Consider the following 58,400-nt stretch of genomic DNA (forward strand, 5'->3'; position numbering starts at 1 on the left):
AGCAGGGGGAAGGCAGCGGGTGCCTGGCTCCGGGGAAGGCGAAGACATTGAGTTAGAGCAGGGGGAAGGCAGCGAGTGCCTGGCTCCGGGGGAGGGTGAAGACATTGAGTTAGAGCAGGGGGAAGGCAGCAGGTGCCTGGCTCCGGGGGAGGGTGAAGACATTGAGTTAGAGCAGGGGGAAGGCAGCGGGTGCCTGGCTCCGGGGGAAGGCGAAGACATTGAGTTAGAGCAGGGGGAAGGCAGCGGGTGCCTGGCTCCGGGGAAGGCGAAGACATTGAGTTAGAGCAGGGGGAAGGCAGCGGGTGCCTGGCTCTGGGGGAGGGTGAAGACATTGAGTTAGAGCAGGGGAAAGGCAGCGGGTGCCTGGCTCCGGGGGAAGGCGAAGACATTGAGTTAGAGCAGGGGGAAGGCAGGGGCTGCCTGGCTCCGGGGGAGGGTGAAGACATTGAGTTAGAGCAGGGGGAAGGCAGCGGGTGCCTGGCTCCGGGGAAGGCGAAGACATTGAGTTAGAGCAGGGGGAAGGCAGGGGCTGCCTGGCTCCGGGGGAGGGTGAAGACATTGAGTTAGAGCAGGGGGAAGGCAGCGGGTGCCTGGCTCCGGGGAAGGCGAAGACATTGAGTTAGAGCAGGGGGAAGGCAGCGGGTGCCTGGCTCTGTGGGAGGGTGAAGACATTGAGTTAGAGCAGGGGGAAGGCAGCGGGTGCCTGGCTCTGTGGGAGGGTGAAGACATTGAGTTAGAGCAGGGGGAAGGCAGAGGGTGCCTGGCTCCGGGGGAGGGTGAAGACATTGAGTTAGAGCAGGGGGAAGGCAGCGGGTGCCTGGCTCTGGGGAAGGTGAAGACATTGAGTTAGAGCAGGGGGAAGGCAGCGGGTGCCTGGCTCTGGGGGAGGGTGAAGACATTGAGTTAGAGCAGGGGGAAGGCAGCGGGTGCCTGGCTCCGGGGAAGGTGAAGACATTGAGTTAGAGCAGGGGGAAGGCAGCGGGTGCCTGGCTCCGGGGAAGGCGAAGACATTGAGTTAGAGCAGGGGGAAGGCAGCGGGTGCCTGGCTCTGGGGGAGGGTGAAGACATTGAGTTAGAGCAGGGGGAAGGCAGCGGGTGCCTGGCTCCGGGGAAGGTGAAGACATTGAGTTAGAGCAGGGGGAAGGCAGCGGGTGCCTGGCTCCGGGGAAGGCGAAGACATTGAGTTAGAGCAGGGGAAAGGCAGCGGGTGCCTGGCTCCGGGGGAGGGTGAAGACATTGAGTTAGAGCAGGGGAAAGGCAGCGGGTGCCTGGCTCCGGGGGAGGGTGAAGACATTGAGTTAGAGCAGGGGGAAGGCAGCGGGTGCCTGGCTCCGGGGAAGGCGAAGACATTGAGTTAGAGCAGGGGGAAGGCAGCGGGTGCCTGGCTCTGGGGGAGGGTGAAGACATTGAGTTAGAGCAGGGGGAAGGCAGCGGGTGCCTGGCTCCGGGGAAGGTGAAGACATTGAGTTAGAGCAGGGGGAAGGCAGCGGGTGCCTGGCTCCGGGGAAGGTGAAGACATTGAGTTAGAGCAGGGGGAAGGCAGCGGGTGCCTGGCTCTGGGGGAGGGTGAAGACATTGAGTTAGAGCAGGGGGAAGGCAGCGGGTGCCTGGCTCCGGGGAAGGTGAAGACATTGAGTTAGAGCAGGGGGAAGGCAGCGGGTGCCTGGCTCCGGGGAAGGTGAAGACATTGAGTTAGAGCAGGGGGAAGGCAGCGGGTGCCTGGCTCTGGGGGAGGGTGAAGACATTGAGTTAGAGCAGGGGGAAGGCAGCGGGTGCCTGGCTCCGGGGGAGGGTGAAGACATTGAGTTAGAGCAGGGGGAAGGCAGCGGGTGCCTGGCTCTGGGGCCAGGGGAGGGCATTGAGCCTCGTATTATATATTTATTTGTATCTATGTTCCCAGGGATATATTATAGCTGGCTAGACAGCTAGATAAAAATAAATATATCATACACAGCTCCTTGCACTCTGTCCATGGCTCTTACTCCCTAACTGGTTGGTCACCTCTCGTCTCATGTTTCGCAGGGTTTCCCATTGCTTGGGCTTTTTCACAGCAGCACCATTAATAATATCCATTCTGCCCTCTCGTGGGGAGAACATCAGCAGTGATTAGCCCACAGGCAGATGTCCGTCATTGTGTAAGGTGCTCAGCCGCCATGGTTATGCAGCCAGCCTAAGTGCTGGGATGGATGACTTTGATGTAGTGGAGGGATGGGGAAAGCTGAGTTTTTTCCTAGACTGACATAAAAGCCTATGTGCTTTTCCAAGAGTTCCTATCAATATTTCATCACATTAAACAGAGGCTCCCTACAGCTGCCACATCCTGAAGCCCTGAGCCCTTTCTCAGGCAAAGCTGGCGGCAGCTCTACTTGAGCAAAGCCTACAGGAGTGGGGCTAGCACAAATCACGGTAGATTGAGGGTGCCAGAAGGGAGATAATTGGTCACCAGCCCTGCCTAACGCAGCCTGCCTCCCTTGAATGCAGTCCCTCTTTGGCCAGGGCTCCAGCTGCCCCCTTGTTGTATTTTACTACAGAGCAGAGATAAGGTGAGTAAGAGAACATCCTTGAGCGGTCCAACTTCTGGTGGGGAGAGACAAGCTTTCGAGCTCATGCAGAGCCCTTCAGGTCTGGCTCCTCTACCCACCTAGTCTAATATTCTGGGACCAACCCAGCTACAATACCACCTAAGTCCCACTCCTTCTCACCCACTCAGGGTCAGTCCCTTCCCCGACCAGCGCCTCTGAGGACAGCAGTACCAGGAGGTGACTCTGACTCATGGCTTCCAATGGCCTCCTGGGAAGCAAAAGACAAGGCAGCACCTGTAGGATGGAAATCCCACCAGAGTTGCTCACCCAGAACCGTTTACAAAGCAGAGCCAACCAGGAAGCCAGAGGTGCTGGGGGCACTACAGGAAGGTGAAGAGGTGCCCGGCCTGCTGCAGGATGAGGCAGAGAGAGCAGGAGGTGGGGCTGGAGACCCTGTTACCTTCCCATGCCCAAGGCCAGGCTGGTGGGAGAGTTGTACTCCAAGCCCCTCAAGCCCTGGGGGAAGTAGGGTGGGTGCTGAGGGGACGGGGCTCCTTGTCCTGCTGCTCCAAACTTTCCAGCTTCCTTAGGGGTGGCCAATGGTGCACAAAGGCTTGGGGAGATGGGGGGGAGCAGCTGCCACCCAGCATTGCAGGTGGCTTTGTGAGGAGGCAGCATGTTCAGCTCTGTGCTAGAGCTAAGCTCTCATAGGCAGGGCTGGTTCCCTGCCCTCTCCCCCAACTACCACAGCACACAGGGCAGGATTTCATGCTCATGGGAGGGCGGGTGAGAGAGAGGAGCAGAGGATTAATGCTCCGTGCAGAGGATATTCCTTTTTCCCCCTAAATATTATTTCCTCCCATGAAACTGGCTTTTCATCCTTGGCTGGCGGCAGCTCCTGCTGCTGGAAATCCAGCGCGAGGCTGTATCTCTGCCACTGCACACTCCACTGCTCCCAGCAAGTCACGAAGACAAAGAGCCTTCCCCCCTGAGGGCACAGCCCCAGCGTGGGGACTGAGGAAGCAGGCGGAGATCCTGGCATGTGTAGGAGGAAGCCGAGGCTCAGCAGAGGGAGATGGCCTCAGGCTTGGGTTTAGGTAAAAAGCTTTTAATGCAGCAGGGGGAAGGAATCATGCAAATGAAAAACATCTCTGTCCACCTCCCTTTGTGTCAAGGGATTTCCCTCTTTCCCAGGGCAGCTGGGAAAGAGCCTATCCATCCCTGCCAGAGAAGTAGAGCACGCCCCCTCCCCCAAAGACAGGCAGGGCTGGTGATACTGGGGGTCAGTTCTCCCCATCTGCTAAAGTAACATCCTTGGCTTGGTAACCCTTCACTGGCCACATCTGCAAGGGCTCCCAAACTGAGGCAAGAACTCAGCTGGACCTCGGGACTCTCATGCTGAGCTGAGACACACGGCGGCTGAGGTAATGTCTTGAACTGAACCACGCGGGGCAGGGCGACAACCTGCTCCACGGCCTGGCCAACTACCCCTTCCACTTCTGATGCTCTCTTTGCCTGCGCCTGTGAGCAAGAGCTGTGTCTCAGGGCAGGGAACCTACAACTTAATCACTGTGCAGACGTTAATGAGTTAATCGCCACAGCAGCCTGTGCTCATTTTACATACAGGACAATGGAGGCATCTACCTGCAAAGTTATTTGCTGCATGACCTTGAGAAGAATAAGACAGCCAGCATCAGGGACACGGGAGGTCTGCCCTGGTGCCCACTTCTATCCATGGTCCGCTGGACCGTGGCTGCTTTTCATCAGCACTAACCAAACTTAATTGGTGCAGTCTGCAGTCATGAGCTGTTTGCAAATGCGCCTGAGCCAAGGATGGAAGAGCCTTTGCTGGCTGCAAAGCCATTACCCAGGGTAAACGGCTGATGCAAAAATCTCATCTAAAAACATCCTAAACTTTTAATGTGCATGAAACAGCTACATGGCAGTGTAATCCCTCCTCTGCCACCCCCCCAGGCACTCAGGGGACAATCACAGGTTTCTTCTCTCTCGCTCATTTAAATGTAGTTTTGTGCTTTGGTGTGAACAGGGACAGGTATGTGGCTGGAATAAATTCATTTCTCCACTTTGTGAGCGAAGAACCTTCCTGAGCCACGGCAAAAGGATTTTTGAGTTTCAAGGGTCAAATCGCCAAGGACAGTTGTATCTCAGCCGGCAGTGCTGCTGGCAGTATATCATTTCAATAGCATCTTCAATGGGGATTATAATCTGAATTGAAGTGGAAATAGCCGAGGCAATGAAGCTGTCAGTGGTCTAAAATTAAGGAATTAAAACCAGCAGAAAAGCATTATCGAATTTATTCTGTGTGTGTTAGAAAGAGAAGGCTAAATATGCTGCAGCCCTTCCTCGAGTCTGAGATTTCACAAAGGTGCAGAGAGAGGCAAGAACAATAAACCCATCAATATAAAAAGGATGGCACTATGAAAACCAATGACAGGAGCTGTTAATCCTCCTCCAACTGGAAAAAGCGGATGAGTCACTGAAGGTTGGCCTGAAGTACATAAAAGGAGTAATGACAAGGGTTTGAGGAATGGGAGGGCTGAAGTGGAAAGCAGGCCTCCCCACCAGCTGCAAGAAGGGAAAGAAAAAGCCCCAAGTAAATACAGAAAAAGTTAGGGACATACTACAGCAGCCAGTAAACATCAGAGTCCATTTATTATAGCCTCGGCAAGAAAGTCCAGTCTGGGATTTCCTACCAACATGCACAACAGACCCAGAGGTTGTGTGTCCTCCCCTCCCCTCAACTTAAAAGAGAAAACCTCAACACCAAACACATACACACTTCACAAGCCCTCTTCTCTTCTGTTGTCAAGTCCTCACTTACCATAGTAAAGATTCCCTACAAAACCACCTGATCGTTTCCAACAAAATGTATTTATTTTGGGCAAATTCCACACATTTCTCTGCTGGTTTCTCTTAAGCTCTACCCTAGATGAATCCCAAAAAGGTACTCCTTATCTAAGCTAAAGACATTCCGACTACACCACTTAACATAAGGAAAACTGTGAAAATAAAATAGAAAGTCCATTGCAGATAAAATACAAAAAGAATTTTTCAGCAAACCCAGTGTCCAAAAGCCTCAAGCTCATCTCAACAAAAGAAATAAAAATTCAGTCTATACAAACCATATTTAATACTCATTACAGTGTAATTCCTTTGCTTACACATTCTAAAAAATTAAAAGAATTATCTGTATTTTAAGCAAATAAAAAGTATACCCATTTCTCAGATGGACAAACCATTCTTGAACCATGCCATCTGTACAGAGCTGTATTAGTTTAACACAAAAAAGACCCAAGAGAATGTTCCCACCCACCCACAAGGCCACAGAACATAGCGTGACAAGCAGCCAGGACTAGTATAAAGAATGAGGTTGCGCAAGGCCAAGGGGGATTCCCAGAAGAAATATTCAGCTTGCAGACTCCTCACAAAAGATCAAATGGATCAAAGCCAGAAATGTGAGAATGCCACTGAATTTGCTGCTGGGCTGGGGGGTGGTGGAGGAGGAGTGTGCGGAGAAGAGGCTAAATGGACAGGTCTCTGTTTGGAGTTCAGAGGTAGGCCAGCTAGGTCAAGGTTATGCCACCTCTGCAGGCAGTGGGGCGCTAAGCACTGGGGCAGAGCCTGTTCCGCAGCACAGGTTCAGTATGGAATTGTTTCCCAACTCCTCCAGCCACTGTCTACTGGGAGAATTACACACAAATTCTCATCAAGCCTCTGAAGACTTTTCCAGAGTCCCGGGAGGGTATCAACAATCTTTATCCGGAAAGGGCAAAGTCCAGAGCTGATCAGTGAGTCTTCTTGGTGGAGCCGAAGCCAGAGAAACCCATAACAGCTGCCATTTCATCATCCTCTTCAAATGTCAAGTCTTCCTCTGCCCTCCTCTTCTTCTCTCTCTGTTTTTCCTTCTTATAGGCTTTGGCCTTTTCCTCCTGCAGTACAAGGAGAGAAATGCAGCATGATTCTAACTTTCTTCTCCCACCAACACTTTAAGATAGAAATTGCACATGTATCAGTCTAGTTTTTATCACAACACAGGGAAACAGGATTCTTTTCTGTCTGATGAACAGAAAATGGTGGGCTTGGGGACAGTGGCCTTCCACAGGGAAAGGCCATAGCCCAGTGATCCACACAAGTATATCACTGCTAAGAGGATGATCCTATAACAAACAGTGTTGTGTGAGTCTCAGCTTCCCCTGTTAAACAACTGCCAAAGACTTAATCAGAAATCAACAAGGCAAAAGGATAGTTGCTTCCAACACAGGAGAGACACTTATCTTGTACTTATGCCCTGTTCCAGTAACTGTGGTACTCAGTGATGGCTACAGACAATGTCACCATCTGACAGCTTTTGATACAGCGGAGTGACAGCTGCTCAGGGGAACATAAGCTGAGTTCTGAGTGGCCTGGGGGGTGTTGGGCTTCAAAGGGTTTTCACTGCTCTAATCAGAATGTTCCCTCCTGGAACATCACAGGTCCTGGAACAGCGCCAGAGTTGTGCTGGAGATGTGCAGAAGTGTGACTTCAGCTCCCAACTTAGCAGCAGTTCCTGTTCAAGCTGGAGCTCCAGGTCTCTCAGCATTTCCATCACCACCTGCAGGTCCACAGCTCTGCAACTCCACCACAGGGATTTAGTCAAAGGCAGCCACACCCAGCAGTACGTGACACCAATTTGCTGCTGCTTATTTTTCAGACTATGCAGGGTTCCATCATTTTTAATCCCTAGGAGCTGCCTGCATCACTAATGTGTTTCTGCATTTGTGTTTCCCTAAATAAATGAATACAAATTCCTTCCGTTCATCAGCAACAAAGCCTGCAATTGATTAGCTTTGTCCCAGCCAAGTACAGCTGGAAGACATGTTTTAGGATTCCATGGGTAGACCTGTGGACACCCCAGCTGTAAGCTAAAGCTTGGAGAATCAGGAGACCAAGGTGGCGGAGGAGCCTTACGCACCAGGAGCTCTTTTTAAAAAAAAATCCATAGTAAATAAAAGCAGCAAAGAGCTCAGTAAAAAATGCTTTTCAACTCCCAGAAGAGCTTTTCTGGTTATTTTAAGATGAAATTAGAGGCAAATCTTCATTATAGGGCTTTGCTTTTGCAACTTAAAAGAATGTTCAGGAAGGAAGAATATGACATGGGCCATTTGATTTTCATAGAGTTCCTGTGCGGCAGCAGAAACTTTCTAAAGCTTGGACTCCCATGCAGTAAATAACACAAGATAAGTTCCTCCCCCACCTCAGCACCAGAAGCCGTGGCAGCAGTACCAGAAAACAGACGAAAAAGCAAATTTACTTACAGCTTCTGAGCCTGGGATCACATGCCAATTATGGGATTTGGATCGACCGAATGTAACATTCTAATCAGTCTCCCCGTGCCTGGGAACGTCAATTCAAGATGACATTTTTGTCTGCAAACAACGGGTCTGGCAAGTCAGGGAGCAAAAGGCCTTTTGGGGGCACAGGAAAGAAAAGAACCTTAATGGCTCCCAGCGTTCTGGAGTCCAGGAAATGCCTGTCACCAACGTTCTTTGCACATTACTGTTTGCTAGTTAGACACACGGCAGTTTCCTTCAATGAAGGTGTCACTTCTTTCAGCTCATGTTGAATGGCTACAACGCTGCCATTGCCTCACCTCCTCTCTCAGCTCCTTCATCCTCTCCTCAAAGTCATAATCCTTTTGCTTTTCCTCCATTTTCTTCTTGTTCACTTCAAAGCGTTTCTTCACTTGATCCAGCGTCGAGCGTTCTACCCTCATGGACATGCCCAGATTCCTCTGATCTGAAGGGGACAGGAATGGAGAGGGCTTTGACAGTAACAACCACGTTACTGCTACGTCAGTGCCCATAAAACATCTGCAGACAGATGTGACAGGCTAACAGAGCTCTGTGCCTCTGGGCAGTAAATCGGAGTTCCAGTCTCCACCTTAGGCCCTTGTTTCCATAGGCTGTGCAGTTTGCCTTGTTGGACAGGTGATGGGTTTTTAGGGCATATCCCCACAATCTAAAATGGGGGTCCCCATAATTTTTGTCCAAAAATTTTGTCCTGCCTCCTCCCCCACCCGAAACCATAGTTGGGTGGGAAGCCAGGGCCAGAGGCTGCAGACAGGAACAGTGCTGGTGCTGCAGCTGGGACTTCAGCTGGTGTCTTGCCCTCCTAATCCCCATGAGGGGTGACCCAGACTCTGTTGCACCCCACCAAATGCTCCTCCACGTCTGCCTCAGGAGTCCCACCCCACAGTTCAGGGAGAACTATTCTACAACCTAGTTAAAATTAAAATGCAGATTTAAAATCCACACCTGCTCCTCAGCCCCCAAACCAGTCTGTGTGGATTTACAGTTGTGTGTGTGCGTGTATTTCGTTTCTCTCTTTTCCATGTCTCCACCATCCTCCTGTGCATTTGACCCAGGATTTAGAGCTTGGAAAACAGACAGAGGTTGAATACCTTGCTCAGCGTCACGAAGGGAAACAGGGTCAGAGCTGACAGTGGAGCTCAGGAATTCATTATGCTCCGAGCACACCCCTCTAAGAACAAGATCCAGGCATGAGGGGCATAGCCCTATTACTTCCTTAGGACTTCCCTTCCAACAGTGACATTCCCACGACACGAATCGCCCGCTCAAAGTTCCCCAAGGAATTTCAAAGCTTGCTGACAATGGGGTTCCCTGACAATAGATATTGAGAGGCATTTTCTCACCCCCAGCCTAATGACGGGCATAACTGGTGCAATTTCTCCTCAGCACATTTCACATCAGTGGCTTCCAGCACCGTGGAGGTGGCGCTAGGAGAAAGCCTGTCAGCATTTTCTTCCTTACCACCAAATATTATTAACCCCTAATATCAAGAATGTTTATTGCCACACGTGCCAGTACTTGGCACTATAGGGCTGGCCACACAGAAGAACGTGTCTTTGGTGAGGGAAAGGCTTGGAATAGTATTGTAGTGACTGGTCAACATGGCACCGAGAAAATAAATTCTCCTTACGTTTTTTGCCGTTGATATGATCCAAGAAGTTGATTGAGTCTTTCACCACACAGTCGCACACGTTACAGTAATACCTGGGGAGAAAGAGAGAAGGGATCAGCTCCAAAGCACAAGACAAAATTCACCCGGCAATCTTCCTCTCAAGCCAATTGAAAGGAGAAATTCGCCCAGATCCCCTGGTTCAAGTGAACAGCCCTAGGCTGAGAAATACTGCACAGAGAGAACGTTAGGATGGCAGACAGTGTCCTGAGAACTCAGAAATCTTGTAAGGATGAGCCCAGTTTAAAACTGTGTTGTCTGGACTCTGACAAGTTACCACTAGAACAGTAAGTCTGATTCTGGAGAACGGAAGCTATCTACAGTATGTGCAGGGATGGGGAACCTCTGGCCTACACACCAGATCCAGCCTGTGACTTCTCTTGATTTGCGAGGCTCAGACCCCACCCCGCCTTCTACCCTGCTCCACAGTGGGGGGAAGAGCAGCAAAGAGCCATCACTAAACTCCCTGGGTGGCTGGCTCTGCCTAGAGGTGTAGGTGGGGAGGGTGGAGGCCACACAGGGAAGCACTCCCTGCACACACCACCGCCCCTCCGCCCCGTCTATTGCCTGGGAATCACAGCCAATGGAAGCGGTAGGGGGTGGTACCTGCAAGTGCAGAGCTTCACCGAGCCACCTGTGCCCCTGGGGGGCTGTACTAGATACACAGCGCAATACCCGCCCCCTCCTATGCCCTAACTCCCACCCAGCCCCTGCATCACCACCCCCAGGCCACTCCTATGCCTCACCTCCTGCCCAGACCCCACACCATCACCTCCAACCAGCTCTTGCACCCTACCTCCTGCCCAGATCATGCTCCCCTGCCCCCATCCATCCTACAGCCCACCTCCCGCCCACAATCCCCCAGCCTGCTCCTGCATCCTGCCTCCCTGACCCTGAACCCTCCCACCCCCAGGCCCCACACACAAGTGAGGACATTTCTCCCTTCGGGGCCAGGTCAGTGAGGGTTCTGGGTTTATGGTTTGTGGGTTTTTTTCTCTCCCTATTTTTTTTAAGCTTCTCACGTGTGTGGCCCCTAACTGATTTTTTGTGGGTCAGTGGCCCCTGCCCCAAAAATGGTTTCCTGCCCTTGACACAGAGGCCGTGTCTACACTAGCCCAAATCTTCGAACTGGCCATGCAAATGGCCGTTTTGAAGATTACTAATGAGGCACTTAAATGCATATTCAGTGCCTCATTAGCATGCTGCCAGCCATGGCTTTTCGAAATTGCTGCTTTTCGCTGCCATGCGGCTCATCCAGACGAGGGTCCTTTTCGAAAGGACCCCGCCAACTTCGAAATCGCCTTATTCCTATCAGCAGATAGGAATAAGGGGATTTCGAAGTTCCTGGGGTCCTTTCGAAAAGGACCCTCGTTTGGACGAACCGCGTGGCAGTGAAAAGCGGCAATTTCGAAGAGCCGCGGCTCGTGTAGATGTAGCCAGAGAGTCCCAAAAACAATGTAAGCTACTTGGATCACCACTCATTTTCTATAATGTCTAAAGTGATTGCTGTCAGCTCGCACTTCCCACAAATTTTAGTGAGATGGGTGAGAAAAAAACTGGAAGAGAAACTGACCCATCTTGGCAGTCATATAGTGGTTTATTTTTGCTTTTAGTCACCCTCCTTCCAAGAAACCCCTCCTCTTCCGTCCCTAAATTTCTCCTGGTACCTTTGGTTATTTTCCTTTGACAACAGATCACCGAGATGCTTATTACCACACCGGGCTAGCTTTAAAGCTTCTCATTTCAGAGGCCCGAGGGCTCAGAATATTGGGAATGGGTTAAGGAGCCTTACACTAGCTCAGTTGTAACCCCTGTCAACAGTAACCAAAAGTGATTGTAACAGCAGAGTCTGGGGAATTCTGGGACACAAACTGGTCGCAGCCCCATTCCGAGCGGACAAGTATCCAGATCACAAACACATCTCCTAGCCAGTCTTAGCTCAGCACCAAGGACTGACCGGGCTGTACAGATTGCCAAGAAGCTGCTTCCTGAGCGTGGCTGAGCAAAGCAGACATGGGCGGTCAGAGAGGAGGGCGCTTGCACTGCTGCACTTCGGACGTAATTCCAGAAAGTTAATTTCCAGATTTATCAGAACACAGAAGCTGGAGAAAGTTGCTGGAACTGTAAAGTGTTCCTACTGTGCTCCTGAGGGGGTATGAAGCCTGGCACGCCACAGGAGTTCCCGGCTTTGTCGTGAACTAGTTGCATGTAACACTGTCCTCAGAGGTTCTCTCAGTTAACTTCTGACCAGATGAGCTCCTGAAAATCAATCAATCAATCAATCACAGGGCACCTTACCCTCCCATCTCTGACTGAGGGGTGGTTTTCGTGATGACAATGGTTTTCCCCAGCTTGGATTCCAGATCCACCTTGTAGTCTCGGTGCCGCAGAAGTTCCCTTTTGACAGGCTGAACTGGTTTGCCTAAAAACACACCGAACCAAACACACAACAGAACGTCTTCAGAAAGGGCTGAGAACTTAAACCAACAGTTCACAGGCTGTCCACACCAGAGAAGACCACTGAGAACCATGGAGCCATCTCACTCATGCTGGGATTCCACTTCTAAAAGAGTACTACTGTCCAGCATTACAGGGATCAGCAGGGTAAAGTTAACAGTTTACACTTAATATGATTACTGAACTATTCCCAACTTTCCAACTGGGCCAGCTTTGAGCTCTTCCCATTTCCACAAGTGGATCATTCCTTCACCTCTAGATGGAATAGAATAGGGGAGGAATAAAGTTCCTGACCTTTTTTTAAAAACCAAACCCTGGATTATATCTGATAGCAAGCAACAAAAAAGGAACAGAGCACAAACTGGCCCCGAGTTCCTATGACTTTGTCAATATTTTGCTTCCAGCAGCAATCCCTATCACTTTGAAGGGGCTGAGCGAACACAAACTCCTCACCATCTTTCTTTTCTCTCTCTTCCGTGAGCCGTTTCTCTGCAAGTTTCTCATACTCATCTTTATCCCACTTCCGACGGAAGTCCAGGTTTTTAGTCTGCAAGGGAAACAAAACATGAAGCTTGACTGCACAAATCCAGTAAAACCAAGAAAAGACTGATCCTGGACAAAGCTGGTTTTACAGTTTGTTGGGCCGTGGTGACAAGCAAGCACAGTGAAGAACATTTCAATGACCTCCTCTGTACCCACAGCCAGCAGCGGGAGGTCTGGTATCGTAAGGTAACATTTCATGTAGCTATGCTCTACGTACACAGTTATATACAACATTTGCTCCAAGAGAGGTATTTCTTTACCTGACTCAACACCAAGATGGAAGTTTGTAAAGGCTGATTTTTGTACAAATACATAATATAAATATGGAGATACATATCTCATAGAGCTGGAAAGGACCTCAGGAGGCCATTGAGTCCAGTACCCTGCCCTCTTAGTAGGACCAAGCCATCTCTTTTTTTTTTTTTTTTTTAAATCTATTTGCTCCAGACCCCTAAATGGCCCCCTGAAGGATTGAACTTACAACCTGGGGTTTAGCAGGCCAATGCACAAACTACTGACCTATCCTACCACCCAAATATATACCCGCGCCATCAGAAGATGATTAGGATCAAATACATATTGTTCTCTAATTTTATTTCACACACATGCCTTTAATTTCATGTTGAAAAAAAAATTCTTTGAATAGTGGTTTCTCTGCTTACAGCTGGAGAACAAAAAGAAACACACTATATACCCCCAATATTATTACATCTTTCCCTTCCTTTGCCAAATGAAGTCTCCTATCAGGATTTTAAAAAGTAAACATTTGACCTAATAGCAACAACACAATCATTCAAAATTCCGCCCTCCAGGCGCTCCTTAAAATGGAATGAACAACAAGTGACAGGAATAAAAATGTCTTGGAGATTAGTAGAAAAAAATTCTTGTTTATTCCCAGAGCTTCTTAAGTATTTAAAACATCTCACAACAACTAAGATCATCATTAGCCTCCTTATATAATGAAAAAAGGAGCTTCGCAAAGTGCAAATTATCACGTTTTGGGATATTTGCCAGACTCTAGATTCTTCCACATAAAAGCATTAGCACAAATCAACACTGGTTGGACCCTGAAGAAAAAGCAATTTCATTGCTGCTTCACTCTTTTTATAATAAAATGGATGTAGCCTTTTGAAGATATTTTACTAGTGTCCCCAGGCCAGACACTGGGAAATGAATTAGATCCAACTTCTGATCTATCTGTAACAAGGGCTTATGTCGAGACTCTAAAGGAACTCTTACAGACTGATCAAACAGAGGATGGAGGTTGCTACTAGTCCCTGCATCTTTATCTTAACAATGATTTAGAGGTTACAGGTAACATTTCCCCTGCAGATGACAGCCGCTAAGGACTGAAAAGTACCTGAGGCCCTGTGTTCATTGTAAGGCACAGAGAAATAGAATGGCTTGCTGCCCCGACATAGCAAGAGTGAGACAAAGCTGAGAATAAAACCCAAGAAACCTGATTCTAGTCCCCTGCTCTAATGAATGGATTCCATGTCCTCCTACAACAAGAAACAGAACTCAGGGCCTGTCTCCTGCACTAACCACTGGACCATTCTGCCCCTTAAATATTCCATTTGTCTTGCTCACTTTTCACAATGTGACTCACAGCAAAAGGAAAGCTTTGCCAATGAAGCAGAAAAACACACACAACTCCATAAATTCTAGGTATGTGAGCGTAGTTAGCAAAGCTACCCTGTTGTGGGAGACTGCCTTGGTTACAACAATCTTGTGGCCTGCAGAGATGAAGGAGGGCCACTCATGCAGCCCACTCACTAGCCTAGGCTGCCTGTCTCTAGAGTAAAAGGAAAAAAAAATGAGGCCAGAAGCACACAGGGCAGGAACAAAAGAAGACAAGAGCAACATAAGAGATTTGGAACTCTTATTTCCAAGCACAGAGATAGAGATACTCATGCCCTCCCAAAAGCCCCTCATCCAGCTCAGAATCTAACGGATCCTTCCGAGTTTCCAAGGAAAGATTCCCCAGCTCTGAGAGGCTCTCGGAAGGCAAACATCTCTATCTTGAGGCTTCGGCATAAGATCATCAAATCTACATATTTCTCTGCTTGAAGTTTTGCTGAAATTGAAGTCTCTTCTGCTGGTGAGAATTGAAGATATTTGTCTAAGTCCACTTTTGTTGGGGAGTGCCAGCCCCTTCTACCTGTGGCTCAGAAAGCAGGGCTTCTCTCGGTTTTAAATGGGGGCAGAGAATGGTCTCTCTCTTCTGCTTGGGTCAGGTTTCCATTTCATTTGTTTTTGAGGGGAGAGTAAAGAACATGGAGTCCTTTTGTAGGAGCAAGTTGGAAAAAGGAAGTTACCCAAAATCTATCCCTCTCCCCCTGAGTACTACTACTGCCAACATAGACAATAACTTCCATATGTCTACTATAGCAATTCTCAAAGTCCAGACTTTAAACAACTGAGAATTCCTACACTCAAGCACATGAATGACCTAAGCATGAAGACATCCACAGACGTGTCAAAGCATTTACACCTACTAGAACTGTATCTCAACATAAAAGGTCAATGTCAACAAAATAATAGTTACGATCTTCCAGGGAAAGTTACAAAGTTTGTATAATAAAACTAATATCTAACAGCATCTTATATTACATATATTGTGCCAGATAACAAGGGGAGTATTTGAAACTAGTTATAAAAGAATTAGAGAAATTACTGCAGAACCCAATATGACACAAAGAAATCACCAGAAAGATACCATCACCTCTCATTCGACTCTCAAGGGAGTAAATCTGTGATCCAACTTTGTCAGAATAGCACACATAATATTTGGCTCCTAAAGCTATGTCTACACTAGCACTGTACTCAGTAAAACTTTTGCTATGCAGGAATGTGAAAACACCCACACTTGATCGACTGACATATGCTTCATCAACAAAAGTGCTGGTGTAGACAGCACTACGCTGGCAGGAGTCACTCTCCCCTGCCACTTGTAGGGGCTGTTTAATTAAGCAGATTGGAGAGCTGTCTCCTGTCAGCATAGAGCAGTTACATGGGAGACCTTACAATGGCACAGCAGCTGCTGAGAATTGTAGAGTTCAATAAGTGTAACTAGAACCTTACACCTACAGTCCTACAAACAAAACGCAACCTGTACAGCAAAATAAGAGTCACAGAGCAAAAGTAAGTTGAATTACATCTTTGTTAGCGTATCAGAAAGCCAGCCACTGCACTTCTAGCTCTACCTCAGCTAAAGCAGTAACAATCCTACTGTAAAATAATGGAGCAAAATATAAATCTCAGCGAGTACAGATGTGATTAACAGCCCCAACCAACAAAGGAAACACCACGCAGAACAACTGAAATTAACAGCGATCAGGATAACAGTCATATAGCACTTTAAAAATGAACAAAATGATTTATTAGGTGATGAGCTTTTGTAGGACAGGCCCAATGACTCTGTTGCACAAAAGCTCATTACCTAATAAATCGTTTTGTTAGCCTTTAAAGTGCCACATGACCGCTGGTTTGTTTTGTTAGAATACAGACTAACACAGCTCCCTCTCTGTTGCTATTCAGTGATCAGGATGTTATATCAGAACCCAGAACATCAAATTAATACGGTGTCTCTCAACCAGAGTTATGTGCACCCCAGGAGGGGGAAGAAGGGTACAAAAAGGTCTTCCCGGGGGTACATCAACTCAAGTAGGTATCTGCTTAGTTTTACAACAGACTACATAAAAAGCACCAGCACAGTCAGTTCAACTTAAAATGTCGCACAGATAGTGGCTTGCTGAGGCTGCGCTGTGTGTTATGCACTGAAATGGAGACACCGTAGTCGCATTTCATCTGATGCCCGTTGCAGGTCTGCGGCAGGAGTGAGGAAGTCGGCACTCTCAGCAACAGCGCGCCGGGAAGCTCGGGTCCGGCACTGGCCTGCCTGGTCCCGCAAGCAGCCCGCTCCTGAGGGGATGGCAGAAGACAAGCCAGACTCCTGACGGCGGAGCGTCCCCCGGACGAGGCTGAAAGCCGCGGGGGTAACGCGCCTGGGAAAAGCGGACCCAACCCACGCGCTCGCCTGCCCGGGCCCCCTGCGCAGAGCCGCCGCGCCGGCTCCCGGCCAGCAGCTGGCGGCGGAGCGAGAGACACAGAGCCCAGCGCGACCGCGGCGGGGAACGGGCGCCCGGCCGCAGCCTGGCCCCGAGTCACTGGCCGGGACACGGCCGCCCCGGGCCCGCTCCGGGCTCGCGGTCTCCACCCGGCCTAGGGCCTAGCCCCAGGCTTCGCCCCGCGTCCCCCTCTCGGCACCTACCCCGCTGCCCGACGCCATGTTGAACGTGACGTGAATAAGGAACCCGAAGGGCCGTCCTCCGGCAGCCAGAGCCGTAAAGTGAGGCAGTCCTCCCGCATGCCATAGAGTAGCCACAGCCGAGCTAGAGCGGAACGTCGGCCTCTGTGGTCGAGGCGGCGCGTGGAGGCCGGAAGTGGGTGGTCAGAGCTGCGCGGGCCGCATGCTGGCGGCTGCAGTCTGAGCGCCTCTCCGGAAAGTCTTCTGAAACTCTGTGGTTACAGACGGGTCTCCCCTGACTTACCCGGAACAGTTCAGTGGGCTGCAGGGTGCTCTAGTGCTAAGGAACGCACAAGGAGGCCTGAAACTCTATGGTTAGGGAGGGAGCACTGTCTATCCGAAGCCGCCCTGTGCTCTATGACTGCACTAAGGCTGAGTCCTCCGGGAAGGGGTGTAAGTGCCAAGGCTGTCCCCGCCCCAGCGCAGCTCCCGTCAGCCCGTGGCGCTGCGGCGGCGGCGCACGCGAGTCTCAGGTGGCCCCGGCTCCCCCCCGCCGGGCCTCGGGGCCCCTGAGCCATGAGCTGGCTGCGCCCCCTCGCTGCAGGGCTCCGCCGGGGGCCCTTCAGGGGCCCGCGCCTGGCACCGCCCTGCGCCCCGCGAGCCTTCGCTGCGCACCCCCAAGACCAGGTGAGTCCCACACCGGCGGCGGGGCCCTGCCCCAGCCCAGCCCCGCCGGAGGGTCCGTCCGCTTCCAGCGGGCTCCGGGTCAGCGCAGGGGGCTGGCGCCTGGATCCTCACCCAGCTGCTGACACTGACACTGGCGCTGGGTGACGCTGCTGTGGGAGCTATTGAGTGGTGCACGCGCTGAACGTCGGTGCCCGGAGGGGCCCTGGGCACACAGTCAGCAGCGGGGGACGATCTCTGCCTTGATCCCGGCTAAGGACTGGGGTAGATGGAGGCAGATCGCAGGCGAGGTGCCGGTGCCGGTGCCGCCCTCTCGTGGCAACGTGTGGAGCCCCCGTGGCAGCTCCCTGCACGTTGTCCACCAGGTTTATAATTTTGGCGGACTAGGAAGCTGCACTTCACTTTTGGGAGTCTTCTAATTACTGTCCTAGCTGTAGTCAGTGGATGTTACTGGCTCCCAGATTCCGGTGCACTCTAATGGGCTGCTTGGGCTCCCTTGGATGTTCTGCTAACCTTGAAAATGTCAAATGCAAGAAGAAGCAAGGACTCGAATTACAGTGATGCTGTTGTAGCTGTGTCAGGCCGGGGATATTAAAGAGACCAGGTGGATGATGAACCAGGTGATAGCTTGTATTGAACCACCTGCAGTTGGTGGCAGGTACAAGCTTCTGAGTTACACAGAGCTCTTGTCTTAGAAAGGAAATTAGATTGGGTACTGATTGGGGGGAAAAAACCTTCATTCTCAAAACCCCAAGGGGAACAACCCATCTTCTTATACTGGGGCTGTTAGTAAGGAGGGGAATTTCCTGCAGGCCTTGAAGCATCCACCAGTCCAGCTGACATTGTGCAGGCCTTTCTCCATGCTCCAGGAGCACCATCTTAGGGGTCAGTGTCATATGCTGTTTACCAAAAGCCTTTTCTCTATTCCCAGTTGGCGGAGGGTGTGCAGACAAAGGAACAGCTGGGAACTGATGAGAGGAAAAAGAACTTTGTGCTCAAAACCCCCAAGGTAACTCTCCACCACTCTGCTGGGTTGCTCATGGATGGCTTCCTCTCCTGGCTACCCCATCCCATCGCCTCTGCTTGCCTATGGCTAAGGTGCTCCCACTAGTGAAACAAACTTCCCCTTTCCTGCTTGTTGTCCTGCACTTTTGGTAGGGTGGGGTGCACGGTTCTCCCTCAGCTCCAGCTCTCAAACCTAAGGACCTTTCTCATTTTGTTCCCTCTTTCCACTGTTCCTCCCTTCACTCTTACACATAAGGGCATGAGTAAATGAGAAATTAGTGCATGGCAAATAGGAGTGTAAATCTACTAAGCACCAACTATTCGTATGGCCCTGTGCACTAAAAGTTCCTTAGTCTCTCAAATAGCAGTAAATTCAATGAATCATCAATCTTTATTCTTATCCTAGCTGACCCTTGTTCTAGCTCCAAAAGTTTGAACACCAGAGCACTGAGCAATGGCGAGAGCTTGGAACAGCTTAGCTATTGGATGGTTTTACTGTTACAGGTTGGTTATAGTGCGTCACTTCTAACACTTCTCTTACCACTTCCCTTTGGTTTGGTCTCAGGGCACCAGGGACTATAGCCCCAAGCAAATGGCCATCCGGGAGAGAGTCTTCAACACTATCGTCAGCTGCTTCAAGCGCCACGGAGCACAGGCCATCGACACGCCAGTGTTTGAGCTGAAGGTGAGGGGCAGGGGCTGCTTTGGGATGTCTGGCAGGGAGCTGCTGGACATGCTGATCCCTGAATCAGATGTGATCTGTAGGTATATGGTTTTATGCCCCTTGAAATGTTTGGGTGTGTGTTAAGGAACAGTAGCCACGTTAATTGTGATCTGAAGAGCAGGTGCTCTGAGAACTCAGCTCCCACGGCAAGTGAGCACTGTGTGTGGTAAAGCTGGAGGTGGTTACTCATCTGACTGGGATTAGGGAAACCGATCACCTCAGAAATCAGACACAAGGTTTCTCCCTTCATCCACTCTGGGACAGATCCATTGCCTGCTTCTGGAGGTGGTCCTCTTGCCTGACCCAGCTGGCTTGCTTTTCTGTAGGAGACCCTGACGGGGAAGTACGGGGAGGACTCAAAGCTCATCTATGACCTGAAAGACCAGGGAGGAGAGCTGCTGTCTCTTCGGTATGACCTGACTGTATCCTACCACTGTCCCTGCTCCTGGGCTGCACCAGCTCATCCAGGGGTTACTGATGTTTGCTAGGTATGAGTGTGTGGGGTCGAGGTGAGGACGTGCTTAGGAGGAATATGTCTGCCAGCTCCCACCTTGGGTACATTCATTCCATTCCTTCCCTGCGATTCTCCTCTGTCTAAACCTACCTGTAAGTGCCTCTATGGCATTGCCAGGACCTCTCTGCTTCACTGACTGCAGCTATGTTCAAATGTCACCTGAAAGCATCTTTGCTCCTCTGTCTCTGGCCCGTACTCTCTCACTGTATTCTGTAGGTAATCCCAATTTGTATCAGAACAGCTAAAGAATGCAACTGCTGTTCAAATGACCCAGCAAAGAGGCTATTTGTTCTGGCTGCTACCGTGGGGAGACTACTAAGAAGGCACTCTCCTGAGGACTGCGACCGCTGCCCCTTAGGATGGCCACGGTTTTCAGGGGGCCGTCAGCGGGCTCTGCTGTAGTGGTGTGCTGGACTGGCTTAGCAGCTTTCTGTAGAACGATAATGGGACTGAATGACAGGCCCCGGATTCTCCAGGCTATGGGAGTCTCCCACTAGGTTCCATCCTTAACCCGTTGTGCACAGGTGCCCTTTGCTCGTTATCTGGCGATGACTAAAATCACCAACATTAAGCGCTACCACATTGCCAAAGTTTACAGACGGGATAACCCAGCCATGACGAGGGGCCGCTACAGGGAGTTCTACCAGTGTGTGAGTACCGGCGGCTGGAGCGCTCTCCAGGCTAGGGGGAGCTGCGGGTGGGGTCCAGGTTCCCCATGGAACTCAGAGAAGGGTCTGTCTGGGGTCCTGGCTCCCTGCAAAGCCTGGGGACAGGAACAAGGCAGAAGAGGGCTCCATATGTGTCTGGGCTCTGGGGTGCAAAGGGAGGTACCTCAGGGATAACATCCAACAGTTAAGAGTGGTGCAAGATTTTGTGTCAGGTCATCGTTGGTGACCCCCACCCTAACAAGCCCCATTAGCAGTCATTTATGAAACATACAGGCAAAAAAGGTAAAGCATTTGAAATTCAAAGTATATCCCTTATTGCCTTGGTGACACCCCTTCCCCATGGCAGATGTGTAGGTGAAATGAGACATGTTACTCCCCGTCCTTTTGGGGAAAAAGAGAAGAAGCTTCGTAAAGATGGGCGGAAGTTGCTGTTGTTGAAGTCTGATCCTGTTTCATTAAGAGAAGAGACAAACGCCCAAGGGGAGAAAACAATTGCAAAGGTAGCGAATGCCGTGTCTGTCTCAGGCGCTGACTCTCATTTGAGACATCACTGTTGGCAGAAGCTAGACCCAGCGTGCTTAGAGTCCCAGCAAACTTGGACCAGCATTGGGGTGCTGGAGGCGTTGCTTTTTGCCTGCTTCTTTGGTCACAGGCTCAGAGCAGTGCTGCAAAATATGGTGCTGTCTACAGAGTCTGGCAAAGCGCCGGGGAAGGAAAATGACACCTGAGGGAGGGTGACAGCTTGAACGCAGATCTCACGTTCCAGGTGGAGGCAGTGATGTCATCAGTTCCTTCTCTCTGGTCCAGTCTGATCGGCATCAGGCTTATGAAAGCTCAGTGGTGTCCTGGCGGTCCCAGGAAGTGATGGAGGTGGCAACCATGATGGCAAACATTGCATCTTCCAGTCCATATGTCGTAGCCCATCTCCACCCTCACCAGGAGCTTTGCTCTCCCTTTAGCACAGTGGTTTAACTTCAACAGCCCAGCTTACACTAGCCCTGTTGCCTCCAGCTTGTGTGAACTTCAAACAATTTTGTGGAACAGGCTGAGTTGGGCCTAACCTCAGCCAGCTTAGAGTACAGGCCACTTGCAACAGGACTGGGCTCCCGGGGGGTACAAGGAACAGAGAGTTTTGTGTCTTGAGACCTTGGTGGCTGCCAGGATATCCCAGAGGAGTGACACTGTCTCTCCCCGTGCCGCAGGATTTTGACATCGCTGGCCAGTTTGACCCTATGATTCCTGACGCTGAGTGTCTGAAGATCGTGCATGAGATCCTGAGCGCACTGCAGCTTAGAGGCTTTCTCATTAAGGTAAAACCAGAGCCCTTTGGTTTTGTGAAGTTACACATCTGCCCAGGCCAAAATGTGGTTGCCTCCCCACCCAGCCTGTCCTAGTGCATCCCATTTGTCAGAGAGCCCCTAATGGAAGGGATGGGGGGCGGATTTGGACCACAGCTGCTTCACGCACCTCTGCAGCTATACAGAAGTCTAGCTGAAGTGATCCCACCCTACAGGGAGTCTCCACTGGGTTCTGATTCAAAGTGCCTCTGTTTCCTGCCCCCAGGTCAACGACCGGCGCATCTTGAACGGAGTGTTTGCAGCATGTGGCGTTCCAGACAGCCTGTTCCACAGCACTTGCTGCACTGTGGACAAACTGAACAAGGTACAGCTCCGTAGATGTCCCAGCCCTGGCCGACAGGCGCTGTCTGCTGTCCAGCACGGCCCTTGCCCTCACCACTGCACGCTGTGGGAGGAGGCCTGTGATCCATCTCCAGATGCCTGGGGTGGACATCCCCGTCTGAAGCAGGGGCTCTCCAAGTTGACCACCTCCGTGTCTCTCCCACGTACGGGGAAGACTGGATTCTGTCTGGGCAAGTCAGGTCCTGCTCCCTGTGCCTGAGCTTTCCCATCCGTAAAACTGGGAGAAGGTTTCTCTGCCGGGGTTTGGAAACGCTACGGCTCAGGTCCTCAAAGGGCTGAATTAATGTCCAATGCAATAAATAAGCCCTTAATTCCCCAATCTGTTTGAGGATCTGGGCCCAGATTGGTAATACAGAGATTTGAGAGCTTAGGCTGAGGGCAAAGCCTGGCTATAGTTACTTCCACGAGGGGGTAAGAAATGAGAGTCCTCTGATGGGATTAGCTACCAGGCAGTGCTCTCCCCTTTCGCGCAGTTTCCTGCCAGGCTTGTTCTAAACCCCAGGGGTGGGCGAGGGAAGCTGGGGGAGGGCTCTGCGCTCCTGGGAGCAGTGGGTTCAGCAAGGGAAGCTGAGAACATTAGTCGCATCTCCCCCGGCCCAGGCAACCTGGGAGGACGTGAGGAGCGAGATGGTTGGAGAGAAGGGGCTCTCGCCAGAGGCTGCAGATCGCATCGGGGAATACGTTCGGCTGCAAGGTGAGTTCTGTGGAGCTGTGAGACCTGGTTCCCTGTCAGCCACGTCCAGGCCAATTGAGAGGCTGTGAGGGTCACTTCACCTTCCCGGACGCCAGTCCAGCGCATCCAGTCTCTGCGTGGCGGAGAGTCAGGGCTCCCTAGACACTTGGCTGCTCCCTCCCAGGCTAACCTGAGGGGCATTCTGTGCGTGCCAGGTCCCTTGGGGGCTGGTGTTCCCTGGGGTGGAGATGGAGATGCAGGAGCTGGAGGAGGCAGCTGTGAGCCAGGCTGAGTGGAGCAAGTCCATGGAAGCTTGGCCATTCCTGCTGGGTATATTTCAGGTGTATCTCATTTCTGCAGGTGGGCTGGGTCTGATTGAGCAGCTGCTCCAGGACCCAAAGCTGGCCCAGAACAAGCTTGCCCGGGAGGGGCTGGGAGACATGAAGCTGCTGTTTGAGTACCTGACCCTCTTTGGCATTGTGGAGAAGGTGAGTGGGGGGAGGGGTCCTTGGCTGCGCAGCCCAGGGCCCCATTGTTGTGCCTGGTAATGGGATTCCTCCCCTCCTGTCCTGCAGGTCTGCTTCGACCTGAGCCTGGCGCGGGGTCTGGATTATTACACTGGGGTAATCTACGAGGCCATCCTGCTCCAGCCTCAGAACGCCCACAAGGAGGAGCCGGTCAGCGTGGGCAGTGTGGCTGGAGGCGGCCGCTACGACGGGTTGGTGGGGATGTTCGACCCCAAAGGGCGGAAGGTGCCATGTGTGGGAGTCAGCATCGGGATCGAGCGGATCTTCTCCATCATGGAGCAGGTGGTGGAGGTGTGCACCACTCAGAAGTACGCAGAATGGCCAGGGCTGTGGGAACCAGCCAAGGCTGCAGCGAAGCAGGCTATTTCCTGGAGAACACGTGCTCAATTTGTGGCAGAGATCAGAAGGTCTGTAGTAGATGAGGCAGGGTGCTGCACTGAAAGGAAGGATGGGCCTGTGCTTGAATAACGTGCAGGAGATCTGTGTCCTCTGCTAGAGGTTTCCTGAGCAAGTCACTTGATTTAGAATTCTCACTAAGGAGAGGCTCAGAAAAACCGTCAAAGAGCTGTCTCCTCCCTAGAGCAGGTCCGGCAGGGGCTCTGAGGGAGAAGTGGTACATGATACACTCCTGTGTCGTGATGCATGTGCCCCGAGGAGATGAACTCAAGTTGCACGAGTTTCACTTTGCAAAATAATCCTGTGCAAACACAGTTTGGCAGTTTTCTTTGTCTCTGTTGTCATCTCCCTGTATAGCATGGTAGGAAAATGGTGGCATTTTCCATTACTAGGCACCGGGGTGGGTGAGGAGCAACCATCGGTGCCCTGGAGCAGGCTGTTTCCTTTTCAACTCTGTTTGTGCTCTCAGGCTTCTGAGGAGAAGATCCGGACGACGGAGACACAGGTGCTGGTGGCAAGCCCCCAGAAGAACTTCCTGAATGTCAGATTGAAGCTCATCTCTGAGCTGTGGGATTCTGGGATCAAGGTAGGACTGGGCAATTGGATTGGCTGAGTTGTGCTTCTCGAAGCAAGCCTCAGAAAGGGGCCGTGGGGTGACTGGGGCAGAGAAGATTTCTGGAAAGAGGTGGCACAGCAAGACCGGACGTATTCCCATTTGGAACAAAACCCAAAAATTTCCAGTCCCCTGAAAACAGAATTCAGAAAATCATTTTGATCTTTTCCAGATGCAGTTCCACCCACTGCTGGGAGCTCCAGCTGAGCCAGGAGCCTCAGAGCCTGTGAGCTGGTGCTCTCAGGGCCTTGGCCCTGTCAGCTTGCTAGATACCCAGCTCTTCTGCAGCCTGTCTGCAAGCACGTGCTCTGACTAGCCCATACAGCAGGCAAGCTGATAGGTTTCAAAACTTGAGTGGGGTCCACTATAGCTTAGTCAAAATCAAACCAACCTCCACAAACTGTTTAGATTTCAACTAATTTGCATTCTCCATCAGAAATCCACTGGAGAACTTCTAGCCAGCCCTAGTAATGATCTGGAGAGCTGAGTGTAGGGGTGTCACTTCATATTCCATGTAAGCTCTTGAGTACATCATCTCCTGCTTCTCTAGGCAGAGATGCTGTACAGGAAGAACCCGAAGCTGTTGAACCAGCTGCAGTACTGCGAAGACACGGGAATCCCTCTCGCTGCCATTGTAGGAGAGCAGGAGCTGAAGGATGGAGTTGTCAAGCTGCGAGTAGTAGCCACCAGGGAAGAGGTGAGGATGTCCTTGGATGTTGGGGATGGGTTAGGGGAGCCAAAGGCTGCCCCCAAACCCACTGAAAAGTTGTAGATAACGTTCTGCCTGGCTATGAGGACTTCTAGGGGAGCTTTTGCTTCGCATCACAGATCACCAGTGTTTACCAGGCTCCCGTATGGATTCAATCATAGATTCACAGAACACTAGGACTGGAAGGGACCTTGAGAGGCCATCGAGTCCAGCTCCCTGCCCCAACGGCAGGACCAAGTACTGTCTAAACCATCCCTGACAGACATCTATCTAACCTGTTCTTAAATATCTCCAGCGATGGAGATTCCACAACCTCCCCAGGCAATTTACTCCAGTGTTTGACCACCCTGACAGTTAGGAACTTTTTCCTAATGTCCAACCTAAACCTCCCTTGCTGCAGTCTAAGTCCATTGCCTCTTGTTCTATCCTCAGAGGCCAAGAAGAACAAGTTTTCTTCCCTCCTCTTCCTGACACCCTTTTAGATACCTGAAAACCGCTATCATGTCTCCCCTCAATCTTCTCTTTTCCAAACTAAACAGGCCCAATTCTTTCAGCCTTTCTTCATAGGTCACATTCTCTAGACCTTTAATCATTCTTGTCGCTCTTTTCTGGACCCTCTCTAATTTCTCCACATCTTTCTTGAACTGCGATGCCCAGAACAGGACACAATACTCCAGCTGAGGCCTAACCAGTGCAGAGTAGAGCAGAAGAATGACGACTTGTGTCTTGTTCACAACACACTTGTTAATGCATCCCAGAATCGAGTTTGCTTTTTTTTGTAACAGCATCACACTGTTGACTCATATTTAGCTTGTGGTCTACTATAACTCCTAGATCCCTTTCTGCTGTAGTCATTCCTAGACAGTCTCTCCCCACTCTGTATATGTGAAACTGATTGATTGTTCCTTCCCAAGTGGAACACTTTGCATTTGTCCTCATGAAACCTCTTTACAAACTGGTCTACGTCTACAACGAACCTTCCTCAGAGTTACAGGTCACTAAATCTCTCTGCTGAGCAGCCTAATCCCATCTCTCGGGTGCATAACAGGAAGTCCCTGGTCATCTTCCTTCTACAAGCCCCTCCTTGATGGTCAGAGGATGCCTGTTTAGAGGCTGGGTGCGTCCAGCAGGAGTTCTGGGACTGGAGGGGTTTGAGGTATGGCAGAAGACAGGCCTTGGGTGGCTGCAAGGAGCATATGGACATCCTGATATTATTGGGAGTTCATGGCACTTCCCATGAGACAGTTGTGTTGCTGTGAAGCATTCTTTTCTGTTTGTTTGCAGGTCAATATCCCTAGGGAGACGCTTGTTAAAGAAATCAGGCGAAGGCTGGAGTCCTCCAGAGCTCTTCTGTGCACTGCAGCTTGATTCACTGGACCTGTTTCCTCCTGTGTGGATTGTTTCCAGTCATGGGATGCACCAGCTGCTAAGCCAGTACCTCGGCACTGCCAGGCCATCATTTTCTGAGGATTTCGGCTAGGCTGATTGGCCATCACCTGCTGCACTGAGATCAACCTTACTCAGTCCATCTTGGGACTTGACTCAGCATCTCAGTGTGTTGGGAGCAGACATGTTTTAAAGGCGTAGAGCAGAAAACCATGTGTTAGCCCCCTCAGGTTAAGTAGCAGGAGGAGTGGGTCTGTTTTGATGTTTTATGATTGCAAGCTCCTGGGTCAAATCAGAGCTACAGTCACAGTAAGGCCAATTCCTTTCCCAATGACTGAAGAGTTAATTTGCTGTCTTGGAGGAATTCACATCTGCCAGGTCCTGCCCAATGCCCAGATGCCTTTACAAGTTGACTGAGCAAGTGGTATGTTGAGACTTTTCTGAGGGTGGCCTTGTGAACATTCCCACAGAGCCAAAACCTCCCTGGAAGCTTGTCCTTGGAAACTGTCTGCCCTTTGCCTGGGCAGGACAGCTCTTAATCACTAGAAGGTCAGTCCCTATCTGCATAGCTCCCCTGTTCCCCCAAGTGTGGGGCTGAACTAGTAAATTTCTTTCTCAGCAGGGTGAGAGGGCTACATCTCTCTGGGACACACAGGCACTAGGCTTTGAGGATGCTCTTCAGCCTCCCTACGTGTCGTTGGGAAACTGGACACGATATTCTCATTTTCTCTCGGGCCTGGACCATTATCCTAGTGCTGCACAGCAGCTACACCCTGGCTCCCAGAGAATGCGCCATCTCTCCAGGTTTTAATGATCTAGTCTCTTCTACAAGAGTTCGGTCTAAAGTGAACAAGGCTGCGGATGAGCTGTGCTATTGGCAAGACTTTGGTTTCCATGCAAACATGGATAAATGATGTAAATAAAATACTGTGGGGTTTTGAGGATGCTTGATGGCTATTTACAACTCTCGCTGAAGTCAGTAATGCAACTTTTTTGTGGCTTCCCAAGTGAGACTTCCCCACTGAGCTAAGAGTAGATTTTCCCCCCACCAAATGTGTACAGCAGTGAGTCCATCTCTCCTCATACTCCATCCTGTGACAAGCAGGCGCTAGATGCTGCTGAGGGAGTCAGCAGAGCAGGTCAGTGTTTTGAGTGAGCCATCTCCTGTTGTGCAAGCCGAGGTTTATATGGTAAAAATGTGAACTCCAACAATTTTGCAGTGAGCGAGAGCTGAGGCACTTTTTCATTGTGATGTCTGACTCTGTAAGCGAGCAGTTGTGAAGGGAAGTGAAACGAGGCAATATGCTAACTAAACAACCCAACTTCTGAACAGGACACAGAAGTAGGGCAAGGCTGGGAAGTCGGATGTGCAAACACCCAGAGGCCACATCTATATGAGCAAGTTCTTTTGGAAGATCAGGCCCCTTTTCAAAAGAATGCATGGAGCATCCATATGCAAAATGTACTCTTTTGATCCAAAATCAAAGGAATGCAGCTCTTCTGGAAGCCCTCTTCTATAGGGCAGGAGCTGTGGGTAGCTGTCTATTGAAAGAGCAGATTGACCTTTCAATCTCCTTTTTCCTGCATGGACATGCTCTTTAGAATGGTAACGGAGGGAGCTGTACTAGTCTGTACACTGTCAAAACAAAAAGCAGTCAAGCAGCACTTTAAAGACGAACAAAATGGTTTATTAGGTGAGCTTTGGTGGGACAGACCCACTTCTTCAGGCCATAGCCATGCTCTTTTGACAGAGCAGCTGAAGGAATCTCTTTTGAAAGGTGGTTGTAGTGCAGATGGGGCTAGAGAGCTTTGCAGCACTCTTGAGCCTGCCCCACACCAGAGCAGCACCATGGGGAAGGAGGATCGGGGAAGGCAGCAGCGCTGAGCTGACACCACGGACAGTCACCGTACAGGCTCACTGCGGAGTTGAACCCGCGTCCCTGCAGACGCCAACTACCGCTCGAGACCATCAAGGAGCATTGGACCGAAGCCGTGACGCGGCCAGGCGCGTAGCCCCGCCCCGCCCCAGTGCTGGCAGTGACGCTGCCCAGGCAAGGGCGAAGTGTGGGCAGTGGCACCGGACGCTGCTACCGCGCATGCTCTCTTCTCCCGCGCACGCTCAGTGCAGGGGGTTCCGGAGCCGGTAGGAGTGCGGCGGCCGGGCGCTGAGGTGACCATGGCTGACGACGTGGTGGAGCTGGACGAGGCGCTGCGGCTCCAGGCGGACACGGTGCGGCGGCTGAAGCAGGAGAAGGCCAGTCCAGCAGAGGTAAGCCCGGGCCCCGGCGCGCCCCTGCGGCTCCCTGGCCGGGCTGTGCCGCCCCTCCCAGCCCCGCCCCTGCGCGCCTCTGCCGGCGGGGACGATGCCTGGGCTGTGGGGGATACGCGGGGAGGGCTGGGGGAGGATGCCTGGGCTGTGGGGGCGGGGCTGTGGGGGATACGCGGGGAGGGCTGGGGGACGATGCCTGGGGGGGCAGGGGGCTGTGAGAGACGGGGGGGAGGGCTGGGGGACGATGCCTGGGCGGGCGGGGGGGCAGGGGGCTGTGAGAGACGGGGGGGAGGGCTGGGGGACGATGCCTGGGCGGGCGGGCGGGGGGGGCAGGGGGCTGTGAGAGACGGGGGGAGGGCTGGGGGACGATGCCTGGGCTGTGGGGGCGGGGCAGGGGAAGGGGCTGGGGTGGGGATGCCAGCACAGGGGAAGGGGGATACGTGATGCTGAGCCACAGGGATGAGGCAGTGGCAGGGAGCGTTTCCGAGGCAGAGGACAGAGGGATGCCTGGCAGATGCCCAGCTGCCTCCCCACATTATGCTGTTCACCTGCTGCCTGGTCTCTGTCCCCAGGTGGCTGAGCAGGTGGCGAAGCTGCTGGAGCTGAAGGCGCAGCTGGGCACAGATGAGGGAAAACACAAGTTTGTTCTCAAGACCCCAAAAGTAAGTCTTCCCATCCCCCACAACCTCCTTGCCCTGGGCTCTGAGGTTGTGACAGTCTGCCCTCTCTTCCAGCCCCTTGTCCTCTGGTTTGGCTCCGACAGTGCATGGTTCACATGTATCTTCCTGGAGGAAAGAGTTACAGCACAGTCTGGCTCAGGGCCAGTATGTTGCCAGGGTCCAGGACTGCAAAGCTCCAATCTCAAAGGCTCTAGCCTCAGTTGTTTCCATGCGTGCTGACAAAGGTAGCCAACTGCCATGGAGGCCTGAGACTCTGGCATGTAGACAGCCAGGACAGGAGCAGGAGGCCCAGGAAAGCATGCTTTTGCTGCATTTCCTACGGCTGCTGCAGGCTCTGCCAGTGCATATTTGCCCTTCTGAGAAACCTGCAGCTAAGTACGTTCATCTGGAACTCCACATCCGCTATTTGGACCCTCTTTGTTGCACTGAAAGTGCAAAGCTAACTTCTTCCTCTAGTGGAATTAAACATGTCCTCAAGTGGTGGCATCATTGGGTGTGTTAGTTTAGGACTCCAGCTGATTGCCAGCTGTGTAAACTGTGTTGTCTGACTGTTTTGTGAGTGTGGCATGCTGGTAAAATCACTTGCAGTCTCTGGGCACCTATTCACTGGTGGAACTGTACTGAGGGTGGCAGCATATCCCTGTATCTCCTGTGCTGTGGGGCTGGCTGGGCTTGGCCCTCTGCTCTGGAGATTGCAACCTCCAGGACTGCACCACCATTCAGGTTTGGCCTCACCCCCTCATTGGACCAAATGTGTGTGAGTGGAGTTGTGCCGTGGCTCATGGGGTTACAGTGCTGCACACTCACATTTGGCCTATCTGGACTTCTGTCAGGATGGCTGGGCCAAACTGAAGTGGCACTAGGACCCCAGAGGCTGCAGTGCCTGGAGCAGGAAGTGAGCTCAGCCAGCCCCATGGGACAGGAGCTGTCATGTGACCTTTTGAAACACTCTAGCAACCCAATTTGGGGTCTCAGCCCTGAGCTGAACCCTGCTCTAGACCATGCCGCTTCTCTGTTTTGATCTGTTCCTTTTCGAACAGAGATCATACTGGTTGCTCAACAAAGAAGCTGACAGATGAAGGCATCTACCTCAAAAGGCACTTGTGGCCATCCAAGCTCTGTCAGTGATAGCCTGGCAACAGTGCCCATTTAGCTGTGAACTGATGGGGTCTTCTGCAAAATTAAGGGAACCCAGAGGCCAGCCCAGAACAGCTGTGATAGGACTGTGACCAAGCTGTGCTCTTCAAGGCATAGAGGTGCTAAGTAACTCTGGTGAAAAGGTGTACCTCAATTACATCTTCAAAATTATTCCCCAGGAGAGAGGCTAGATATTTTTTAATTTAAAATATTGCTCTTTGAGGGCAGTCGCAGCCAATGTTCCCTCTAATCATTTCCATCCACATGTAGATTTTTTTCCATCCATGTGCAGAATGAATTGGACTATGTCCACTGAGGCATATGAAAATGTGCGCCACCAGCAGAAATAAAAACCTAGCTGTGAGTGCTCTGCTAGTCAGCTGGATGTCATCTGAATCTCTCCGGAGTGGTCACACAAGCACACAACTTACAAGAAATACTAATCTCAGCTGTGGGCTTCAGTCCTCACTTCCACTACAAAAGCCAGCTCCATCCTAAAGTAAGGAGAACAGGCAGGGTGAAAGGATGCTTTCAAGGCCGATTCCCACTCTGAGTGCAGAAGGTCAGAGCCCTCCAGAGACCTTAAAAATTTCTTGCTTGTATAGGCTTTTGCTTAAAAGCTTCCCAAGTCACAGGTTCCCTGACCTTGGGAGGTAGCTGCCACCACCCAAATGAGAGAACCCCATTTTGAACTGCAGGAGGACACACTTGGGATGTTTCCCTGTGGAATAACCCCAAGCTCTTAACCCTCCCTTACGAGAGAGCTTGAAAACATTGAGGAAGAATAAAGATGCAATCTGATAGGTGATCTTTCAGTCTTAGGCATATCTATACACAGGCAATTCTCTAGGACACAGGAATCAAATCATTGCCTCTGAACAAACAAAAAAGTGATTTATTAACAAAACAAAAGATAAAGTTTACAAATAAAGTGATAAAGCATATTGGGTTGCTAGGTGTTACAGAGCAGCTGAAGAAAAGTAAGTTAAAGCACAGAGAATCACTTCCCTGCGATTCAGTTTAGAAGTTACAGTGTACAGGGAGGTCGGGGTACATCAGCCAGCCTGAGAAGTCCTGCACCAAACCCAAAATAAACAGCAACCTAATCACGTCTGACTAAACATTTCCTTTCTACTAACATATCTGTATGCCCACGTCATATACTGGCCTGAATATTTACTGGATTCATTAAGCCCTGCTTAGGCTAAAACATCTCTCTCTTCCTGTCAGACAAAAAAACAAAAAACAAAACCCTTTTCCCCCCCTGCCCAACCCCAAAGATCTCTCATTCTTGTCTGAGCTGGAGCTTTTATTTTTGGTTACTTCCCTTTCACAACGTGTATTGATGCTGTTCCCAGTTGTATATCCCTGTCTTACTGGCTTTGTAAATGTTTTAGATGCAAGACACACCTAGTCCACCACTTCCTTCCTTTCTGCTTCCATGCCCAGAGTACCCATTTATCTGGGCAGAATCATTCCACTAGCTCAGATCATGGCGTGCTGGGCTAGAGCACAGAAATCCCCTGGGGGTTGTCTCTGGGGTGCTTATCAAGCCACAGATGCCTGCCTTCCTGCTCTGCCAACCCCCTCCCCCCAGCCACACTGTTCAGCTGAGCTACAAGCTCTGGTCTCCCCAGCCAAGGCACAGAATTGAGGTAACTGCCCCCTTGCAGAGCAATACAGATCCTGAACCAGTTCACCTCTTGGAGGGTTCAGTACTCAAGAAACCAACAAGGGACCAAAACTCCAAGTAAATCTGTCTAAATTTGTGTAAAAGTTTTACCCAGAGAAAGCTTATGAGGTCTTTTTCCCTTTATCAATGAAAGGAAAACATGCATGGTGGTTGCTCCCCTGCCCTCCAGGTAACAATTATTTACACTGGGCTTAATAGTAAATAGAGGTATTTTTATTCAATATACAATGTAGGATTTAAGTTGTGGCAAATGAAAACAGGTCAGAGGAAGTTACAAAGTTAAAATAAAAAACCCAGCTAATTCTAATATACTAAAAACTTGTTTTGTGCAAATTCTTACTCTAAACCGTTATTCTAAACATCTTTTATGGCTTTCATCTGCATTTAGAGATGTTTCTGGAGAATCTGTAATGACCCTCATTAGCACGTTTAAAATTCTAAACAGATTCACACTTCATGATTCTAACTTCACATACAGGAATGATAGTTGCCCAAACCATAATATACAGATTCAGCAGACTGCAACTTTAAAATCAATATGTTACATGGATGTTTTTTCATAAAGCTTGTTTGAATTCATATTCATAAGCCAGTTCTCAGAAAGCAAGGGAAGACCCCCGCCATGACATTCTTCTCTGCTTTCATCCTTACTCACTTCCCTTTGATCTGGGTTCTCAGGGCACCCGGGACTACAATCCGAAGCAGATGGCCATCCGGGAGAAAGTCTTTGACATCATTATCAGCACCTTCAAGCGCCATGGAGCTGAGGTCATCGACACCCCTGTGTTTGAGCTAAAGGTGAGGGGCTGTGCAGTGACATCTGGAAGTGGGTGGCTGTGCTGCTGAAGGTGCTGCTCCCTGAGTGAGACATGATCCCCAGGCCTGAAGCTGCTCTTTGAAACCTTTGGGTGTATTTGAAGGTAGGGTAGCTGCATTAGTCGGAACCTGAAGGACAGGCTCTGTGATTAAGACCTCAGTGTGAGCAGCTTCCATGGAAGTGAGAACCATCTCTAGCAAAGCTGTGATGGGAGCCAGATTAGACTACTCTGGACACGTGACATCTTACTTCCTCATTGAACCTCTTGTTACAGCTTTGTGCTTGTTACAGCTTTATGCTTCTAGGTTTAGTCCCGTCTCACCTGATGTGTTACCTCTCTGTTCCATCTAGGAAACTCTGACAGGGAAGTATGGGGAGGATTCAAAACTCATCTACGACCTGAAAGACCAGGGAGGAGAGCTGCTGTCCCTTCGCTATGACCTGACTGTATCCTGCCACTGTCCCTGCTTCTGGCATGCTGACCTCAGCCACTTCATCCTGCACAGTATGCTCACTGATGAGCACTCTCATGCTGAGGCCTCAGGAGGGAAATGGGAAGGGCAGTCTGTGCCTGGGTCTTTGGTTCCAGGTCCTTAGTGGCGTGGCAGTCATGCAGCAGAGCCCAGTGTGACAAGCACAGGCCTGGAAGGAGAGACTTTAGTTCTATTCCTGCCTGTGCCAGACATGCTGCAACTCACTGTCCTCGGCTGTTTTAACTGCTTTTCATCCCTTCACGCAACACAAGTATCAGGATTTAGCCCTTGAAATGAAAAGGCAGCAAGTCTGAAACAAACACAAGGCAGAAATTCTTTATACAAGCAACCTGTGGAACTTGTTACCAGGGATAGTGTTATCTGGGTTAGAAAAGAATTAGGTTTAGTTCACAGAGGATAGATCCATCAGTACTTATTGCCCAAGACAGACAGGGACTCCAGTCTGTACTTTGAGTACCCCTAAGCTCTGCTTGCCAGAAGCTGGGACTGACAATAGGTGATGGATCATCTGATGAATCACGCTGTTCTGATAATGCCCTTTGACGCATGTGCTGGTGGCTGCTGTTGAAAGCCAGAGGTCCTAGTCTAAACAGACCATTGGTCTTACCCAGCTCTTATGGTGGTTAACGAAACTCTGGTGCCTTTGTGAAGCAGAAGGTCAGATACTAGTAGCTGCTGCAGGGCTGTCTTCTTTTCTTCCCTTTGGCTTCAGTGACTGAAGTGATGAGCAGGAGTGTCCCTTGAGTGCCTCTTATCTCTTGCTTCTGGGGAAGGGTGTGTGCCCCATTATGCCTGGATAAATAGGGGAGAAGTTAACAGACTTCATTGTATGCCCTATCAGTTGCCTGCAGAATGCTAACTGGGCTGGTTAAACACACACAGAAATAAGGCATAATACGCTTTTCTATAATACGCACAAGTTGGGTCACCCTGTCCACACCTCACCCCGTCAGAAGGGTGGGCCTTCCAAGCCAGGAGAGTTATTTTACATTCCACCCTTAACCCTTTATGCTCAGGTGCCCTTTGCACGGTACTTGGCGATGAATAAAGTGACCAACATTAAGCGCTACCACATCGCCAAAGTCTACAGACGGGATAACCCAGCCATGACAAGAGGCCGCTACAGGGAGTTCTACCAGTGTGTGAGTACCGGCAGCCAGAGCCTTCTCCGAGCTGTGGGGGTGAGGGGCCAGGGTTCCCCGTGTACTTACTCAAGGTGAACGTATATGTATCACGGCAGCAGGGGCTCCCCTCAAAGTAAGGATGTTAACTAGTAAGCATGAGATCTTTGAGTACTCTTAAAGCAGTTAAGTGCTGTCGATTAACCAGTTCACTGTTTTAAGACCCCTACCTCAAAGCACAAGGAAGTGGGCAGGGAGGAAGAGAACTCTGTGTGTCTGGGGTGAGGTGCTGTATGTCTGGGGACCCTGGTTGCTGCTGGGCTCCCCACCAGTGGGTTTACACTGTCAGATTCTCACTGCCTTTGCTTGTGCCCCAGGATTTTGATATTGCTGGCCAGTTTGACCCCATGATTCCTGACGCTGAGTGTCTGAAGATCGTGCATGAGATCCTGAGCGGGCTGCAGATTGGAGACTTCCTCATTAAGGTAAAACCAGAGTCCAGTGGTGGTGCCAGTGTCTGTGGTTGGTGATGTAGAGTAGAGAGCATTCTCCTTGCTTCCTTCTTGTTCAGGGTCTCAGCCCAGCAGCCCCTACTCCCTTCGTAATACACAGTGTAGCTTGACCCTGAACCCTTGGTTTCTGTGCCCTCTCCTCTGTGTGCACTGTCTGTAGTAGAGAAACCACCAGGTTTGACACAGGCTGTCACCCAGCAGCCATCATCTCATTCTGCTCTTCACAAGAGAGTTCTGGGGTGGACAGGATCACCCAGCTTCTCTGCCTGTTGTAATGAGGGGCTTTGTACCTTATGTCTGTTATGTGTCTCATGTGCTTTGCTTCAGAAGTGTAGAACTTGTCTGCTTGGCTGGAGTCAGAGCAGCTCTCAAACCCAACTCAGGCAGCAGGGAAATGGAACTGTTTGGCACCCAGTGCTGAACACAAGGGCTCCTGTAGTATTTGTCGTCTTCTCCAGGGCTTCTGATGCTCCTGGTGGTGTCCTGGTTGGTGCCCCTTGAATCTGCAAGCTCCACGCTTCCACCTGTTAGGCCTTCTGCTGATGACCTTTATCCCTGCTCCCTTTTTACAATCTGTCACCTCCTCCAGGGAGTGTCCCAGGGCTGAGCCCCAGGTGCACAACAAGAGACCAGCCCTCAGGCCATGTGTGGCAGTATGCAGCATGCACTGCTGGGCAGGCACCGCCACTCCTGGTCCACCTTGAACAAAGAGGAGACAGTGCTACCTGTAGAAATCAGAGGGAGCTAGGGTGCTAGAAAGGGACTGGATGCCCCAGAGACAGCAGTGAGAGTAGTGATGTGGGGAGAATCTTGGAAGCAGCCCTGGTCCCCTCTGAGGTTGTAGACTTGGCACGACATTGCTGGGCTCTGTGGATCAGCTGAAAGGGTGGGAGCCGGTCCTGGCTAGGGGAATATCTGGTTTTGATGGGAGCTATCTGTGTTGTTAAACTACTCCTGGGGAACTGTTAGGCAGGGGAGATTTGACCTAAGGCCCATCTAATCCAGTATCTTCTCTGGCAGTGGCAATAGCTGGTGCTTCTGGGGCAGGGTCAAGAATCCCCAGGATGGACAATTATGGAATAACCTGCCCACAGGGAAAGCTGCTTGCCGAGACCTTCATCAGTCAGTGATTGATTTTTGCCCCAATGAAGGAAAATGTAGAATCCTCTAAAAACTTGTTCCCTCACTTGTGTAACTGAACATGTGTCCAGTCTCCAGATGAGTACCTGATTGCTTTTTTAACTGTTCACCTCAGTTGCATCCCGTGGTGGCAAGTTCCCCAGGTTAATTATGCATTGTGCTATTTAAAAAGCCCTTGAGTTTTTGGTGTAATTGGATGTCATGCTGTTTTGTATTCTGAGAGAAAGTGACTAGAATTGCCCAGTTTACTAGAGCCCTTCATGGATACAAAATTTGTATCCACACCCACATTGGTAGCTGCAAAAATGAGCCCTGGATATCTACACTGTCATAAGAACGCCCATACTGGCTCAGACCAAAGGTCATTGCAGCCCAGTATCCTGCCTGCTGACAGTGGCCAATACCAGGTGCCCCTATCGATCAAGCAATCTCTCTCCTGCCATCCATCTCCAGCTTCTGACAAACAGAGGGTAGGGACACCATTCCTTACCCATCCTGGCTAATAGCCATTAGTGGACCTAACCTCCATGAATTTATCGAGCTCTTTTTTAAACCTGTTATAGTTCTAATCTTCACAGCCTCCTCTGGCAAGGAGTTCCACAGGTTGACTGTGCACTGTGTGGAGAACTTCCTTTTATTTGTTTTAAACCTGCTGCCCATTAATTTCATTTTGTGTCCTCTAGTTTTCATATTATGAGAACAAGTAAATCATTTTTCCTTGTTCGCTTTCTGCACACCACTCATAATGTTATATACCTGTCGTATCTCCCCTTAATCTCTTCTTTTCTAGCTGAAGAGTCTCTTTAATCTGTCATCATATGGACCCATTCATCAGTTTAGTTGCCCTTTTTTTGGACCTTTTTTCATGCTAATATATCTTTGAGATGAGACCATCACATCTGTATGCAGTATTCAAGATGTGGGCGTATCATGGTTTTATATAAGGGCAGTAACATATTCTCCATCTTATTCTCGATCCCTTTTCTAAGGATTCCTAACATCCTGTTTGCTTTTTTGACTGCCTCTGCATGGATGTTTTCAGGGAACTATCCACAGTGACTCCAAGATCTCTCTCCTGATGAGTTAAAGCTAAATTAGCCCCCATCATGCTCTAGGTATAGTTGGGGTTATTTTTTCCAATGTCCATTACTTTACATTTATCCACGTGTGGATATAATGTGGATATCCACAGATTTGCAGGGTTCTGGAGTTTACTTCCTCTCTACCCTTCACTAAAGATTAGTCCTCTGGCATGTACTCTTAAATACAGAACTGGTGTCTTGCTTAAATGATAACTATGTGCTCTAAAGTCAACATAGTTGCTTGGATGTGCCTTGACATTTGGTGTGTCTCATAAAGACATGTAGTAGAGATATTGATCCAAATTTGGGATCAGTTGAGCAAAAGATTCTGGAGATGCAACTCCTCCCCCCTTATTCCTCTCCTTATAAACACCCAGGTTTTCTCAAAATTGAGAGATTCTTCCAGGATTTTTTGTTGCACTGATCTAGGGATCATTCCAGGGCTCTTATCCCGACACAGAGGTCCCTAATGCTGTATATCTACCCCAGCTAGTGCATAGAATCCACTGTACTTTTAAGGGAGTAAAACGGAGAACAGCATTTCAGTTAGGCACATACCTGACTATTCCAAAGTCTCACAAAGTTCATGGCAGGAGGACACAGGAATGCCAGCCAACAAGTGGTCTAGTGGTTAGAATTATGGACAGAGTAAACCAGGGCTGCTATTTGGTGCTGCCGCAAGCTCAGAGACTTTGGACAAGTCACAGCATTGCTCTGTTCCTCAATTTCCCCATAATAATTAGGCTGTTTTCTTTCTTGGTAAAGTGCTTTGGGATCTGAGGAAAAGTATTACGTGAGAGCTAAGTATTCTTATTACATGGCCACAGTAGCGTCTCTGCTGCAAATGCACATGATAATTACGACTGCCCCATAATGAACTTCTACGTCTGACTTCTACCAACATTTTTTTCTGTTTTAAACAAAAAACCAGGAAATTCACTGACAAGAAATTTGGTTAAAAGAGAGCTATGATTGCCCAGTGACCACTCGTGTTCAGCCAAGTTCAAACTTGTGCAAACCATGCAATAGCGTGGTGTGGTACACACCCACACAACCATTTCTTTGCCTTCTTGGAGCAAGTGTGCCATAGTGCCAATAGTCCCAAGTGCCCATAACTCATACATGCACTCTGCCTTTGCATTGTACTGAAAGTGAGCTGCCAGTACCTGCGCCCCACTCAGCTCCTCAGGAAGAGCACAAAGGCTGTTTGGTTTTATACCCCCCCCTTTGCCCTCAGGCACATGATGCCATCTAACACTAGGACTTTCTACTATACCTTCTCTTACCCTTCATTAGACCCATAGACAACACTCATCTCACTGCTGACAGTGCCTGTGGCAAGGAGATCCCTACTATTCATGCATTGTAATACTGAAATGAGGAATTTCTCCCAAGATACTCATGCACCTCTTTCCTTTGATCACACAAGCAGGTCAGGGAACGGGCACATACACACCGCTAATGGGACCCCCTCCACCCCCACCACAGCCCTGAGATTGAGAAAGGAAGCTATCATGGCTCTCCAGTCTGCTCTAGCTAATCCACCACCATGCAATGTAGCAAACACTTGTCACTGTTAGAGCAGCTGAAATACATGCAGCTAATTCCAAGGGCCTATTGCCAGCTGCAGGGGGGCTGAAAGAAGGATTCCCTGCTTCATTTCTGAAGTCTTGCGTTTTGCTGGAATTGACGTTTTGCAAGACCACTGAGCAATTTTAGCTCTGTGTTAATGCAACTTTTTGTCCATGAGTTAATCTTTCTTTTAGCTTGTCATTCCAAACATTCGGGTCTCTTCCCATCTGGTAGACGTCCCAGGCTTTGAGTCTGTTCCTTCTTCCCTTATCCCCTCTTTGTGCTTTTATTCTTTTGAGAGAGGTTGAGCAGAACTGTCATTGCTATCCCAGGTGAGGGCGTCATTTAGGTATTCAATGAATTGTGCTGTTTGAAGTATTTCCTGTCCCCTTCCTTTTGTCTCTTTTCATTATTGGACACTGTTGTACATAGGTTTTCACTGATACTCAGTTTTTTCCCCTCTGAGTGTTGGCAGTTAGTCAGAAACCCAGTAGTATGTCTGAGTAGTTCAGATGATTTCCTTTGCTGTGCATCACCTGGCATATGTCGTCTGCTGTTGTGCTGCCCACACACCTGCCTTCGCAGGTGTCTCAGAAATTCCTCAGACTTGGTGAACAGTAACAACAGTCATCTTCATATTTTTTGACCTTGCTGCTTGTTGTGTTTCGGTACATGCTTGTCCTCGTACAGAAACTTGGGGCATGTGCTGTTAACCTTTGCCGTGCTGAACATTTCCTCCTCCTCTTTCTTCCCTGCTCAGTTTCTATTCCATGACAGGATTTTATTTCTCATCTGTGACTCTCATTTCCTGAATAGTTTCCTATACGGCCCTTTGTCAGAGGCCTTTTGAAAGTTCAGCTAAATTGTCATCTGGTCTGTCTTGTCCCGTTTTGCAGCCGGAGCAGCAAAGCTCCTGGGATTGTGGGAGCTGAAGTGGTGGTAGCAGAGGCTGTTGAGGTGAGATGTGATGGCAGCCAGCCCCTTGTCTCTACCCGCAAAGTCATAGAATAGTGAAGAGTCTGTTGGAATTGGTGTTATTTCCACTGAGTTCCTATTTAGTGACTCTGCTTCCCTCCAGGTCAATGACCGGCGAATCTTAGATGGGATGTTTGCAGTTTGTGGGGTACCGGACAGCAAGTTCCGAACTATTTGCTCCAGTGTGGACAAACTAGACAAGGTAAGAGCTGATGTTTTCTCTTTCTGTGGTGTTGCTGGTTTCACAGCCCTCCCAGTCAGCTCAGGTAGATGAAGGGCAGTGGAATCTGTTTGGCGAATGCTTGTACATGCCGAGCTATTTCTCTTCCTCTCCTAGTGTGTTGGGCTTTGAGTGTTTAGAACTTAGGTGGTGTAACTAGGTCTCCACTAAACTCTATTTCCATTACCACCACCAGTGGCTCCAGAGCAAATAGCTTTCAAGTGCAAATCATCACGGGAATCTGCAGATCTCTTAATTCCCTGTGACAAGACTTGAAGGAGGAGCTGCTGGTTATTAACCTGGAGTAGTGAAGAGCCATGTGTCTGGGGCAGGGACTTCTCTCTTGGCAGCCATCTGGCATCCATGCTTCATCAGAACACACAAAAGCTTTTTTTCTAATTCAGTGGGACAGCAGCATTCACTGCTGTGCTGGGGCCTCATTACAACCTTGCTGTTCTCCAGCCCAGATGGGTTGGATAGCTGGAACCGTGCCTGTTATCTGACATAATGGCAGGCTGCTGCAGGAAGGTACAGAAGAGCCAGGCTCCTGCTGGCCAGCCACACTTCAGGTGACTGAGCCTGAGTTTTGGCAGGTGAATTAACAAGTGATTAGGATGTAGAAGCATTGTCCTGTCAATGGCTCTGTCAATATCACCTCCTGAGCAAGTGCTGTACAGCTCAACAATGCTCCGGCCAGCATCAAAGCAGGAGACACACAGTCTGTGGAGGCTGGGCATTGCTGGCTGTAATGTCTGTAGGAGTCTGGTCATATGCAGACCGGTCACTTCAAAGCCTCCCCTGCCCTACCATCCTTGTGTCCTGGCAGGGAGAAAGGAGCTGAGCTCTGGGCGCTTAGGGAGGCGAGGTAACAGCAGAAACCATCTGTGTGTTCCAAAGTACAGGGAAAACAGAGACCAGCTGAAGAAGCTGAGAGCACTGGACCAATACCCATCGGGTGTAGGGATTTGCATGTTCTTGTGGTGCACAGTCTTCTGCCAACCAGGCTGACTAATATGGATGAGCTGTAATGGTGCAACTCTCTGTTGCAGCCAAAATTAAAGATAACAGCCAAGCACTGTGACTCCAGGGGAAACAATGAGAGCAATTCTCACCTCCACTTGGGTTTGTGGAGATGAATGAGGTCAAAAGGTGGGCTGGCCCTGAGCTGCTTCTCTAGGCAGTTTTTACAGCTGGCTACCCAGCTGAAGAGAGTCTTGACTAATTCACGGGTAGATTTTACAAAGCTGGAGTTAGGCGGTTAACTGGCTTCGCTGCTCTTTGCTAACTGAAGGGGGAAACCTTGAAGGAACATTATAAACAGTTGGAGTGAGAAACCAGACCTCTGGTAAGGAGCCAGAGTAAAACAATCTAGGCCGCTACCAACACTACAGCACAGGAGCTTCTGTTGCTGTCCCACGCACACTTGAAGCCCTGAGGGTGGGGGACCTCTCCTCTCCCAGAGAGGTGTGCACACGAGCACAGGGTCTCCGTCTTCCCTCTCCTCCCACAGAGCACCAGTGGGAGCCCAGCACTCGCCCTGAGGGACAGGGATGAGAGCTGGGAACTTTCCCTGCTCTTAACCTGGCAGCTGAGATGCAGTTACTTGGGAGGGTGGAGGGCACTCACAGTAGTCTTCTCTTCCCATGCCCACCATCCTGTGCTGGGGTGTGGTTAGCCGCCCCTTACGCCATGCACTGGGTCTGGACTTTAACAGGCAGCTGAGATGCATAGACAGTTACCTCCTCTAGGAGCAACTGCTTCAGACTCTGCAGTCTCAGACAGATATAGCTGCTCATGTTACGCCAGTGTTATGTTGTGTTTTGAGCTTTCCTTTGCAACAACAATAGAACCTAAGGTTTGTGAACACCTTGAGAATGAAGGTGGTTCCTTACTCTGAGCTGTTCAAACAACTAAACAAAACATTATCATTCATTCAAAAGGTGACAACCAAGCACTGACTTAATACAGCTTTGAAATTTTACTGTGAAGAGGGACGAATGCTGATTTCCCCCTTTTTCTTTTCCAGTAGTTTAACAACATTTAGTACTGTATTTCCTTTTTTGCAGAGCGGCTGGTCTCTGCTGCTGGCTGGTTGCCTACTTTTGATTTTAGATGAGGTCTGTGTTTGACTGGTCAGTTTGTAACTAAGGCTGTACTGTATAAGAGCTAGAAACTCTTTTACGAAAGCTGAGATTCTGATGTGCTCACCTGACTGCAGGAGCAGGGACCCTGTGCCAGGGCCTATAATATCCCTGCCTTACTCTGGCCTCCGCTCACAGCACAGAGCCATCCTTGCAGCTGAATTGTCAGCTGTACTTCAGTTATTTTTGGATGTTCCAAAGCATTAAAAGTGAGAGATTTGTATACAGGGGCCCATCCCTAAAAGCACACAGTAGACACAAGACTTAGCATTACTGGGGATGTGCATCCCCACATGGAGTAAGAAAGGATGTCAGTAGGACACTTGGAAACTTGCTGGCCCATTTACCAATTCAGAGGAATTTTGGGAACCAACTTTTCTAGACAGGGACCCATTTTGACAATTTAGGAAGACTTGATGACTCAAGGCAATTCAAAAAGGGCAAGGCGGGGAGCAGGGCCATAACTAGCTAATTTTGTGCCTGAGGTAAGAATATAAAATTGTGCCCCTCATGTTTATATATTCATAGCAGCTATTTCATCGGAAAAGGGGAAATACATAAATAATAAAAACACTTTCATCGTAGTTAATTATAGTTGATCTGAGGTGTGGTGGGGGAAAGACCCTCAGCCCCAAATTGCTCTCCCCTATCTTAAATCCCACACTCAGGGGCTGGGGGATCATATTCACAGGCTGGGGTGTCACACTTGGTTGGGGGGGCTGAGAGGGTCACTCAGAAGCTGGAGGGGCGGGGAAGTCACTCGGGCTGGGGGATCACATTCACGGGCTAGGAGGGTTGGGGGGCTGGGGGATCACATTCACGGGCTAGGAGGGTTGGGGGCATCACACTCGGGATGGAGGGTCCATACTCAGGGGCTGGGGTTCACACTTGGGCTGGGTGGGTCATACTGAGGGCTGGAGGGGTTGGGGGGGGTCACACAAGTTGTGGGGCGGGCTGGGGGAGATAAACAAAGCAGGAAAACTGACAAATCGGCTCCATAGAACAGAATAAGGGTGAATGGCAGGGGTTGGGGCATAAACTACTTACTGCAAAAGTCTATTAAGTGGCTTGCCTAGGTTGGCTACAAATATCAAAGGTCTTTGTAATGCGTAATTGCTTCTCTATTGATAGAGAGAGCAGCTGGATGTGGTAGCATTAAGGTGCTGCAGATGGCTTCTGAAGAGCCACATGCAGCTTCGAACCCACGTTTGGGTCCTGACCCATAGGTTGGGAGTCCCTGGGCTAGAGAGATGTGTTCCTCAGTTTGAAAACCGCTGCTCTGGAATGGACTTAACCCCTGAATTCATCTTCCTGCAGAGTCCTCTTTCAGGGATTCTGACCACGCTGGCAATGGGCTGCTAGCTGGGCACTTGCAGTGTGAGTGCTCAGTGATGCAGGAGTTAGTGCTAGAGTTTTGTGGTCAGCATTAACCCTGCAGTGCCTGCTGAAGTTTCTCTCTCTGTGGTGTGTTTACAGTACAGCAGTGTAGCTCTGGCGCTGTAGCATACGTACTTTCTGCTTCAGTGGAACATGGCTACAGTTAATCGAGCTCTTGGAGACAGTGGCAAGGTTGACGGAAGAATTCTTCTGTCAACTTAGTTGCATTTACATGTAGGGTTAGGTCAACCTAGCTCTGTAACTGAGGTGACCACGCTTTTCACAGCCTCGAGCAGTGTAGCTAGGACAGTATCGTTTTTAAGTGGAGACAAGACCTGAGCTACTTCAGGTTGCTGGCTGCATACCCAGACCTCAGGTGCGCTAGGGGAAAAAGGAGGTGTGGTTTTACAGTGAGACTGACACCTTGTAAATTGTCTTAGTCGGGGCAAGGTGTAACTTTACCTCAAAATAGCTGGTCATTTTGCCTGATCTACAGGAGGATTTTACAGCGTTAGTGATCTCCCTGTAAAAACACCATCTTTTTTTTCTTAGTAAAAAAGCAGTCCAGTAGCACTTTAAAGACTAACACAAAATAATTTTATTAGGTGATGAGCTTTCGTGGGACAGACCCACTTTGTCAGATGTGACTGCTTTTTTGTTTTGATAGACTGCAGACTAACACAGGTCTCTCTCTGTCTCTTTTTTCTTAGTGTAGGCATGACCTGGGAGCCCGTTTGTGCACTGACCATTCCTAACCCTGCAATTCCTGACTAGTCCCACAGCAGGAGCTGTAGTGTGGACAGGTCCTGGGTGGGCTCAGATATTTTTACTGCTGTGACCCGGGCCTGGGAACAAAACCAAACTGATGATGTTTGCTGTCACCCCTGAGTCCTCTGGTAGCTTTGGTCTTTTCTTGCTTGATGAATTTCACTAGAGCTGCTGCCCTGGGGTGGATTTACAAGCTGATTTTAAGGCAGGGTAAGGAGTACCTTGTCAGAGTATCAATGGCCTGAGGGGATGCATAGATAAGTGATTAGTGTATATTGGATACACTCCTTCAATATGCTCTTTAAGGTACCATTCCCAGGAAGTATAGTAGGTAAGAGCAGCGTGTGGAATGGCCTGTTTTGTATTTGACTGTTGTTCATTTGTAAATGTTGACGCCCTGTATCACTATTCCAGAGCTAACTGAGTCTCTAACGTAAGTAGCCAATTGCTGTCTCTCCCTTTGTGGCGGTGCGATCCCGAGGCCAGGAGCTTAGGTATCCTGTCAGTCTCAGCTCCGAAGCTGACTCTAGCTGTGACTTTAGGAAAAGCTACTTAAACGCTATGTGCCTCATTTTCCCTTCTGTTAAATGAGGGGAGATAAATACATGCAGACCTTGGTGCCGTGGGGCGGTTTGGTTCTGCCTGGGGAGCTGGGATTAACATTCTCCTCTCCCCCTCCCCAGGCAACCTGGGAGGACGTGAGGAGCGAGATGGTTGGAGAGAAGGAGCTCTCGCCAGAGGCTGCAGATCGCATCGGGGAATACGTTCAACTGCATGGTGAGTTCTGTGGAGCCGCGAGACCTGGGTCCCTGTCCAGCTGCTCCCATGTCAGCTGAGAGGCCAGGGGTCATTTCATCTTCCCAGCAGCTACTCCAGCTTTCTTGTCTCTACGTAGGGAGGGGCGAAGGCTCCCCAGAGGCTTGGTTGCTCTTTCCCAGGCTGATAAGATTTGTTGCCTGAGTATCCCAGGTAGGATTCAGTTCGTGTTCCCTGGGAGGGAGAGAAAGCTGCAGGAGGCTGGAGGAACAAACAGGCAGCTGCGAGCCAGGCTGTGTGGAGTGAATCCATAGGAGCTGGGCCACACCATGTCTCCCTCCATCATATTTCAGGTGTGTCTCATTTCTACAGGTGGGCTGGGTCTGATTGAGCAGCTGCTCCAGGACCCGAAGCTGGCCCAGAACAAGCTTGCCCGGGAGGGGCTGGGAGACATGAAGCTGCTGTTTGAGTACCTGACCCTCTTTGGCATTGTGGAGAAGGTGAGTGGGGGGAGGGGTACTTGGCTGCGCAACCCAGGGCCCCATTGTTGTGCCTGGTAATGGGATTCCTCCCCTCCTGTCCTGCAGATCTCCTTCGACGTGAGCCTGGCGCGGGGTCTGGATTATTACACTGGGGTAATCTACGAGGCCATCCTGCTCCAGCCTCAGAACGCCCACAAGGAGGAGCCGGTCAGCGTGGGCAGTGTGGCTGGAGGCGGCCGCTACGACGGGTTGGTGGGGATGTTCGACCCCAAAGGGCGGAAGGTGCCATGTGTGGGAGTCAGCATCGGGATCGAGCGGATCTTCTCCATCATGGAGCAGAAAGTGGATGTGAGTGTCCCCTGACACCTCCTTCCCCTTTGATCCCAGTGGGACATGCTGGCACCTGCACTTCTCCCCTGCTGGCAAAGTAGGGCTCTTCCCCAGTCATCCAAAGGACCATCAGCCTGGGAGTTCCTTACCATAGGAGCCAACCTGCTTCCTGTAGCTTCCCTCCTCCTCTGAGTGCCTTCACCCTAATGGGAAGCACCTGACCCTTCCGTCGCCCATGTTCAAATGCCTGTTCTTAAAGGGGCTCCGCCACATAACAGGGCACACCACCCAGTCTAAAGCAACCTGACAGTAAATCCCTTCCCTGCTTTGTTGCTCATGTTTATGTGCCTCGTGGTTTCATGACCCTAGCTGTCCAGTTAGCCATAGTGTGTCTCAGCAAATACAGACCAGACAAGGTCTGATTTTTTTCATGTTAAGAAAACAAAATATTTTAGGCCACCTCTGCCTCCCCACCATGGGGCACAAGGCCAGTGCTTCCCCTGAGCTTTACAAGTGGCCTCTTTCAGACAAATTAGGGCCAGGAAATGCCACTATGTGTAACTGGCAGGAAGAACATAAAGATGGTGAAGCTCCTGGCCTCTGGTGGGGCAGGAGGGGTGGGTGTTCTTTGGAGCTTGGCACTGCTTGCTTAGCGGTACCTGGCTCAGTCTGGGTCCCACCTTTCCTCCTACTGCTGCGGAGCTGGGGACGGGTTTCTGTCAGGCAAAGTCAGTGAGATCACGTCCGTTACGCTGGGGGGAAGCTGCCATGACATTGCTCGTCTCCAGTGGAAATTCCAGCCCCATGGCACTGGAGCAGGGAAAGCTACAAACTGCTTTTGAAACCAGGTCAGATCCCTAAGGAAATAAATGTAGGATGCTGGGAATTTCACTCCTTGGGGTTCCCAGGGACTCACCCACTGTATTTTTGCTGCTGGCTTGTTCTTCCACTGTCTAAGTTACTGGCTCCCCAGGCCTCCATCTTGATAATGTGCAGGATGTGAAGTTGCAGGTGGTTCCTGACCAGAAGGGTCACGGGGAGTGGGTGAGGAGTGTCTCAGCTCATGAACCGCTGGTTGTTTCCATGTGTTGCTGACAACTCTCACAAGGCTCTGTCCCTGCACCCAGGCCTCAGAGGAAAAGATCCGGACCACAGAGACACAGGTGCTTGTAGCATCTGCACAGAAGAAACTCCTGGAAGAGAGACTGAAGCTCATCTCTGAGCTATGGGATTCTGGGATCAAGGTATGGTTTGGCAGTGGGCAAAGTGTGAGTGAGGGAGCAACTGCTTGATTCCAGCCCTTCCATTCCCAGTACTGGGCATGCGCTAAAGCCATCCTCCCGTTCCTGTTCCCCTAACCCCAGAATAGGGGAAGAGAGACAGACACTGGGGAGACATGCCACATGAGCTGCAAGCCCTGCCTTCCTTTCTGCCTGTCCTCCTCTATCCAGCCTTGCCATCTCTGCTCTGCACAAGGAGGGACCAGAGCTGCCAGTCCCTGGCAAGAGGGATTGCCACCCATTTAAGGAAAGCAGTACAGGAGGTCAGTACGTGCTGGCAGCAGGTGGTGGTTCTTCCAGCGATTGCTCATGTCCATTGAGATTGGGTGTGTGTGGGCACACGCCCAGTCGCCGGAAGCTTTTTGCCCTAGCCGGTAGCCATAGGGTCGGTGCAGCACCCCCTGGAGTGGCGCCAATATGGTGACTGATATATGCACCGCCCGACACACCCATCCACCCACCCCTGCTGAGTTCCTTCACTCCGCACTGCCGGCTTTCCTATTGTAGTGTAAATAGTTCTTGAAGTGTAAATAATTTAATTTAGTATTTGATGGTTAGTCTTAGTGTTTTAGCTAATAGCTGAGGTGGGGCTTTCCATCCTCCTCGGTGCTGGGGAATGCTGGGCTCCCCAGGCTTACTCAAAAGTGACCCCCCATTCGTCCTGCTGGATTTGCTTGGGGGAAGGACACTTGTATGATCGCTGTCCTATTTGAAAGGCCTTTAAGCCCAGAACATGGAAAGACAGGGCCCAATGCCATAAAGGCCTCTTAATGGAAGCGGCTCTGAAGCCTCAAGTCTCCAGCAGGAGCAGAGAATGGAGCCTCCTCCGTGCAAAGTGCACCAGCGCCATCAACCACAGTGCTACCTAAGGACTCCTGGCACCGAGAGCAGGTGCAGGCACCGTCGCCTTCTCGGTGCCATAGGAGTCAATCTCCAGTGCTGATGAAGAGGAGGAGGCACGAGAGGCATCGCTCGCCAAAGTCAGTGGGGCAGCCACAAGGTTAAGGCTCTGGCACATACTGCTGAAGGGCAGGAGGCGCGTCCGTTGAAGCCGGTGTGGAGTGGGAGCCTGCAGGCGCTGGACTTGCCCTCAATGCCAGAGGCATTTCAAGCGGCACAAGGGCTTGTGCAGATAGTGGTGCTGGGTCCTTTTCCGTCTGTGGAGGACAGGCACCACAGCACTGAAAGGGAACAGTCGGGGCTCATGGACATGTCACCAGCGCCAACCCTTGCGCTCACATCGATGCTGGGACTGACACTATTCGGTGCCAAGTGCTCCAGTGCCAACCCGGCAGACTGTGGGCCAATTTCAGGTGCCCTATACTCTGGCACCAGCATGCATGACATCGGTGCTGACTCCGATGGCCCTGCTGTGGTCATCAGCTTCTGAATTGGCATCAGACTCCTTTTACTCAAGAGCGCGGATGGAGCAAGAGCTTGAGAAGTTTGCACTGTAGCCATTGCAGGCACCTTAGTTGTCGCTCTGATACGGGTTGGCTGCCAGCTTCGCAGGCGACTTAGCGGTGGCCCTTCTGGACCCTGTGGGCATTTCATGAGGCGCAGGGCCAGGCTGTTGGAGTGCCTTTAACAGTGCCGGGGGCCCCACCGAACCCACGCTCGGCACTGTCAGCATCACTGGGCGCCCCACCACCAGAACAAAGACAGGAAGCAGCTGTCATCGTGGAGCCGCCTGCGTCTACTTCGTTGGTTTCGACCTCGGCACCGTTATTGATGCCATTGCAGCAGGACTGGACCTGCAGCTCGTGTGCCGGGAGCAGTAATGGTACTGTTTGTGCTACCTGTAGCGGGGTTTTCTGGCCAGCCGGTGCCGATGCCGGCTCCACCTACGGTCCCCCCCATTTGCCCATAATTTCCATGGGGGTCCAAGTGCAAGAACAGGTCACTGCTGTCCTTCCCCTCCAAATGGAGACTCAAGGGCTATCATCTTCCTCTTCCCTGGATGAGGCAGTGGTGGGCTTATCGGCCTCACCTGTACTGGAGGATGGCAGGGCTTTTCAACAGCTCCTTAGGAGAATGGCCCAAAATTTGGGGTCCAACTGGAGGAAGTCCAGGATGAAGTGGACCCTCTGTGGGACGTTTTGTCCTCCACAGGCCCCACCAGGGTGGCTATGCCTGCAATCAAAACAATTACCACTATAGCTAAAATTGGTTTGGCACACCCCTGCTTCCACCCTTCCTACAGCCCATAGGAATGAGAGACAGTATTTTGTCCTGTCCCAGGGCAATGAACACTTTTTCACGCACCCCCACCTGATTCCCTGGTAGTGGACAATAGTAACCATAGAGAGCGCCAAGTGTTCCAGGGTCCCTCCTCGAAAAATAGAGAATCTAAATGCTCAGACCTCTGTGGGAGGAAGGTCTATTCAATGGGTGGGTTGCAATTAAGAATTGTTGACCAGCAGGCTCTGGTTAGCAGGTACGCTTATAAAACAGTCAGTGCCCTATCTAGGTTCTCTGAGATGGTGCCACCCGAAGCCAAGCAGGACTTCACAGCCGTGGAGAACAAACTAATTTCAAGGGCGGCCCTGCTCTCATGAGGGTTATGGCCTCCAGAGTGGCAATGCACAGGGGGTCTCAGTTGCAGGTTTCCGGCCTGACTCATGAGGTCCAGCAGATGATCCAGGACCTCCCCCTTGATGGCCCTACCCTATTTTCAGATAAGACGGATAAAAGACTGCATAGTCTGAAAGACTCTAGGGCCACCCTCTGCTCTTTGGGCCTGTCAGGAACGTCAAGTCGATCTCATCCACTCCAGCATCCCCACTTTTTTTGTTTTGCCTATCCCCCTTTTACCATATGTGATGCAGCATCACCACAGACCAGCGGGTCCAGCGTGCAGTAGAGAGGGGATACGCTATTCGGTTCTCTTCATACCCCCCTTTCTTGTCCCTCTTCAGGAAACCCCTCTCACGAGATCCTGTTACAGCAGGAATTGCAATCCCTCCTGGGCTCTGGGGCCATAGAAGAAGTTCCTCTCAGGTTCAGGGGACAGTGGCTTTATTCCCGGTATTTCCTAATTCTGAAACCAAAGGGGGGCTTCAGACCCATCCTGGACCTAAGAGGTCTCAATCAGTTTGTGAAAAATATAAAATTTTATACAATATTCCTGGGTCTCATTCTTCCAATGCTGGAGCCAGGGGGATTGGTTCACAGTTCTCAATTTACACGATGCATATTTCAATCTACCCTCCTCACAGGAGGTTTTCCAGGTTCACGGCAGATGGGAACCATTATCAGTTCACAGTCCTGCCTTTTGGTCTGTCTGTGGCCCAAAGGGTCTTCACCAAGTGCATGGCGGTTGCAGCAGTGCACCTACGTAGGCAAGGCGTGCAGCTGTCGCGTACCTGGGCGACTGGCTAGTCAAGGGTTGTTCCAGGGAGCAGGTGGTTCAGCATGTACAGTTGATCTGTCAAACCTTGGTAAACTTTGGTCGCTTGATCAACGTGGTAAAGTCGGTGTTGGTCCCGTCTCAGTCAATAGAGTTTGTGTGGGCACGACTGGACGCCAGGTGTTCCAGGGCATTCCTGCCGGATGACAGGTTCAGGTCCTTGGGGACCATCATTGGAGACATTCTGCCAGTTCCCACCACGACAGCCAGGTGCTGCCTGTGTTTGCTGGATCACATGGCGGCTTGCACTTCGTAGTACGGCATGCCAGGTTAAGGTATGGCTGTCATCGGTGTATCGCCCTGCAAGACACAGTTTAGACTTCGTGGTTACAGTGCCAACACAGACTTTGTCAGCTATGCACTGGCGGTCAGAGGAGGGGGTCATCCTCACAGGAGTCCCCTTGGTCCCTCAGCAGCCCTCGCTTTCCCTCATAATAGACGCTTCAGACTGGGTGGGGAGTGCGCCTGGGTCAGCTGCGAACCCAGGCTGTTTGGAGCGTGTCAGACCTTCGGTTCCACATAAATGTGAGGTAGCTTGGGGCCCTCAGACTCGCGCGCGTGATTGTGAAGGGCAATCTGACAGGGCATTGCGTGTCAGTCAGTACGGACAACACGACAGCAACGTACTATATCAACAAACGGGGGTGCGCGCTCCTCCCCCGTGTCACAAGACCATGACGCTCTGGGGTTTCTGCAAACAGCACATCGTGCTGCAGGCCCTTTACCTGCCAGGTGTGCACAATTCACGTGCAGACCAGCTCAGGAGGCCTTTTGTGGATCACGAGTGTTCTCTCTCTCTCTGCCCAGAAGTCGTGCATTCTGCTTCCCAGAAGTGGGGGTGTCCCCAGGTGGACCTGTTTGCTTCCAACCTCAACACGAAATGCGGGATGTTTTGCTCCTACTGCAATCGGAGCCCAAGGTCCTGGGCAGACGCCTTCCATGTCCTCTGGTCAGGCAGGCTGATTTATGCGTTCCCTTCGATTCAGCTAATTCACAGGGTCCTCAAGATTCGCTCAGAAGGGGCATTGATCATCTTGGTGGCACCAGCATGGGCCCGTCAGCACTGGCATTCGACCGTCCTGCAGCTGACGACGTTGCCAATCCAGCTGGACCTGCTGACGCAGCAAGAGGGGAGACTACAGCATCCCAATCTCCAGTAGCTGCACCTCACAGCATGGATGCTCCATGGCTGAGGGACCAGGAGCTGGCCTGTCTGGACCCCATAAAGGAAGTATTGTTAAATAGGAGAAAACCCTCCACAAGGGTGACTTATTTGGCTAAGTGGAAAAGGTTTTCAGTTTGGATGAAGTAGCTGGTTTCTTCATTAGGAGAAGTTAAAAAAACAAATTGACAGGGCCAGATGAATACCCAGAAAGCAGCTATTTCAAGATAGACCCATGAAGATCAACAACAGAACACCACTTGTCATCACCTATAGCCCCCATCTCAAACCCTGCAATGCATCATTAAAAATCTACAACCTATTGTGAATCAGGATGCTACACTCCAGAAGGCTGTAGGTGACAGGCCTGTCCTTTCCTAGAGATAGCCTCCTAGCCTGAGATTCTCACTAGCAACCACAGGCTACACCACAGTAATATGAATCCTGGAGCTCTTCCTTGTAACAAACCCTGCTGCCAACTTTGTCCACGTTTATTCTGGGGATACCATCACTGGACCTAGCCATCTTAGTTACAAAGGCACGTTCTCGTGCACTTCCAGCAACGTTATATATGCTATTATGTGCCAACAATGCCTTGACACTGTGTACATTGGACAGACTGTGCAGAACCTGCATCAAAGAATAAATGGACTCAGAGCAGACATCAAGAAACTCAATACACACAAGCCGGTCAGTGAACACTTTAATGGAGTGGGCCATTCTGTTAAAGATGGGAGAACGTGCGTGTGGCAACAGAGAGAATTTAACAGATTAGTGTGTGAGACTTCTGAGTTAGAGTACATATTCAAATTGAACACCTTAACACACGGTATGAACAGAGACGTCAACTACCTCATGCGTTACAAGGACTGCTTCCCTTCCTTTGATGCTCGTAATTATCTCAGACAGGACAGTTAGCTTCCCGCCACCTCTCACCCCCTTCCTTCTATCCTATTTGATTTGTGAGGTTTTTATTGCAATTTTTTTTCTTTTTGGTTGTCTGTGCTTAACATATGTCAGTACTGAAGAAGCGGGTCTGTCCCATGAAACCTCATCACCGAATAAATCATTTTGTTAGCCTTTAAGGTGCTACATTTCTGTTCCCTTCTACAGTGTTTCACAAGAATCAGGTTAGGCTGAGACCTCACCCCATGGTTTTACCTGAGGTGGTCTCCGCGCTTCATGCTAACCAAGACATTTCCCTAACGGTATTTTACCCAAAGCCCCATCCCTTCCTGAGGGAGCAATGTTTGCATACCTTGGATGTTAGAAGGGCGCTGGCCTTCTGTATGGATAGGAGTAGGCCCTTTAGAAAAACGCAGCAACTCTTGTGGCAGTTGCTGATAGGACGAAGGGCCTGCTGGTCTCCTCCCAGCAGATTTCCTCCTGGATGGTGACGTGCATCAAGGAGTGTTACAAGCTCACAGGGGTTCCTCCCCTGCCTGTTGGGGCACACTCCACAAGAGCACAGTCGTTGTTTGTGGCGTATTTGGTGCAGATGCCTATCCAGGACATCTGTAGGGCGGCCACCTGGTCCTCAGTTCATACGTTTACAGCACATTATGCTTTGACGGAGCACGCACGGGAAGACATTGCGGTGGGCAGGGCTGTCCTGGAGTCCATTTGGGGCTCTGACCTCGCCTCCTAGGCACTGACTTGTATTCACCCAGCTTGGAATGGACATGAGCAATCACTCGAAGAAGAAAGACAGTTATCTGTTCTGTAACTGGTGTTCTTCGAGATGTGCTGCTCATGTCCATTCCAAAACCCTCCCGCTGTCAGAGTAGCCGGCAAGAAGGAGCGGACTGAGGGCGCAGCTCGGGGGTGCATATATTGGTTGCTGTATCAACGCCTCTACAGGGGGCGCCACACTGACCCTATGGCTCCTGGCTAGGGCAAAAGTTTCCAGCAAGTGAGCATGCACCTGCGCACACCCAACTTGGACATGAGCAACACGTCTCGAGTAACACCTGTTACGGACCAGGTCACTGTCGCTTTCCATACTTCCTGCTTTCACTGGACTGTGCCGCACTAGGAATCTTTAACTAAGGATCCTTCTTGCTCGGCTCCAGCTCGGTTTCCAAATTGGGACTATCACTAACTTCCTCTTAGGCACTCTAGCATGGCGTGCATCGCCTGCCCTCGGGCGCCAGTGGAGTTAAGACAAACAGCTGTGTGATTCATGATGTGCCACTCCCCTGCTGCCTTGACTTGCCTACCTGGGGAATATTCCATCTTTTGCTCTTTAGCCTTAGCTGCCAGAGCCACCGTTGGCACTGGTAGGAGGGTCTCCCCAGGCTTCAGCAAAGCAGCGCATAGAAAAAGAGCCCCTCCTGTGCCCATGACATGCTAGGTAAGCTGCTGAAGCCTTGGAAGCATTCTAAGCAGGTTGCCCTTTACAAGGGAGAGCCCTGTCCCTGCTGGGTGACTAAGAAATCTGGTCCTGTTAGCTCAAATGCAAACCAGGTGGGGAAATTAAAACACAGCAATGGCAGGTGAGTGCCAGGAGAAATCTGCAGGTGTTGAATGTGTGGTTCTGCTGTGGGTCCCCTCTAGGCAGAGATGCTATACAAGAAGAACCCTAAGCTGCTAAACCAGCTGCAGTACTGTGAAGACACGGGAATCCCTCTCGTTGCCATCATAGGAGAGCAGGAGCTGAAGGATGGAGTTGTCAAGCTGCGAGTCGTAGCCACCAGGGAAGAGGTGAGGATACCTCGCTGCTGAGTGATGGGCTGGAGGTAGAAATAAACAGGGTCTGCCTGACCAAAGACTAAATGGAGCAGAGCCAACCCAGTATGTGGGAATGGATGCAGGTAGAAAGACTGAAGCATCCGTAATCGATCAGCCATGCAAATGATTGTTGGGAACCATTGCTACATCTCTCCCTGTACCCCAGCAGTGGCTATAATGTAGCTGTGTTAATGTGGGGACTTCCTCGCATGCTGCATCTCAGGAGGCCTTAGAGTTCATAGCAGAAGAAATCAAAGGTACAGTCATCTGACCTGAAGAGTCAGTGAGATACACTGATGTGGGAGGTAGAGCGGGGTGAGTTGAAGGGTGGATGGAAAGGAGGTGGATGCTGGATGAGGACAGGGAGCGAAGAGAAGGTCTGTCAATTGGTGACATTTAGCACATATAGGCTGGCGCAAGTCTGCCAAGGGCTGGGTCAGGAGCAAGAAGGGCAACTTGGAACAGGCCCCTGACAGGTACGGAGAGCCTGTGAAAGTGGTGGAGGATGGGGTGATAAGAGTTGTTTCTTTGCATCAGAAGATGGATGGTGGGATTCTTAAGGATGTCATAAAGAAAGGAGTTCTAAAACTGTTGAGATTCAACCCTGTGCTAGATACAGATCAAGCTGGAAGAGCCTCTTACATAGGTAAGTTGCTTTGCAGAGCAGGTTGTGTGTGGAAATATCGCTTCCAAAATTCAAGGTTCTGAAGGACTTTAACTTGCTCTGTGGGAAGGCGGCTTGTTGCCACTTTGTCAGACAGGGCCATGCGTGGCTGGATTACAGGAGGGGAATGGTTCTATTCATTTATTTTTGCTTTGTTTTGCAGGTTGATGTTCGTCGGGAGAACCTCATTGAGGAAATCAAGAGGCGAACATGCCAGCACTAGAGCACTTTAAGCCAACCACAGCTGCTGAGTTCCTGGATGTCAGCAGATACTGCGGAAAGAGAAGGCTGGTGGAGATTTCCCCTCTCAATACCAAACTTTTTGGCTTCTTCGCTTGTGGCATGTTGACAGGGATGCAGGGTCTTTGAAGCTGTATTATTTTATCATGAAATTCCTTTAGCAGAGATGCTGCTTTGCCTTTTAAAGAACACTGTGCTCCTGGGCACAGCCAACGAGTGCTGGAGGGGACATTTCCAGAGCCACCCTGGAGAATGCCAGCCGTATGTCTATAATCACTATAATTACTATTACCAGGCAGAGCTGGGGTGCCCTGAGCGATTGGCAGACACTGAGGATCTTGGCCACGGCTGCATGTTCCTTTTTGTTTGAATAAATGTTCTTCACAGGGTCACGTTTCTGCCTGGAGGAAAAAGACCTTGTCTCAAAGTGTAAAACATTCTAAGCAAGCTTAATAAACCTTCTCACAGCCTCACACCCATCTCCTCTGTGTCACTGTTTTCTGGGATTGCCAGGGTGTCAGGGCCTCTATTACCCTTCTGCCTGCCCCACCAAGACAAGAGCCCGTTGTTAAATGTCGCTGCTGCTGCTCGTGTCCCAGTGACCTTTTAAAAAGAGCACTGGGGATCACATTTGGAGAGTATAGTGAAAAGACATATCTGGAAACTCATGTTGGAAAGATTAAAGGAAAAGCACAGTGAAGACCTGAATTTGATGCTGTACAGAAGCAGGAAGTAGCCAGGATGTCCCTGTCATCTGTACTCTAGGTCTGATTACTTAAATATGGTAGAAGGAGTTTCATTTTGTGCCAATCATGAAATCATGGGACCTTGAGAGGACATCAAGTCCAGTCCCCTGCATGCACAGCAGAACCAGGCACCCTCAGTCTAGGTCATCCCTGACAGGTCTTTTTCTAGCCTGCCCTTAAATCTCTCTAATGATGGAGATTCCACAACCTTCCTTAGCAATCTATTCCACTGCTTAGCCACCCTGTTTCTTGAGGTCCAACTTAAATCTCCCATTGTTGCAGTTTAAACCCATTGCTCCTGGTCCCATCATCAGAGATTAAGGAGGGTATTTTTTCTCCCTCCTCCTTGTAACAGCCTTGTAGGTACATGGCAGCTGCTGTCATGTCCCCCATCTTCTCTTTTTAAAACTAAACAAACCCAATTTTCACTCTTCCCACGTGGATTGTTTTCTAGACCTGGAATCATTTTAGTTGCTCTTCTTTGGACCATCTCCAGTGTCTCCACATCTTTCCTGAAATGTGGCACCCAGAACTGGACACCATACTCCAGCTGAAGCCTACTTAACACAGAGTAGTGCAGTAGAATTATTTTTCATGTCTTGCTTACCACACGCCTGCTAATATATCCCAGAATGTATGTACATTTGTTTTTTGTCATTGTCACACCTTTGATTTATGTTTAGCTTTTGTGGTCCACTCTGACCCCTAGGTCCCTTTCTTATGCCTTGCTAGACAGTCACTTTCCATTTTGTGTATGTGAAACTGATTGTTGCTTCCTCGTAAGTCCTTTGCATTTATCCTTATTGACTTTCATCCTATTAGCCTAACACCATTTCTTCAGTTTATCCAGATAATTTTGAATTATAATCCTATCCACGAGGCTTGTTATCCTATCTAATAAACCTAGGGGCTTGGTTTGACATGATCTTTACAAATCTATGCTGTTACTTATCACCTTATTTATTATCTTCCAGATACTTGCAGTCAGATCCCTCTCCAACTCTTCTCAGAAGCAAACAATCCCAACTTTTACTGTTTAATTATTTTAGTTGCTCTATGTTGCTCAAATAAGACCCAGTATTCTGTGCTATTGGTCATTAATCTCAGTGCACTCCCTCCCCATGGAGCACATCTTTTCAAATACCTTTGCTTTGGCTGCTGCTCAATGGGCTCAGTTTTAACAGCTAAGTAGGATTTATCAGCTCTTCCTCCACTAGTATTTCCGTACCATAAGAACCACACTTGGGCTTAGCTACAAGAAGAACCTGAGAGGTTTGTGCCTCTCTGCATCTCTTCAGGCTTGGAAAAATGTGAATTTTTTTTTTTTTTTTTTTTTTTACTTCTGAGACATTCACCTAATCTTTGTTCCACATCCTTTCTCTTCAGAGGATTTTGTAAAACTGCTACAACAGAGTCTTAATCTCTTCTGTTTGCAAACCCTAATGCTATGTACAGGTTTTTGTTCTAGACTGGAATTTTCAAATTTGTCCAAATCCCATTAAAATGTAGTAGAAGTTGGATGACTAATGATCTGGAATTTTTGGAAAACACCCCAGACTGATTAGAAAATTGCATGCATAAATCACTTTAAAACAAATGTTGCATCTTCAGCACTGTCCTAATTGTATACTTATAAGTAGAACTCAAGATCTCGAACACTGCTTAAATTAATGAGAAATCAGCTCCTGTTTTTCTTTAAAGGTAAGAGTGGTTACATTTAGCACATTTTTAAAGGTAGGAATTCACAACTGCTTTCTTCCAAAGAAGAAAATTTAAGAGTTACTTTCTCGTGCATTTAAATGCCATTAGCAAAACCTTAATTCTTATGAGAGGTGGGGTGGGGGTTAAGAGGAGGATTTAAAGAGAGGGTCTCAGTAAAGGGGACTGAGCCCCCTCTTTAAATCCTCCTGTGAAACCCCCTGTCTCATGCATCTGACAAAGCGGCTCTTTGCCCATGAAAGCTCATGCTCCAAAATCCCTTAGTCTACAAGGTACCTACCACAGGACTTCTTGTTCTTTTTGAACATACAGACTAACTCTGCTACCTCTCCGATGCTTAATTCTTAGGAGAGTAGTGGAACAAGGAAGCATAAAGAAAACTAGTACTGTTAGAGAGAGAGTGGACCAAGGACTAAGGCTCCTGAGCAAATAACAGGATCCAACCCTATCTTTTTTCTTGGTCACAAAACTTCCAC

The 58,400-nt window shown here is 50.1% G+C and overlaps 3 protein-coding genes across 4 annotated transcripts; 2 read left to right on the plus strand and 1 right to left on the minus strand.

Annotated features, from left to right (window-relative positions):
- Nucleotides 1–4,822: 4,822 nt before the first annotated feature.
- On the minus strand, nt 4,823–16,888 carry ZMAT2 (zinc finger matrin-type 2). Its single transcript, XM_075009448.1, has 6 exons — nt 16,834–16,888; nt 12,471–12,564; nt 11,859–11,982; nt 9,522–9,595; nt 8,173–8,318; nt 4,823–6,472 (listed from the first exon to the last, which is right to left on the minus strand). The coding sequence occupies exons 1-6, from the start codon at nt 16,849–16,851 to the stop codon at nt 6,329–6,331; spliced, it is 600 nt and encodes a 199-aa protein (XP_074865549.1). The 5' UTR covers nt 16,852–16,888; the 3' UTR covers nt 4,823–6,328.
- A 133-nt stretch (nt 16,889–17,021) lies between these two features.
- LOC142021051 (histidine--tRNA ligase, cytoplasmic-like) lies at nt 17,022–27,343 on the plus strand. Of its 2 annotated transcripts, XM_075009445.1 has the most exons (13): nt 17,044–17,496; nt 18,425–18,502; nt 19,064–19,183; nt 19,549–19,644; nt 20,261–20,386; nt 21,607–21,714; nt 21,968–22,066; nt 22,705–22,798; nt 23,138–23,265; nt 23,353–23,595; nt 24,170–24,286; nt 24,864–25,010; nt 26,307–27,343. In XM_075009445.1, exons 1-13 carry the CDS (start codon nt 17,386–17,388, stop codon nt 26,388–26,390), a joined length of 1,551 nt encoding a protein of 516 aa, XP_074865546.1. In that variant the 5' UTR covers nt 17,044–17,385; the 3' UTR covers nt 26,391–27,343. The 2 variants fall into 2 exon arrangements, with proteins under 2 accessions (XP_074865547.1, XP_074865546.1); XM_075009446.1 differs by lacking the exon at nt 26,307–27,343 and having other exon boundaries at nt 17,022–17,496; nt 23,353–23,711; nt 24,864–25,001.
- Nucleotides 27,344–28,545: 1,202 nt separating this feature from the next.
- Nucleotides 28,546–55,947, plus strand: LOC142021194 (histidine--tRNA ligase, cytoplasmic). The gene is made up of 13 exons (XM_075009738.1): nt 28,546–28,677; nt 29,250–29,339; nt 32,866–32,985; nt 33,356–33,451; nt 34,515–34,640; nt 34,997–35,104; nt 40,004–40,102; nt 45,090–45,183; nt 45,535–45,662; nt 45,750–45,992; nt 47,102–47,218; nt 54,382–54,528; nt 55,383–55,947. The coding sequence occupies exons 1-13, from the start codon at nt 28,585–28,587 to the stop codon at nt 55,440–55,442; spliced, it is 1,521 nt and encodes a 506-aa protein (XP_074865839.1). The 5' UTR covers nt 28,546–28,584; the 3' UTR covers nt 55,443–55,947.
- Nucleotides 55,948–58,400: the final 2,453 nt, after the last annotated feature.

The sequence above is a fragment of the Carettochelys insculpta genome, chromosome 15, assembly GCF_033958435.1.
Source record: "Carettochelys insculpta isolate YL-2023 chromosome 15, ASM3395843v1, whole genome shotgun sequence".
NCBI classification, from domain to species: Eukaryota; Metazoa; Chordata; order Testudines; family Carettochelyidae; genus Carettochelys; species Carettochelys insculpta.

Bases quoted from the DNA above. Each gene is read 5' to 3' on its own strand.
- ZMAT2 (XM_075009448.1), bottom strand. The intron at 11,983-12,470 runs GTGAGGAGTTTG...GTGTGTTTTTAG, and splicing joins AGAGAGAGAAAAGAAAGATG to GCAAACCAGTTCAGCCTGTC. The intron at 6,473-8,172 runs GTGAGGCAATGG...CTTGTACTGCAG, and splicing joins TGAAGGAGCTGAGAGAGGAG to GAGGAAAAGGCCAAAGCCTA.
- LOC142021194 (XM_075009738.1), top strand. From the start codon at position 28,585: ATGGCTGACGACGTGGTGGAGCTGGACGAGGCGCTGCGGCTCCAGGCG. The intron at 35,105-40,003 runs GTAAAACCAGAG...GCTTCCCTCCAG, and splicing joins TTGGAGACTTCCTCATTAAG to GTCAATGACCGGCGAATCTT. The intron at 54,529-55,382 runs GTGAGGATACCT...TTTGTTTTGCAG, and splicing joins TCGTAGCCACCAGGGAAGAG to GTTGATGTTCGTCGGGAGAA.
- LOC142021051 (XM_075009445.1), top strand. From the start codon at position 17,386: ATGAGCTGGCTGCGCCCCCTCGCTGCAGGGCTCCGCCGGGGGCCCTTC. The intron at 23,266-23,352 runs GTGAGTGGGGGG...CCTGTCCTGCAG, and splicing joins TCTTTGGCATTGTGGAGAAG to GTCTGCTTCGACCTGAGCCT. The intron at 25,011-26,306 runs GTGAGGATGTCC...GTTTGTTTGCAG, and splicing joins TAGTAGCCACCAGGGAAGAG to GTCAATATCCCTAGGGAGAC.